Raw genomic sequence first — 71,244 nt, forward strand, 5'->3', positions numbered from 1 at the left:
GCTCCAAGTCAACCTCAGACCCTACAACAGTGATTGCAGGATGGTAGGCTCTCAGTAACTATCGAATAAATAGGGATTATCGGGTGGATTGGTGGATGGGAGGATGGATGGATGAGAGAATGGTAGTGTAGGAAGATGGGTGGTTATAGTTTGGTGGATGGGAGGATGGGTTGATTGATTGATTGATAGGTGGATGGGGAAATGGATGGATGAGAGGATGGGAGGGTGGGTTGATGAGCTGATGGGTCAATAAGTAGATTGGAAAGAGCACTGGGTTTGGAATAAGACAGACCTGGGTTTTTGTTCCAATCCTCTGCCCACTCCTTATGTTACCTTAGCTGAGTTACTCATGCTCGCTGACCCTCTATTTCCGTATCTGCAAAATACGCAGAATGAATCCTGCCTTATGGGGTCATCCTTTGGACCTCTATCTTCTAAGAGAATGGGCAGAGGAGAGCTGAGGGTGGATCGGGTGGGTAAAAGCTGCAAGTATTGCCTCTTCTGACTTTGTCTCCATGTGGGAGACCAGATGACCCACGATAAAAATGAAGTTGTGGGGCTGGAAAAGAGGAGAAGTATATGGCAAAAATATTGGGAAGGAAGGATGGGTAGGACCAGCGATTCACTTAACAGAGGGTCTGATAAAGGGTGGAGCCCACAGCGGAGCTGGAAACTGGAGGGAGAGTGGGACCATGCTCCCAGCAAGGGGAGATCTAAACCAAACCAAAATGCTCCTGGACCCCCAGCCACGGATTCTTTGTTGGAACTTTGTGATGATTCAGAGAGGCAGCCCAGTAGTTAGGAGTAGCACTTTGGAGCCAGAGGGACCTGAAGCGGAGTCCTAGCTCTGTCCCTGACTTGAGCAAGTTGCTTCCTCTCTCTGAACTCTGGTTTCCTCATCTGAGAAATGTAGATAATAATCATTTCTGGCCCTTAAGGATGTTGTGGGGATTAAATGAGACTGTGTGTAAAGTGCTTAGCATGGAACCCTTCACTGGGGAAATCAGCCACCATGTAGTGAGGAGACTCAAGCAGCCCTGCAGAGGCGCCCCCGTGGAGAGGAACCGAGACGCCCAGCCGACAGCCAGCACCAGCTTGCTGGCCATGCGAGTGAGCCACCTTGGAGGCAGACCCTCTGGTCCCAGCCAAATCTTCAGGTGAGTGCTGTCCCAGCTGACATCTGGACAACAACCTCCTGAGAGACCCTGAGCCAGAACCACCCAGCCAAGCCATTTGCAAGTTCCTGGCCCTTAGGAACTGTGTGAAATAATAAATAATGATTGGTGTTTTAAGCCAGGGCTCAGTGAACTTTTTCCGTAAAAGTCCAGATAGTAAATATTTTAGTCTTTGTGGGCCACGTGGTCACTGTCATAACTACTCTGTCATTCGAGAGCAAAATCAGCCGTAGATAAATGTGGTTGTTTTCCAATAAAACTTTATTTATAATAAAAAGTAGTGGGTCGGTTTCCATCTCTGATCCATAGTTTGCCAACCCCTGCTTTAAGCCACTAAAATAAATGATTCATGCATTTCTCACGGTGTATAAAAATGGTCCCTTTCTTCTTAGAGTTGATGGTCTTACCTGGAATGCCATCTCCCGTACATCCTCTCCACTGGATTGCTCAGACCTCAAGGGAGGGTCTGTGCTGATTCACTTCCATGTCTTGGCTCTCCCAGCTCTCAGAGAAAGTGTTAACCTAACTATTTTCTGGAGAAACAAACCACGTAAAACTCAAGACACTATTTGTGTCACAAGTAGGAAGCAGACACTTAGGGCTGTGGGAACTCTCCAAGGATTAATGTAGTCTGCAAGCTTCCTGGAGGAGGTGATTTGAGCTGAATCTTGAGGGTAGGTACAACTCATTAAGCAAAGGACAATCATTTCAGACCAGAGGGAACAGCATGAGCCCAGTGTGGAAGGGCAGACACGTGTGGTGGGGTCAGTGCATTGAGGGCTTTAAAGGCCAGGCTTGGATGTCATCCTGGAGACCAGGGCTTCTCAAATAGGGGCTCCACAGATGGGCTCTGGGGAGAGATGCTGTCACTTTCATAAAATTCTGTGACCCAGAGACAACGGGTCCACTGGGGTAAGCCACTGAAGCCACTGAAGATTTGTGTTTTATTTTTAAACAGAAGAGGGTGAGTTGTTTGGGGTTCCCCGTGAAGCAGACACAGAGATGAGGAACCAAGCAAATGGTTAATTTGGGAGGTGACTCCAGGAAGCACTGTGAAGAGAGGGAAGTGAGGCCTGGAAGGAAAGACAACCAAAATAATCCAGCAGGTTGCTGATGTGGGCTATGAGAGCTCAACCCCAACAGGACCTCAGCCGGGGACCTCTGGGAGACAGTGAGAGACACAGCAAAGAGGCATCCCAACTGAGGGCTGGGAGCTGCGTATCCACCCATCAAATCCTATTAGTCATTGGCCAAAGGTGCTGGGGGACCCTTGATTCCCCAGCACCTCTGGCCTCGGGCAGAGAGTTGCAGATGTTTTGGGAAGGCTCCTTGGGCATGGAAAGGCGAGCACCAAGGGCACACTGACACCAAAGGGACAACGACAGCTTGTGATATAGGTGGGGTGACACACGCACAGTAGTGTGTTAGAAAGAGTAACTGAGCAGCTGTGGAAGGCAGGCGGGCACTGACGGGAGGAAGTCAGAGGCTGAGGCCCGGGGAAGTGGTCGCAGCAGACACTGCAGCCCAGCCCTGCTGGGGCTGGGGATGGAGGAGGGGCTACCAAGGACCAGGCCTGGCCCCACAGACCCAGTGAAGAGGTGGATCGGCCCTTCCCAGGGTCGGAAGCCAGGAGGGCAGGAGGCTGAGTCAGGTTCCAGACGCCCCAGGTTTGACATGCCCACAGGGCTTCAAGTGGAGAGGACCAGCCAGGCGGATGGAGCCTCATGTCACAGTTGGGGACGGGGTTAGGGAGCCCCCCGGAGGCGGAGATAGGAGAACAGAGCTGAAAACTGACTCAGGAATGTAGCTAGGTGAGGGAAGAGCAAGAGGAGTTAGAAAAGAAGGAGAAAAGAGCACAGAAGGGCCATGGGAAGGGCAGCGTGTCTGAGCTGATATGTGGGAAGAGCTTGGTCCCTGAGTAAACAGGGAGTGGAGAGGCCAGACCTCCAGAGAGGGTGGAGAGAGAAGAGGATGAGAAAGCAGCCCACACACAGGTGGGCAGAACTTCTAAGATGTTTCATGACAAGAGGGAGAAGTGAAGTGAAGATCAGAGCGAAGGGGACAGAGAGGACAGAGACCAGAGACAGGCAGATGGAGGGGGAGGAGGGGGAGGGCCCAGCTGGAAAGGCTGAGAAAGGACCAACAGAAGGAGGGAGCTAGCAGAGGGGGTGGGATCCCAGAGGTGGGATTCAGGCTCGTTCAGGACCACGAGCAGCCACCTTTCCCTCCTCCTCACACAAAGAAGGACCAAGAGACAGACACGCAGAAAACAGGCAAGCCGGGGCTGGTGGCTTCCTGCTGGTGCCTGAGGCAAGGACCGCCAGGCAGCCCCCATACCCAATCTCCCTTTGTCTTGGAGAATAATATTTCCCCTGATTTTTAGCTGAGCGCATGGCTGCCCTGCGTGATACCACATTTGCCAGCCTCCCTTGTGGCTGGACATAGCCATGTGGTCATGGGCTGACCTGTCCCACCCGCTGGAGGATAGATGTGTTGGGGGCTATCTCGGACAGCCCCCGGGGAGCCGCGCACCATGCAGCCGCGCGGGGAGCCGCGCACCAGGGACACCAGGCTGCGCTGCTCACATCCAGGCTGCTGTGGGAGGAGTTACACTTGCACCTTATTTAAATCATTCTTATCCCAGCTCTCTGTTCTTACACAGGATCTAGGCACCCACTGCTCCCCCAGCTGTCTACTTTCTCTCTCCAAGTTCTCTTCCTCTGTGGCATTTTCCACAACAGGTGCATCATCTGCCTTCCTCCCCCCAGCCCCTGTCCAACCAGATTATCAACTCCAGGAGGGCAGGGACATCACCAAACCCACAGCTAAACAAGGAAGCTGGCCAAGGGCCTGGGGCAAGAAGCCCAATGTGTGCAGACAAGGTCCCTGCTTTGGGGGCACAGTCAGCAAGACAACAAATCAACAAGATCGGTTCAGATGGCGGGAAAGTCATAAAGGGAACGAAGCAGCCTAAGGGATGGAGCGTGGTGACGAGGGACCGGGTGTATTTGACTGCGTGGTCAGGGAAGGCCTCCCTGGCGAGATGGCATTCAAGATGAGCCCAGGAGGACCAGAACGAGCTCACCATTGGAGATCTGGGGAGTGTTCCAGGCAGAGGGGACAGCAAGAGCAAAGGCCCTGAGATGGGAATGAACAGGTGTGTTTAAAGAGCAGGAAGGCAACCAGTGTGGCCTGGGGCAGAGAGACAGAGAAGTGGCCAGCGGGGCTGGATCCTGTGGGCCTTGTGGGCCGTGATGAGGGGAGAACCAGGGGCAGCCATGGCAGGTGTTAAGCAGGAGAGGATGACCTGGTTCTCTTTATATCAGATCCCTTTGGCTTCCTGGGGCCGGGTGGGACTGGGGGCGGGGGTAGAGGGCAGGGGTAAAAGCAGAAGACCACCTGGGAGGCCTTTACGTGTGTGCAGTCGGGGTGCCGGATGCCTGGACTAAGCAGTCACAGAGGTGATGGACAGAAGGGGCTGGTGTGAGAGCTATTTCACAGGCAAAACTGACGAGTCACGGTCATTGTCATAGCAGACCTGGAAATAAGAATTCAAGTGCACATTGGTTACTTGGGAGTGGACCCCAGAAAGCAAGGAAGTGAAGGAAGACAGGGAAGGAAAGGAAGTGAATGGAAGGCGTGAAGATCAAGTCGGGCAACCCGGCTTCAATCCCACTGGGAAGTCTGGAGACAGAGTCATCCCACCCAAGGGGCGAGGAAGCTGCGGGCTTATCCACAACTCCCAGTATCATCCTGGGGCGGGGCGAGGAGGAGGTGTGTTAACTTACCAGCACTCCCAGCCTGCCCGGTGGGTGGCTGGAGCCCTGGGTTCTGGACAGCAAGTACCTGAATGATGAACACCAAATGGTATGGGCAGGGCACTCACTGACATAGCCGGAGAAATGGCAGGACGGAGAGACTTGGGACTGGATGCCTTTGCCAAGAATTCTCAGGAGCTGAACTGGTCAGAAGTCACGAGGGATTGGTGGGGGACCATTGAGGCCCAGGTAGGGACTGGGATTAAGGGGCTGAGGAAGATCAGAAGGCTGGTGCCTATCGTTTCCTCCTCAGCCCAATTTTGGCGGAGGTGGCTGAGAAGGAGGTGGCTGAGGACTCTGTAGGCTGGGGGAGGCTGGGGGTCCCGAGGATCCTTAGGGCTGGGAGTCAGACACCAGAGAAGACAGTGGGGAGCTCTGGGAACCAGGGCTCGGAAGCTAGAGGCAGCCAGATCTGTGTTCTCTCCGTGTGACTCTCTGGGGCCTCCATTTCCCCACCTGTGAAATGGGTCGTTATGAGAACTAAGGACAGAGTGTGGAAGGACCCAGAACTCCAGCCTTTCTAAGGCCGGTGTCTGATCTTGTCCCTCCCCAGTCCTCCTCAAGGGCGGCAGCTCCTACTTCCTCTCTTCCCACCCACCCCCAGCCACCCGCCCCCTCCCCATCTCCTTGGGAATACACTCAGACAAGGCCACGCCTGCCCAAATCCCACCACCCTTGCCACTGCTCCACTCCCCTTCCTGCACACCCCCTCGCTCCCTCCATCCTAGCCACTCTACCTCCCTTCACTGCCCTGACCCCAAGTTCATTCCCACCTCCGACCCTTTGCATCTGCTGTTCCCTCTGCCTGGAATGCTCTCCCCAGATCTCCACACAACTCGCTCCCTCACTTCATTCAGGTCTCCGGCCAGTGTCACCTCTCAGAGAAGCTCTCCCTGACTACCCCTTGTCACTCTCTGCCTCCTCACGCCACTCGTTTCCTTCATAGCACTCGCCCTCACCCCTGCTGGACTGTAAGCCCCAGGAGGGCGGGATCTGGACCTGTCGTGTTGTTGGTTGAGTCCTCAGCGTGTGGACCAGTGCTCAGTAAATATTTGTTGAATAAATGAATGTTTAACTTCTGGGAACCGTTTAAGACTCAGTTCAGATATCAGCTCTTGCAGGCCTCCTTCCAGCACCTTCCCGGGGTCTCCACCACCCCTGCAACATGCCTGCACTTTAGAATTTATCCAATTTTGTTGTAATTGCCTGCTTTCCCTCTCTGCTCCCCACCAGGCCATGAGGACCTTGTGTCTTTAACTCTCACCGCTCCCTGGCACACAGTTGGTGTTAGGTAATGAATGAATGAATCAATCAATCAATTATCCAACTACTAAAGGTTGGAATCGAGACAGGGGATATGGGTCAAGAAAACTTGGGGGCCCAGTGTCCCTCACTGCACTTCATGTGAAGTAATTTTTCTATCCCTAAAAGCGGCACATAATAGGGCTGCATGAAATATTTTTTGAACAAATAGTAATAGCTAACACTTATTAGGCACTTACGATGTGCCAGGCACAGTTCTAAGTGCTTTGCAGGTATTAACTCATTTAATCCTCACAATAACTTGATTACCATCCCCACTTTACAGATAAGGAAACTGAGGCACAGAGGAGTTCAGCAACTTGCCCAAGGTTACATAAGTAGTAAGTAATAGAATCAGGACTTGAACCCAGGCAGTTGAATGCCAGCCTCCATGTGTCACCAAGCTCTACCGCCTCTCAGCTGACAAACAATGGATATAAATAATAATGGTGGCATCACCTGCTATAATTTGCGCCTTCCCAGGGTCAGCACTTGTCTGCGTGCTCTGCAGTTATCTGTTGATCTCCAGAGTCCTCCTTGGGCATGTATTATCTCCATTTCATAGACGAGAAAAGTGACGCTCAGATTTAAGGATGCACAGAAAGTAAGAGGCTCTGGCTCTCAGCTCCTCCCAGAGTGGGAAAGTTCAGAGGCCTGAACCTTGGCTTTTTCCTCCATCTTTCTGCACTCAGTTCTCCCTCATCTTCCCAGAGCCAAGGCTGGTCCCAGCACCGCTGCCCCCAGCCCACCAGAGACCTGCTGCCCCCAACTATGCAAAACTTCTCTTTGTCCTTCCCTTCTCTCCCCCAGCCAATTACTGAGAGGTCAACTTGATTGTGAACATGGTTTAGAAATATTTTCACTATTGTTTGAAACATTTTCCCTTTGTTTGAAAACGTGTTACAACTTCAACCGCAGGAAAAGAAAAACCCTATCCTAGCGGACAATGGCTGTGAGTGTAAAACCAGGAACGACTGTATTAAATAATCAGAACTGAAAACTACCCAAACAATAGAACTCCTCAGAGTTCTGGCATCAGGAGGACTTGGGTCTTTGAGGCTGCCCCCAGGTGGGGTTTACAGGGTTTGCAAACACAGGAGAGGATATGGGGATCTTGCCTCCAGTAATAGGTTGTAAATCCTGCTCTGAGGCCTGCACCTTCTCCAAAGGGTGCTGAGAGCAGTTTTCTTTTCCACCCTTTTCTGGGAGATGGACTGAAGCCTGGGGAAGATGGGAAATTGGATTCATACAGCAGATCCAGGATGAGGCTAGATCTGGAGTCCCAGGTTAGAGACCCCACTGGGGGCTCCGTCTGGGGCCAAAGCAGGGGGTCAGTGTGAAACCAAGATCATAAGTCAGTATGGGGCCCGGGGTATGACTCAGTCTATAAGAAGGATCAGGGCTCAGCGTGTCACAGGGTCAGGCTCAATCGGAGGCTGGAGTCAGGGTCTACTGTGAAACAACATTCAAGGTTCTGACCAAATCCAAGATGGTAGCTTAGTCTGGGACTCAGTCCATGATCAAGAATGGGGTCAGGGCTTCCCTGGTGGCACACTGGTTAAGAATCCACCTGTCAATGCAGGGGACACGGGTTCAAGCCCTGATCCAGGAAGATCCCACATGCCACGGAGCAACGAAGCCCATGCGCCACAGCTACTGAGCCTGCGCTCTAGAGCCCACGAGCCACAACTACTGAAGCCCGTGTGCCTAGAGCCCGTGCTCCTCAACAAGAGAAACCACTGCAATGAGAAGCCCGTGCACCGCAACGAGGAGTAGCCCCCGCTCGCCACAACTAGAGAAAAGCGCGTGCGCAGCATCGAAGACCCAATGCAGCCAAAAATAAACAAATAAAATAAATAAATTTATAAAAAAAAAATAAAGAATGGGGTCAAAGCCCCACCTGGGACGAGGATTATGATTCAGTCTAAGATCAGGGTCAAGTATCGGTGTGTGATGAAGGACCAAGGCTCAGTCTATGATGAGAGAATCAGGGTTCAATGTTACGACCAGGATCAGGATTCATCTTGGGTCCCTGAACGACCAAATAGGAGTCTATCACTTCCTGAGACCTTGGGTGAGTCAGTCCACCTACGAGGCCTCACTTTCCTCTTCTGTAACCTGGGCTAACCATAACCTGTGTTCTGAATCCTTCCATAGTTAAATGTCAGGCCAGATGAAATAGTAGATGTCAGCAAGCTTTGCAAACTGTAGGGCACTGGGCAGATGTTTATATAAACACCCCAGAGGAAACCCCAAACAAGGCTTATTGTGGAAAAATCTAAATGTCACTAAGCCTCCTACTCCATCTTCTATCCCACTTTCTCTTCTGTCTGTAACACTAATAATAGCTAACAGTTACACAGCATGGCCTTGTGCCAGGCACTGTTTTAAGAGCTTCATGTATATTTAATCCTCAAACAACCCTAAGAAGTAGGTATTAATATCATCCTTATTTTCAGAGGAGGAAACTGAGGCAGAAATAAGTAATTTGCTTAAAGTCACACTTAATACACAGGAAATCCCTGGTTCAAACCAAGGAGTTTGGCTCCCAAGTCTATGCTGTGTATAGGAACTAGGGTGGGGGTGAGTCTGGGGGATTCTTCATGGAACAGACAGACAGGGGTAAGAGATGCAGGTCAGCAAAAGGCCTAAGGATGACCCATGGCCCCCAGCAGCATGCCTGTGCCCAGGAGGCTGAGTCTCTCAGCAGACCCCACTCCTACACAGGGACCTAAAAGGTTGGGGGGAGGAGTTGGTGGGTGGCATTAAGGCATCTCTTTAAACTTGTTTGTTTATGGAAAGAAATTTCGGGCCAGCTGCTGAAAACCTGTATTTTATGGGTAATTTTTCAATTTATTTCACACTGGTATTAAAAACAACAACCCAACCTACCACGGAGGCTGTGATTCCACTGGGGTGGGTGAGGGAGGGGTGGATGACTTGAAGTAGCTCCTTTGTTTGCCTGAGCATCCCAGGGCCAAGGCTGCTTGCCTTCCCTTGGGAAAAACCAGACAAAGTAAAGAATGAAGACAGGGGTTGCAGAGGTTGTGCTTTAAGAGGAGAACAAGACAAAGTCCGGTGGAGGAAGGTGGGGGGTTCAATGCCTCTCTTTTACAGATGATGAAACTGAGGTATAGACAATGGAAATTATTAGTGAAGATTTACTCTGGATTAGGCATTGCTTTTACCTGCACTACCTCAGAAGCAGTCAGGACAGAATTAGTAAAATACTGTCTTGGTTTGGGGTGGCTGAGAAGCAGACCCTGAGACACAGATTGGAGTTCAGGAAGTTTATCTGGGAATTGATCTTGAGAAACACAAGAATGAGAATAAGGAGTCAAACAGGACCGAAAGGCAGCCCATGAAGGATGGCTCATCAAGACAGTTACCACTGGGCACAATTGGAGCTCAACCATGCTGGAGAGTTCTGGGAGACAGCATAGAACGTGCCTCAGGCTCTCTCACTTACTGAAGGAGGGAGTGGGGGTATTTGTCCATCACTGGGTATCTCCACTCTGCTATTGAGTCTATTAGCAAAGTTTTTGTTTCAATTATTGTATTTTTCAGTTTTATAATTTCTTTTGGGTTCTTTTTTGTAACTTCTATTTCTTTGTTGAGATTTTCTTCTTCCATTTTTTTCAAAAGACTGTATAATTTCTTCTCAAAGGTTTTTTTTTTTTTTGATGGCTGCTTTAAAATCCTTGTCAGATAATTCCAACATTGGAATCATCATGGTTTAGCATTGGCTGACTGTCTTTTCTCATTCAAACTATGGTTTTCTGGTTCTTGGTATGACAGGTAATTTTCTATATATCCTGGACATTTGGGCTATTATGTTGGAAAACTCCAGGTCCTATTTAAATCTTTCATTTTAGCATGCAGTCTCACGGTTTAGGTATAGCATATAGTTTCTCACCTACTTTGGGGGCTGTAGTTGCAATGACCATTTGGTTTCCACAGCCCTTGCAATTCTCTTCTGACCTGCTTTGTTCTTCTGGTGTTACTGGGGTAGTATTATCCTAATACCGAAACCAGACAAAGACAGTACACAAAAATATATAGAGATCGATATCCTTCATGAATATAGCTGCAATAATCCTTAATAAAATATTGTCCAGTAGAATTCAGTAATATATAAAAAGAATCATAAACCATGGCCAAGTGGGGTTTATTCCAGGGTGGAAAGGCTGATTCAACATTCAAAAATCAATGAATGTACCATATCAACAGGCTAAAGAAAAATCACATGATTATATCAATAGATGCAAAGAAAGCATTTGACAAAATCCAACACCAATTCATGATAAAAACTCTCAGAAAAAAATAGCAATAGCAATAGCAGTAATAGAGAGGAACTTCCTCAACTTGATAAAAAGCGTCTACAGAAAATCTACAGCTAACATCATACTTAATGGTGAAAGACTGAATGCTTTCCCACTAAGATTGGGAACAAAGCAAGGATCACTCTTGTTCAGACAGTGCTGGAAGTTCTAGCCAATGCAATAAGGCAGGAAAAGGAAATAAAAGGAACATAAATCAGAAAGAAAGAAATAATAACTTTTATTTTATTTGCAAGTGACATGATTGTCTATTTTGAAAAGCCCTAAACATCTTTTTAAAAGTACTCCTAGAATTAATAAGTGAGTTCAGCAATGTGGCAGGATAAAAGAGCAACACATAAAAATCAGTTGTATTAACCCAATCAAAAATGGGCAGAAGACCTAAACAGACATTTCTCCAAAGAAGACATACAGATGGCCAATAGGCACATGAAAAGATGCTCAACATCCCTAATTATCAGAGACATGCAAATCAAAACTACAATGAGGTATCACCTCACACCAGTCAGAATGGCCATCATTAAAAAGTCTACAAACAATAAATGCTGGAGAGAGTGTGGAGAAAAGAGAACCCTCCTACACTGTTAGTGGGAATGTAAGTTGGTGCAGCCACTATGGAAAACAGTATGGAAGTTCCTTTAAAAACTGAAAATAGAGCTACCATATGACCCAGCAGTTCCACTCCTGGGCATATGTCCAGAGAAAACTCTAATTCGAAAAGATACATGCACCCCAATGTTCATAGCAGCACTATTTACAATATCCAAGACATGGAAACAACCTAAATGTCCATCAACAGATGAATGGATAAAGAAAATGTGATATATATATATCTGAATTTGCCATAAAAAAGAATGAAATAATGCCATTTGCAGCAACATGGATGGACCTAGATTTTATCATACTAAGTGAAGTAAGTCAGACAGAGAAAGAGAAACATCATATGATATCACTTACATGTGAAATCTAAAATATGATACAAATGAACTTATTTACAAAACAGAAACAGACTCACAGACATAGAAAACAAAACTTATGGTTACCAAAGGGGAAATGGGGGTGGGAGGGATAAATTAGGAGTTTGGGATTAGCAGATACAAACTACTATATATAAAACAGATAAACAACAAGGTCCTACTGTATAGCACAGGGAACTAAATTCAATATCTTGTAATAACCTATAATAAAAAAGAATATGAAAAAGAATACATATCTATAACTGAATCACTTTGCTGTACATCAGAAATTAACACAACATTGTAAGTCAACTATACTTCAGTTTTTTAAAAATCAGTTGCATTTCTATATACTAGGAATGAACACGTGAGGCAGCAAAACTAAAAATACAGTACCATTCACAATTGCTTTTTAAAAAAGGAAAAGAAATACTTAGGTGTAAATCTAATAAAACATATGCATATGCTGAAAATGACCAAACATTGATTTTTTTAAAAATCAAAGAAGATCTTAATAAACGGAGAGACATATCATGTTCATGGATTGGAAGATGCAACATAGTCAAGATGTCAATTCTCCCCAAATAGATATACGTACTTAATGCAATTCTGATCAAATTCCCAACAAGATTTTTTGAAGACATAGACAAAATTACTATAGAATTTATATTGAAAGGCAAAGGAACTAGAATAGCTAAAACAGTTTTGAAAAAGAACAAAATGGGTAGGATCAGTCTACCCAATTTCAAGATTTCTTATGAAACTACCATAATCAAGACAATGTGGTACTGGCAGCCAGAACAACGCATAGTTCATGGAATAAAATGGATAACCTAGAAATAGATCCATACAAATATACCCAGTTAATTTTTGACAGAAGAGCAAAAGCAATTCAATGGAGGTAATACAGCCTTTTCAACAAATAATACTGGAGTAACTGGACATCCACAGGCAAAAAAAGAACCTGACTTACACCTCACCCTGTATACAAAAATTAATTTGAAATAGAGCATCGACTTAAATGTAAAACAATATAACTTCTAGAAAAAAATAGGAGAAAATAGTTGAGACTTGGGACCAGGCAAATGTTCTTAGATTTAACACCAAAATCATGATCCATAAAAGGAAAAATTGATAAAGTGGACCTCATCAAAAGTAAAACCTCTGTTCTATGAAAGACACTGGTTAGAGAATGAAAGGACAAATTATGGACTAGGAGAAAATATTAGCAAATAACCTATAGAATAAAGAAGTCTTAAAATGCAACAATAAAAAAATCTAATTAAAAATGTGCAGAAAGACATGCACAGACGTTTTTGCCGAAGAGGATACACAGAAACTTGTGTACAAACGTCCACAGTTGCTTTAGATTTAATAACCAAAAACTTGAAATTATTCAAATGCCTTTTGGTGGATGAATGGTTAAACAAACTATAATACATCCATATCATGGAATACTACTCCGCAATAAAAAGCAACTATTAATACATGCAATAACTTGGACACATCTCAAGGAAATTATGCTAAGTGAAGAAAGACAGTCTCAAAAGAACACATACTGCATGATTCTATTATATAACATAAGTGTAACAACATAATTATAGAAATGGAGAACAGATTAGTGGTTGTTAGGGGTTAGGGTGGAGGGGAGGGAGTGGGTGGGGTCCTAAAGGAAAGCACAAGAGCGCGAGTCTTGTCATGGTCCAGTTAGGCATCTTGATGTGGTAGTGGCTACATGAAACTATACACGAGATAAAATTGCATCCCAGGAAACTCTTCAATCCCTGGCAAACCAGGAGAGTTGGTCATTCTAGCAGAGGCCATCCAGCAGCCCCTGTAGCTCCGAGGAGGAGTTTGGGCTTCACCTGGAAGAAAAGCCAGGTCCTCTGGCTGCTTAAGAAGAAGAGCTTGTAGGGGCCAGAACTGCCACAGCCAGGAGCTACTACATCAATGGGGCCAGAGTGGCAGACTGGCCAGATGTTCACCAAATGTTTGTTTTCCCCCGAGCACATGGCTAGACTATATTTCCCAGCCACCTTTGCAGACAGATGTGGCACGTGACTGAGTAATGGCCAGTGAGATGTGGGGGGACATGATCTTCGCCTCCAATATGTGGTCCTCCATGCCCTGCCCCTTCCTCAGTGAGCTTTAAGCCATGTACCAGAGAGCAGAGCACAAGCTGGAAGGAACCTCGGTCCTGGCTATCCCACAGAGAAGGATCTGCTGGTCAGGAACACGCACTGTGAACATAACGCATTGCAGCCATTATACCCATCTTCATTTATTTGTGACGGTGTCCAGTGGTTCCTTAACTGATGGCCCCTGGCGTGTACACCTCCTATTCTGCCATCGGCACCACTGGTCTTGATGTCCTCCCTGTGTACCTATGTTGGGGGAAGGCGACTGGATGGCAGGCTGGGATTCCCAGACAGCCCTCTACAGCTACAGAGAACCCAAGACCCTCTGAGCAGCTCAAGGTTTGGTGGGGGCCTGAGTTCTGGCTCTTAGAACCCTGGAAATACCAAATTCTGAAAGGATCGGAAGGGCCCTTGGAGAACACAAAATCCCATCCGTACCACTGAATGAATGGGGAAACTGAGGCCCTGAGAGAGAATAGGAGGTAGTTGACGTCCCACAATGAATGAAGGGATGAGTGAACATTCATTCATTCTTTTATTCATTCCACAGATATTTATTTAGCACTTTATGTGTCAGGCACAAGGATAAAACAGAAGATTCCTGCCCTCATGGAATTCACAAACAGGCAAATTACAAACAGGAACAGGCCTGGTGGTGCTCGGTACTATGGACAATAAAGCAGGACCAGGGGATAAAGGGCCCAGGCATCTATTTTGTCTGGAGTGATCAGAGAGGGCCCCTCAGAGGAGGTAACCTTGAGTGGAGACAGGCCCTGAGGATATGTGAGGAAGGATTTTCCAAGCAGAGGTAACAGCAAAAAGCCCTGCTGGGGACACATGGCAGAGTTTGAGAAGCAGAAGGCCGGGGGCGGGGGCGGGGGGGGGGGGGCGGTGTAGGTGGAGCAGAGGGAGTCGGGGGGAGAAGAGGCGAGAGGCTACAGGCTGCGGAGCTCTGTGGCTACTAAGTGGCCCCAGCCTCTGCCTGACTCCCATGCACCCTGCCCTGCCCCAGCCCTGCTCACCTGGGGGATGGCCTGCTCTGGACTCTGGAGACTTCAGGACCGGTGGTGGCTGGGTAGGGGCTGACTTTCAAACTTCTTAAAGTTTGAAATTCTAGGGTCATCTCATTTCTCCAAGTACCCAAATTCCATGTATAAGCTGGGAGACTCCTGCATCTGGAGAACTCATTCATTCATTCATTCTAGAAACATGTTGCATACCTGCTCTGTGTCCAGCATGAGCTAGGCTCCAGGCTTCCCAATATGACCTCATCTCTGGCCTTAAAGAGTTGACAGTTCAGAGGAAGGGACAGACAAATCCATAGTTACCACCTGCTGTGATACAAGCTGTAATAAAGAGATTGTGGGAGCCCAGAGGAGACACTGGACCTGGCCTGAGAATCAGGGAAGGCTTTCTGGATGAGGGGCTATTCAGGACTGGGTCCTGAATGAGTCAGTGGGGATGGGGATGGCATGTAGACCAAAATCCCATGGAGAGGCCACTCATGAAAGGCTCAGAGGTGTGAGAGGTGTCTGTGAAATACTGCAAGGAGTTGAGATCTGGGATTAAAGGGGTGAAAGGTGGAGTAGAGGGGAAGACGGAGATCAAAGAAGTCAGAACAAGAGGGCTTTGTAGGGTCTGGACCATGCTGGGACACCTGGGTGCCCATCCCACCTCTGCCTTAGACTTGCTGGGCTGCCTGAGCTAGGCACCTCCAATCCCGAGGTCTCAGTAGCCCCATCTGTGGAATGGAGCCATTTTGGGGGGGTGGCTCTGACATTCCACCAAGACCCCTAGGATGTTGTTTGTCAGTATTCGTGGAGCCCTACAGAAGAAGAACAGCCAGGGCAGAGTTGCCTCACTCTCTGTGTTTCCCTCCCCCGACATGCCCTCAAATGTCTTCATTATACTGGGGGCCTTACTAAGGATGAGGACAAGGGGCTGGAGAAGGAGATGCCGGCATTTACCTTCCTTTTTTTTTTTTTTTTATCAAACTACACACACAGGATAAAGGAAGGATAATTGGTCAGCAAGAGACTGTCAAGGGTAAGTTCCTCTGTGCCCCAAGCAGTGGCTAAAAGGGTGGACACTGGACCCAGACAAACCACTGATCTGCTGTGTGGCCTTAGGCAAGTCACTTGGCCTCTCTGAGCTTCCCTTTCCTCCCCTGTAAAGTGGAGCTAATCAGAATAGAACCTCGCTGGGTTGTTTTGAAGATTATATCATGTGTAAAGTGCTTAGAACACCACCAAGCACGTAGGCCTCAAAGTGATAGGCAGTATTATTCTTACTCTTACTGTTTTTAGTGGGCAAGGTGGCCGGAGGCAGGAGTGCACCGTTTGTTGGGGAGAAGGAGGGATTTGGCTCTGAAAGCGTTAAAATTGTACCAGCTGCTCCCATCCTGTAGACAAGGCTGGAGGAAACACAGTTCAGGTCCTGGGCCCCTTCACTGGCTAATTTATCAGGTGCTGGTCACTTCGGGGCTTAGGAGAAAGAGGAAACAGAGAAAGCGGAAAAAGAAAATCCGAGGCGGAGAGTGGGGTGGAGGGAGATGCTGAGAGGAGGGGGTCACCTGGCGTCCGCGCGTCTGTACCTCTGTGTGTGACGTGGAGGACCGTACCTGTGTATGCCACGGGACAGTGCCGGGCGCGGGAACGACGCCAGAGCGCGCACGGCGTGACAGACCGACCTGGCCGGGCGACCCCCTCCAACCCCACCGCGCGCCTTCCCCAACGGGTTAATGCACCGCCCCCGCCTCGCTGGCTCCTCCCCGCCCTCCCCTCCCAGCCCCGCCGACGCCCTCTCTAGACCTGGAGGTCGGCCCCTGGGCTGACTGCAGGTCCCTGGCGGCAGGACCGACCCCGCACTCGCGGATGCTCCCGGCGCGCCCCGAGCAGCCCCCGCGCCCTCTGTGCCGCCGCCGCCGGTAGCCGCTGGGCCGTCGGGCCTCCCAGGGAGCCCCGCGCCCCCGCCCAGACCAGGCTGCCCAGATGCGGGCGCCACTCTGCCTGTTGCTGCTCGTCGCCCACGCCGTGGACATGCTCCCCCTGAACCGAAGGAAGAAGCAAGGTACGAGGGGCAGCCGGCAGGGTGGCCGGGAAGACGCCGCGGGATAGTCAGGGGGGTCGCCCTTGGGGCATCTGCCTGCTTCCCGACGCCCGGGGCTGTTAACTCTTCCAGACTGCTGTCAATCCCACTTTACAGATGGGGAAACTGACGCCCCAGGGCACCCGTGGGGCAAGCTGGACCCAGAGGCTCTCCAGGGAGGGAAGGAGCTGCCAGGGCTCTCTCATTGCCCCCGCTCCCTATAATCACAGCATTGCTGGGCGAGGCGGGGGGGGGGGGGGGGGGGGAGTGACTTTTGCAGAGACAGGAAGCCTCAGGTGGCAGGCTAGAGGTCGCAGGGCCTAGGGGACAGAGTTAGTGGCTCAGAAATCATCCCAAGCATGCATACTGAGCCAGGAGGTGACATAAAGAGCCCTGAGCTGGGAGTCCAGATGCCCCGGTCTCAGCCCCATTACAGACCCTGATCCCCCACATCACTTTCAAGAAGCCAGTCATTTTTGGTGGGTTCCCCTCTGGTGAGGGCATGAGCTGCATGAGCTCAGAGAGACCTGAGTTTGAAGACATTTATTCTGGGATGACCTGGAAGACGTCCAGCCCCTCTAAGAGCCTCAGTTTTTCCATCCTGACCTCCTAGGGCCACTAGGAGGATGTACCAAGGTTCAGACCATAAATGTACCTGGGGCACAAAGCCAGGGGCCCCTTGCACTCTCACCTCGGGGGTCCTGTGCCACAGCCCCTCCCTGAAGGAGTCAAAACATCCTCAGGAGGTGGGTTTGAGGCTGTCCCTGCAGAGCCAGGGTTGGCAGAGCCTGGGGGACCGAGGAAGGTGATCAAGTCCCATACCTGAGCCGGCCGCCCTTTGGCCTCCGGATGGCAGTCTGAGAATCAACAGCCAGCCACTGTGCCCAGGGTCTTCTACTCACGGAGGGAATCCCCACTACATCCTCATGACATAGGGCTTACCCCATTCTAAAATCCAGGTGCCAAGGCTCAGACAGGCTAAGTAACTTTGCCAAGTTGACCAGCAGGTGAATGAAGACCCTGTGTCTTCTTTCCTTGCAGCTCTGGTGTGAAGTCTGAGCTTGGCTACGTGGGAAAGAGAACGAGAGTCTTCCCTCTGGGGGATTCTAGTCCACCTGAGTGAAAAAGTCCTAAATAGACACAGTTACTCCTGGAGTGAAACAGGAGGCAGAGAGAGGCTGTGGGAGAATTGGGGGTGGGATTGGGTGGGACAGAGAGACTGTGGCCTGAGGACTTCAGCTCCAGGTGTGACTGGACGGAGGGATCCAGGGAGAGGAGAGGTGGGTGGGCTTCACATGAGCTGGGGGGCATCTGGGACCTCATGGGGACACTGCTCTGTGAATGGCCCTTGTATAGTAGTTCCAGTCATGGGCTCTGGAGTCAGCCTGCCTTGTTCAAATCCCTGCTTCCCCAGTTACCAGCTGAGTGACCTTGGGGAAGTCACTTTGCCTCTCTGAGCCTCAGTTTACCCATCTGACGGTCTTTTAGAAGCTCTCTATGATCTTTCTCAGTTCTTAAAAAGACCAAAAAAATAGATAAATAAAAACTGTCTCCTCAGCGACTCCTCTTTAAAATAGGAATAATAATCTTCAGTATCCAACTCACAGGGCAGATGTGGGTAAGATTGAATGAGTTAGTGTGTATGTTACACGAGTAGCCAAGTACAAGTCATTCTCCTTTCCTGTCCATTGCGTCCTTTGCCTCTCATAACAGCCTAGTGGGGCTGGGGGGATGCTTATTTCCTAGACAAGGAAACTGAGATTCAGAGAGGAAAATTGATTTGTCCAGCGTTGCACAGAGGGTTAGTAGCAAAGCAGGCTTGAATCTCAATCCGTCTGACATGACGCTGAGAAGATATCTCCTGAGCTGTGTTGGTCTTCTCTTCTCAGAGCCTCACTTTCCCCATCTGAAGAGGAGCCGGTTTAGAAGATCTTTAAGATGCTTCTCAGTCAGTTCTGAAAGACACACACACACAAAGAATAAAGAAAAAGAAAACTTTCAGTCCCTCCCCCCATCCCCAGTTGCTCAGTGAGGTCGGGCATGGCTGCGCCTTACATAGCCACCATTTGGTGAGGGGGCTATTGGCACCCCTCCCCACGGTAGGTGATCTCTTGCATCTGGGACACATGCATGTCCAGCGCAGCATCTTCAGAAAGAGGCTTGTGGCTCCATTTATCAGTCAGGTGCAATGGAGATAGCCTTGGATTTCAGTCCAACCGCCAGCCCCTTTGGGTAAGTGGATTCCACACCACCCCCTGCCCGCTGCCCACAGCCTTGGTTTCCCATTGGCACTGGGGTGGAGGTGGAGGGGTAGCAGAAGGCTTCCTGTAGCATCTTCTGCAAGGTGGTCATAGGAGTCCTGGCCAAATAGGTATGAGAGATGCTGGGTTTAGCAGATTGCTTAACTGTGGGACTTATCAGAGGATTCATAGTGAAGAGGCTGAGGATAGAGAGTGGGACCTTTCCCAAACCAGTTACAGATTAGAGACCATTTTTCGTAAGACAGCCGCTTGGAAAATTGCACATGAGATCCCTGAGGGTCTTACCAGATTTGACATTCTGGTCTAACTTTGGCAGAAGAATGTGTTCTGAAGGCACCTAGGTATTGGCAGTGTCTTTTCTTTCCTTTCCTTTCCTTTTCTTTTCTATTTTCTCCCTCCCTTCCCCCTTCCTTCCTTCCTTCCTTCCTTCCTTCCTTCCTTCCTTCCTTCCTTCCTCCCTTCCTTTCTCTCCCTCTCTTCCCCTTGTTCATTCAACAAGCATTACAGGGCAGACCGTGCACCAGGCTCTGTGCTGGGAACTTTGGGAGTGCCAAGGTGAACAGACCTGGGGCCTGTCCTTGAGGAGCTGCCAGTGTGGAGGGATGCCCTTCCTTGGCCCTCTCCTACCTCCCCTGCGTGCCCGAGTTCTTGGCCCAGCCTTTGGCCTACTCTGCAAGGTCAAGAGGAACACTCGCTGGGCCCAGCAGCCACCCAGGCTGAGCTGTCACCCTCAGGGCCTGGTTCCCACAGACCCATGCTTCCTCAAGCTCCAGCATCACTGTTTTTTGATGAAACCTAATTTTTCTGTTTCCAAGACAAGAAAGACTAAAAGAAAAGGCTTGAGAACGGTTCTTGGATCTCAAGTGACTCTTACAAAACAACATGTTGATTAATTAAGTATAAATGAATCAGAACCAGATGAGGACGTTTCTCTTGAAACATGCTGGGCTGTCCCCGCAATAGGACAGTCGGGCAGGGTGAGGGGGCCCTGGTCTGTACTCCTACCTCAATACGGAGCTTCATTTAGGCAATGAGGAGAGGACAGGCCGTGACTGACTTTCCCAGCGTCCAAGGCCTTCTGGGGAGGGGGCTTGGTGGAAGCAACTGTCACCCACATTCACATGGTGCCTTTAGATCCTTCCAGACCTGAGGCAGCAAAGGGCAGAGGGAGGAGCTCTGAAATTCAGGGCCCTCTCCTTCCCCGGATGTGTGATTTGGGGCAGTCCACGTACCTTCTGCATTGGTTCCACGTCTGTGAAATGGGAACAGTTGTACCTACCTCTTTGGTGTTTGGGACGATTCACCACAGTCCCGGAGGGAAGGTGTCCAAAGGCATAGAGGAGGTGCTTCGTGAGGACTCAGCCACTTCCCCCTCCCATTTTACAGCAGAGCTGGATGCTCCCTGGGCTGGGGGAGGGGAGTTTCATGCAGGTTGAATCTCACCTCTGCCCTTCTCCCCTCTCTGAGCCTCTTTTTCTTTATCTGTAAAAGGACTGTGGCAGCGCCCACTCCAGAGTCCTGTTAGGGGGACTGAATATAATAATTCTCTGTAAACTGAAAAGCCCTATGCGGATGGCCAGGCCAGCAGCACCGTCCCCTGTACACAGACAGAGAAGCTGAGACACAGCAAGCAAGTACCTGAGGCAGGGGTGGCGATCGGGGACGACCCAGGTTTCTAGTCTCCAGGTCAGGGCCATGGCTGGGCCCAGAACAAGGTGTATCCCACAGACCACCCCACCCCTGCCCAGCCACCAGAGGAGACCCTTGAGGCCACTTGGGGCCAGCCACGTGCCGGGAGCTCTGCATGTGGGTTTCGACATCTGACTGACTATGGCGCTACCTGTGTTACACCTGTTTCCTAGACAAGGGGTCTGAGGCCCCAAAAGGGGCAGGGACCTGCCCAGGAACTCCCAGAAGACGAGCTGGTACGTGGACCCAGAGTTTTGGAGGCTCCAAAGCCTGTGCATAGAAAAATAAGTGAATTCTGCTAGAGACTTGCCAGCGGCTGCAAGGAGGAGGCATCTGAGAAGAGCCTATCAGAGGGCTGCAGAGGTGGCAGCAGCATAGGAGCTGGGGACTCTGGCAGGAGGAGGGGAGGGTCTGGCCGGATGGGAAGGGCCGAAGGGGCTGTGTGGCAGAGGGGGTGGAGGTCCGATGGCAGACAGGCCAGAGCCCAGCATCTCCTAGGGATGTCGGGAATGGATCCATCAGAAAAACTGACATGGACAGGATCCCTCAGTGCAGCCCAGAGAGGCTGGTCGGCGGCAGTCCTGGGCTCAGCTGAGGAATCTGAGACTCAGAGGTGGGACGTTACTTGGCTGAGGTGTCACAGGATAAGGGGACCTTCTTCCCTTTGTTCCCCTGCCTCCTCTAGTCCATCTGTCAGTCCACTGTCTCTTCATCCATCTTTCCATCCTTTCATCTAGTGAAGAAACTGAAGCTCACGTCGATGCAGAGTGTTTCCATCAGCAGATGAGGGAGATGAATTTAGTAAGTGCAGCTAGCGTTTAGAATGCTGAAATGGAGTAGAATGGATAAAACAGAACAGAATGGTATAGAGTAGAATAAAATAGAGTGGGGTCGGCAAACTGTTTTTGCAAGAGGCCAGATAGTTACTCTTCTAGACTTCATGGGACATATTCTTCCTGTTTTGTTTTGTTTTTTCACAAGCCTTTAAAAATATTAAACCATTCTTAACCTACAGGCCATACAAAAAGAGGCCATAGTCCAAAGTTAGCCCATGGACCATGGTTTGCCAGCCCCCTTTTTAGAAGATATCAGAGTGCATTGCAAGTGTTAAGATTAATTATCATTTTGAGAAATGGGTTTCGGCTTACATATGTATGTGAATGTATGAGTGGATGCATGTGTGTGCATATGGATGTGGGTGTGTGTGAGTGTGTGAATGAGTGTGTGTGTACTCTGTGTACTGTGTGTGAACTGATGTAAAAATGTAATTTTTACCATTCCCCCAAAAGTGCGGAACTTTTGGCCGAGCCCAATGCAGTGCTCCTGACAGCTCCGAGAGGCGGGTTCTAGGGGATCCCAGTATTGCAGATGGGGAGACGAAGGCCCCATGGGTCACACAGCCATAGGCGTGTGAACCCAGAGAGTCTGGCTCTGGAGCCCCAAACAGGACACCGAATTGCCTTTATAAGTGGCAACTGCCCTCGACACATTTTGCAAACCTCTGTTTCTTATGCTTGTTTCTAACGGCCCAGGACCTGGCAGCCACATCCTTCCCAAGGTGTTTTCTTTTCCCAAGGTAGATTTTAGCCCTAGGACCCATTGGGGGCCTAAATATCCCTCCTGCATTAGACACCCTCAAGCAGCCAGTGAGGGCCGGACATTGCATGTTCCTTTCGCATCGACCCTCCCCAATCCTGCCAGGTGGATGTGGTTGCCCCTCTTCCTTTACAGAAGAAGCAGGCTTGTCCAAGGTCACATAGCCAGTGTTCCTGATTCCAGAACCACAGGAGCAAATCCCGCCTACTATAGACTACTCCAGAAAGTCCACCTAATGCTGCCATTCACCACCCTGTCATTTATATAGCACTTTATTGTTTGCAGAGCAGTTCAACTTTCATTTTCTCTCTGGAGTTCTGGAGAAGGTAGAATAATGGAATGTTAGGACTGAAAAGGCCAGTTGAGACCTTTGAGACCCACGCTTGTAAAAATGGAGCCGCAAGTGAGGAGGTACCTCACCCAGCATCACCCAGCCAGGAGTGGAGGTGAGGATGCAGGAAAGCGAACGGGGGAGGTGAGGGTGGCCTTGGATAGGCAGAGGAAGGCAGCTTACTCCAGGGCCTGGAATCTGGTTTAGAGCTTCTCAGAGCCTCGGTTTCCCCTGTGCGACTTGGCCATACTCAGTCTGCTTTGCTTTTCTCCCAGGCCTAGAAGAAATGCTAGATGAGAGGATGGAACCAAGAGGGCTTTCACAGCTTGAAGGCTGTCTGCAGAGGTTTCTTAATAACCAGAGGCCAGCCTGTGGTCCAGGAGCCTCGTAAGGGCCTCCAGAGTTACCTGAGTGCCACATGGGGTCTGTGGCCTGGCTGTGTGGTTTCATAAGAGGGACCTGGTGGAGGCCTGGGCCCCACACAGAATCACCATGGCCTGGAGGGCAGTCCTTCCATCAGAGCCCCAGGCTGTGGACACTGTCAGGACGTAGATCAGCCCCTGTGGACACCCAGGAGCACACGCCTCACGTATATATCCACATGCATATATGTTCCTAAAAACATTTATTTATTTTTTTTAAAGTACTTAATTTTCACTGGCACCAAAGGTTTAGAAAAGTCTCTTTCTGATTTGGTTTTATGGTTGAGCATTTACTCTATGCCAGATGTTACCTGTGTTGTTTTATTTTATTTGTCAATGTCAGGTACTATGCATATAAACTGACTAAATTCTCCTAATAAACCTGTGATGTGGGTACTATTATTACCCCTGTTTTCAATATGAGAAAACCGAGGCACAGAGGGGTTAAGTGACTTTCCCCAGGACACACAGCCAAGTTCAAATCCTTCCTAGTCCCAGAGCCAAGCTCCAACTACTGAGTTCAGTTGCCTCCCACCCTTATTTAGTCCTCACATCAACTTGCGAAGGGACTGTTATTATCCACATTTTACAGAAGAGGAAACTGAATTAAGAAGAGAGGAGCATTAGTTGAAGTATGTGAAACTGCCATTTCTGTAGGTTGAAAACAGCCAAATATTAGCGATTTCATAGGTTCCCAATAGCTTGGCAAGTAAGTTTGGCAAAGCCAGGATTTAAACCCAGACAATTGATTCCAAAGGTTGGGTGCATAGCCGTCCTGCCTGGCCTCCTCCCAATTCATCCAGGTGATAGCCCACGAGGTGATTTGATCCTTTTATTCTCCAGAGGCCCTCCAAGCATAGAGAGGGCAATCGACTTGCCAGGGTCACACAGCCAGGATGGGGAGAGGTTGGAATGTGCCCCCCAGGTCGCCATCGCCAGAACCTCCTTTTCTCAACCCTGTGCAGCAGTCAGCGCCACTCGGGACACATGAGCCCTCAGCCCCACCCCTGGGGATTCCTCCAGGGTCCCGAAGGGAATGGTTTGTTCCCATTGCCTGGGTGAAGCTCACTCATCTTGAGCACTGCTGCCTCAGGCTAGGCCACTACTGCCTGCCCCTGGGATGGTTTCTTGTAATGCCGCCTGACTCATAGGGCCCCTGCTCTGTGGCCCGTGGTGGGGACTCCTCTGTGCTGCTGTGGGTGGGGGGTTCTGTTTCAGCAGCTCAGAAGAAAGGCATTCTCAAGCCCGGGGGACCCAGACTACATAGGGAAACCACTCCCTTTCCCTGCAGCCTGACTGCAGTACCCACATCCGCAGGGGTGGAGACACCCAGAAAGGAATGTCACAACTGCCCTTCTGCAGCCTGCTCTGGTGTTGGCAGGCAGGCACAGCTGTCTCTAGCAAGTGCCAGATGAGCAGTGGGAGGCTGGCTGGCTGTCACGAAGGCCATGGCCTCTACTGCTCACCAGCTGAGTGACCTTGAGCAGGTCACCTCTCCCCTCTGGGCCTCAGTTGGCTAATTTGCAAAATGGGGCATGAAACGCATCCCTAGCACATAGTGAGTGCTCAGTTAGTGACTATGAAGAGTGTCCAGTGCCAGGCAGTGGGTGTGGGATTTGGGCTGTGACAGGCCTGGGCTCAGCTCCCAGCTCTGCTACTGCCGTGATTGGGTGAAAATATTTCACTCCTGAATCTCATTGTTGTCTATCAATACAATGGGGACGATAATAGCATCTACATCATAGGATTGCCTTGAAGGTCAAAATTGTGCATATAACCCACCTGGGAGACAGTAGATGCTAATGAATGGTGATCACAGTAATGCGTCATGGGAAGGTTGGCTCCTTCTAGAAGGCATCCAGGACATTCCAGCCTGATGTCAGACATGCCCCCGCCTGTGTCTGAAAGTCCTCTGCAGACCTAACTCTCCAAAAGAAGGTTATTTTGGAGAGCCCGGATTCAGAGGATAGGGAGGTCCTAGGTGCTCTGTGTCTATGGCACAGTGACTCACCCTCTCTGAGCCTCTGTTCACTCCTCTGTGAAAGGGAACCTCAGAGAACAGCAGTGAGGATGGAAGGATGTGTGTGTGTGTGTGTGTTGCTGGCACATTATAAATGTATAAATGATGTGATGGCTGTTTGCGGATGAGGCCATGATGGGGCCTGACATCCTGCCCTCTGCCCATATGGCAGGCTGGAAAAACCCAGTCAAATGCTGTCTTTCAGACCCGATTTTCCTTCCTCCTCCCCTCTTGCCCCACTTCTGACAGGCATCTGAGTCGATCAGACTTAATTCATAGCACATTATCAGTATCAGCCGAGCTGATAGTACTCTTGTATTATTTTATTTCTCTTTCCTTATTTTTTAAATGGTTACACATTGACAATTTTTAATTTTACTCAAAATTTATTTCACTTATTTAAAATTTTTTCATTTTTTATTTAAACATTTTAATTTTATTTTTAAAGTTTTAATTTTTATTAATTTTAATGTAGTTTATTTAAATTTACTTTAAAATGTATTTTTATTTTATTCTTACATTTTATTTTTCTAAGTTTTTTATTTTATCATTTAGTTTTAATACGTCATTTTATTTTAAATTTTTTATTAATTTTAGTTTTGCTTTTTTTGTTTGTTTGCGGTACGCGGGCCTCTCACTGCTGTGGCCTCTCCCGTTGCGGAGCACAGGCTCCGGACGCGCAGGCTCAGCGGCCATGGCTCACGGGCCCAGCCGCTCCGCGGCATGTGGAATCTTCCCGGACCGGGGCACGAACCCGTGTCCCCTGCATCGGCAGGCGGACTCTCAACCACTGCGCCACCAGGGAAGCCCAATTTTAGTTATTTTTTATTTTAAATCTTTTAATTTTACTTTTTTGGGTTTTTTTATTTTAAAATTTTTATTGTATTTTTATGTGCCCACTTTTTTAATTGGGTTTCCTGGATTTTTCTTGTCAGTTTATAGGACTTCTTTGTATTACCTACATATTAATCTGCTGTTGGTTTTGACATGGAAGATATGTTTCTTCAATCTGATACCCAGCTGCTAACTTTGTATGTCCTTTGGAGAACAGAAATTGTTACTTATAATACTGTTCATGTGATCAATCCCTTGAAGGTTTTTTAGGTAGGAGGGCGTTGTTTCTGCCGTATGTTCTGAGCTTTTTGATTTTACAGAAAGTCCTCATAAGATGGTCTCATGAGAAGGGTGTGAGCCCCCGATTCTGTATCCCTTGGGCGGATCACCCTTCCCGCAAGTGATTCTTCCCTGACAAGTGTTGACAGTCCTGATGCAGCAGCCCTCAGCCCTTCCTGAGTACATTCCTGGAACTCAAATTCAGGTGACGCTTCTCTGTCCACCCTCATTCCTGGATGTCCCCTGAGTCATCGCATTTCAGCCAGCACATGTCTGCTGAACACTTGCTGTCAGCTGGCCCCTGTCCTTGGGGGCCCCAGACTGATGAAGGTGGCAGTCCCAATAGAGTGAATAGCAGAGGTGTCAGCTGGAGACCCCTGCCCCTGGGACCGGGGACGTTGGCTTGACGTCCTCCCTGAGAGCAGAGCATCCTCGCAGTGGCTGCCGTTCTCCCAGGGCTGCTTTGGCTGAATAGCTTCAGTTTGTAGACCATCTTATTCCCCTGCATCAATAACCCTCCCTCCAATCACCTTCCCCATTAAAAGAAAAAGAAAAAAACAGAGCACTCAGGACATTTCTGGGTAACAGACTTTATTAAAGGTCTGGGGATGCTGCTAAGGGCTCCATGGTTTCAGACTTAAGACCACTGGGTTGTTCCTGCAGCCTCCCCTCTTCTGTCTGATCCTGCGCACAGCTCGGGGCCCCTCTTTGGCCCTGAGAGACGTATGACTTTCAGTGGCACTTCTCTGCCTTTGGAGAGCCACTGGGCATTAGGCAGCAGGGAGGGGCTGAGAGGCCATCAGGGAGGCATGGCTCCCAGCAGTTAGGAGCTAGGACTCTGGTTTGCATCCCACCTGACTCTTCACTGTGGGTTCTTGGGTCAACCACTAACCCTAACCCTAACCCTAACATCTCTGAGCCTTCGTTTTCTCATGCATGAAAATGTGTAAATGTAGCCCAGCTTTTCAGGGCTGCGACGGGTTTGCAGTGATTTAACACAGGACCTGGTAGCTCAGGATCCTGCATGCTGCAGACGGCATCAGCCTGGCTCTGCCCATCTGCAGACCTGGTCCCTCAGAGGATCTACAGGAGCTCACAGAGACCAGCACCTCTGGCTGTGGCTGCTCACCTTGGTTCCAGCCCGTAATCCTGGTTTTAACTGGCAAGAAGGATTATGGTTCCCATTTTGCACATGAGGAAACTGGGATCCACTGACAGTGGTTGTAGAATTTCCAGGCCCTGCAAGCCTAGGTCCCTCCAGCTGGCTGGGTTTCGGTGTGGTGGAGACAGTGCCCCAGGACCATGAGAGGTTTCCAAGGTAGAGCCCCACCACATACTGTGCCTGTGTCCCCTTCATCCATTCAGTTCCTCCCTACTGGCATCACACCATTTCTTGAGCACCTACTATGTGCCGGGTGATTTTTGTGTGCATTAGTTTTACCCACAACCTTCGAAGATAGGACCCGTTTTACAGAAGAGGAAAGTAGAATCCAGGTAGGTGAAGCCACTTGCCCAGGTTTCCACAGCCCCCATACAGTCTGGGTTGGAAGCCAAGCTGGGGCTCCGAAACCAGAGCTGTTTTTCACTGTGCCGGGAATTGGTGAGCAGAACCCAGGGCAGAGCATAAGGACAAAGTTGGCTCCCATTTGATGTCCTTGGCATATGAGCTGGGCACAGAGCCAGGGGCTCTGCAGGTTATTACCTCCCTTTATCCTCCGGGCACCCCTTCGATAGCATCACTCTCATTTTGCAGCTGAAGTGTGAGGCTCAGAGAGGTGAAAGGGACTTCCCAGAGTCAAGGTGGCAGAGCTGGGATTCATACCCAAATGTGTGTGACCTGGACTCCCGCCTGCCCAGCACTGCCTCCCTCCCATCTCCCATTTCCTGGGCAGTTGGTCTGGGGACCTGGCCCGGGCAGATGCCACTGTGACTCACCACTTATTCTCACCTTCGAGAATGACTTAGGGAACCATCCAGACAGGGCCTCGGGTTTCAGTCCAGCTTGGGGGCGGCAGTATACTGCTGGTTTAGGGAGCCACTGAACAGCAAGGCGGCTTAAAGCAACCAGAGGGAACCTTGAATGAGACCTTGTCCTGGTGGCCTGCGAAAGTCGAGAGGCCACAGCAGGTCAAAGAGGCACAACCCGAGCCAGTGGCAGGGAGGAGCAGAAGTGATTCAGGCATCTCTGGAGGAGGCTGCGGGGCAGACACAGTCATGGGATTCTTGGGTTAGGTCCCCTGATTGCTGAGGACGGGTAGCTGAGGTCTGCTCACACCAGCTACCTGCTGCACCATGGGCTAGGCCACTTACCTTTTAATTCTCATAATATCCCACAAGCAAGACTTGTCCATCTGCTGCTCACAGCCAGCAGCCTGGTCCAGACCCCCTAGGTGGTCACAGGCCTCCGCCCTGGGCTCCCAGCTCCTGCCCCCTACTGTTCATTGTGCTCAGCCCCAGAGGGAGCTTTCAGGATGGCAGACACTCCTTGGCCTGCACCACGCAGGGCCTTCCCATCTTGCTTCCAGGAGAACCCAGCGCCGTCCACACTCCTTCTGAGCCTACCACCCAGGTCTGGGCTGATCTGCCTTTCCGACCAGTCCCTGTGCTCTGGCCTCACTGCTCTCTTGCATGCTAAACCCCTGGACCTTTGTACCTGCTGGTCCCTCTGCCGAGAACGCTTTCCTTATATGTCTCAGCGAGTCCTGTCTTGTGGCCGGGACCCTCCTCTCCTCTCCTCACTCTGTTTACTGTCATTCACTCACTGTCACTATCTCAAATGACCTCTCTCTCCTTTAGGATGCAAACTCCCTGAGGGGAAGGGCTGTCTTGTCCACGGATGTATCCCCAGTGCCTACAACAGTTCTTGGCACATAGTAGGCCCTCGAGCACATTTGTGAAAGGAACAAGCTTTCCAGTGAGTGGGTGATTGCCTCTATCTTACATATGAGCAAACTGAGGTTCAATAACGGGCCCAGGGAGTGAAGTGCGGAGCTGGGATTTGAAGGTGGGGTTGTCTGATCCCAAGCCTTAGGTTCCCACCTCCACTCTTTATGCCTCACTGCTGAGCAAGACTGACTGGGAGCCTCATCTATTGTGGGGAAAGGGTGACGATAGTTGTGTCACCTGGAACAGCAAGAGCCCAGCCATCCTCAGTCCCAAAGCAGGTGCAGCAGTGGGTATAGCAGGCCTGGCCGCCCCAGTCAGAGGCCAGGGACCAGGCTGTTCACAAGGCCAGACAGGGAGAGCCAGCTGGCTGGAGATAAAAAGCCAAAGGCACCCATCCAGAGACCGGGGTTCCAGCCCTGCCTTCCAGTGACCCACTGTGTGGCTCTGAACAAGTGCCTGCCCCTCTCTGAGCCTCAGGGCACCATTTGTAAAATAATACTACTATCCGTATACTACAGAGGTCAAACTTTAATAGACACTGCCCAAATCCTTTATGAAAGTGAGCACTGGATGTTGTCAGTCTTTTAGTTTGCCTTTCTGGTAGGTCACAAGTAATATTTTGTTCTTATTCTAAACATCATTTTGAAAATTATTAGTGCAATATAATAGCTCTTCCTGAGGTTACTGGTCCATTTGTCTTTCTTTTTTGAATTACTTGTAATATTTTTGCCCATTTCACAACCTTGGGTTGTTGCTGTTTTTCTTCTTCTTGATTTCTAAGAGCTCTTTGTATATTAAGGATGGTAATCCTTGGCCTTCTTTTGTGAGGCATAATGATCAGAGTGGACATGTAACAGAGGATCACAAACATGACATTTGCTTTTTTTTTCTCTCTCTCTAATTCTGTTATATCTCTAAAACCCAATCCTTAATAACTTTGGGTAGATCTCAGAGTTTCTGGTATTAAAAACCTCAGTTTGGTGCTAAATTTTTAAAAACACAGGTCTAATTCCACGCTGTCTCCTTCCCCATCACTGACTTGGCTCCTGGCTCCACTGATCTGCCCTGTGGGGCGATGTGTCGTCCTCCCTCCGTTCCTCCCCTGTGTGCTGGGGAGCAGAAGAGGGATGGGGACAGGGACAGCTGCATCTTACTTCTCTGGTGCTGCTGTGGCCTCACAAGTCCCAGCAGCGAGAAAACTCAGGGCCGCATCACCAGTGAGCACAAGGAAGCGGTTGGGTCTAAACGTTCCTATGCCGCCTCCCTCCACACCCTCCATGTGTGGCAGGTGCCCTACCTGTGGCACGACTGTGACTTATTAGGGGAGGAGCATGGCCTCGACCTCTTCGCATATACCCAGCTCCCTCACTACCCCATGGTACCCCTACAGCACCTTTGGGTTGGAAATTTTGGATCAAGTTCAACAGCCTCCTTCAGTGTCCACGTGATCTGGACAGGGAATTGGCCAAATGGTGGCAGCGCAGGCTTCTGAGAGACTGACCCCTCCCCTTCTGCATCTCTCATTCATTCTCCCCCCTCCCCCAATAGACGTGGGAAGGATCAGCAAGTGTGTGTTCAGTCAGGGGATGAAATGCCCATTTCCATGTCTTATTGGGTTCCCTCCAAACTGTGAGTGATTCTCTTGCCACCCCACCTGGGTTTAGGGAATTGGGGAAGTGCCGTGCCCCGCCACAGCCCCTGCTAGACAGTCCTTCCTGGATCCTCTTCAGACATCGGTTTACACCAGCTGGTAGGCAGTGGAGGGGGTAGGCAGTGGATGGAGGGTGCAAATATACCTGGCCTCCCCCTTGCTAAGTTCTGAAGGGGGTGTCTGGCTCCAATTCCATACTCACGAGGCAGCTTTCTTTAGAACACAGTGGTAAGGGGAGGGGAGGACTCAGACTTTGTTTCCACCCTTAGTCACAGGTTTTGGAGCAGCAAGATACATCTTGTTCCTTCGTTCACCCAATGGACATTTACAGAGCACCCAGTGTACCCCAGCACTGTGCATGGCACTGGGAGGCGTGGGTGAACAAGACAAGGTGCCTGGGAAATTTCCCTTCCTGATCTAGTATCATTTTGCTCATCTTTCTAAAATGTTTCCACAGGTCTGTGATTTGTCTTTTAACTTTGTCCAATAAATCAAATAAAAGAAAAAAGTTTTTGTTTCTTGTTTTCACTGGAGTCTAGACAAGGGCCTGGTATATTGTAGGCATTCAAGAAACACCTACTGAATGGATGGATGGATGGGTGGATGGATGGCTATTGGGCCCTTAGAAACACTGAGTTTAACCATCCATTTGACAGATGGAGAAACTGAGGCCCAAAGACAGGGAGGGACTTGGCTGAGGACCCACAGAACTGGGATAAGAGTCCATATCTTGTGCTCTCTCCCTTCTACAAGGTTTTGAGAGGGGGAGGGAGCCTGTGGGGAGAGACCAGACCCAGAATAGGGTCCCTAAAGATGTTCACCCCATGTCTGGAGGTCCAAACTGGATTCCCAACTCTTTGTCACCGCTTGGAACCTCCAGTTACCCCGGGTGCTGGATGACAGGGGCTGGGGCTGTCCCTGGAACACCGAGAGGGTCCAGTGCTGAGGCCCAGCCCCATTCCCTGATACTCACTGGCGGCAGAGCCCCAGGTTTTCTCTGCACTGGGAGCTGATGGTATATCCAAAGCTTCCTTAGGGCTTAATTGTAAGAGGCAATGAGGGTGTTTTCATGGGACATATTCTAGGGGCTAGGTTCTCCGCAGTACTTAATAATATCTACCAGTTACTAAGACTCCCTGGCTTTAAATCCCAGCTTGCCACTATGTGATCCTTAGCAAATTACTTACCTTCTCTGTGCCTTAACTTCCTTGTCTGTAAGAGGAGATAATAATACCTCGTAGGGTTGTTGCAACAGAGTCTGGCCTTGTAAGAGCTCCACACTGCTCACAGCCACCCCATTGTCGTGCACCTACCATCTGCCAAACCCTGTTCTGAGCATATCAGACACACCAACATACTGAACCTTCTCAGCAATGCATGAGGACAATGATTATGCCCATTTTACAGATGGGAAAACTGAGGCTTACTTTGTGATTTAGACCCAGGCTGTCTGCTTGCAGAGGCTGACTTAACTGCTACACCATGCTGTACTGCCTCTCCTGCCATTGGTGCTGAGGGACTTCAGGGTCTGAAAGTCTTTAGAGATTATCCATGCCCTTAGGGGATGCCCCCTGAAGTGAGCAGACGAAACCAAGAGGACTGGCTTGAGATCCTCCCCCTCACCCTATGCAAGCCTCAGCCAAAGCAGCTCAACTCTTAGCTGCCCTATTAATCGAGCTCCCAGATCACATCCTATCTTGGGAAAAAGAAAGCTTCCTTGGCTGAAAAAAGTTGGAAAGTCCTCTGTCAAGACCAATCCCTTGTTTTTCTGCTGGGGAAACTGAGGCTGCCAAGGTCACACAGTGAGCCTGGGTCCCAGCTGAGACAGGAAGCACAGTCCTGGCTCCTAGCCCCGAGCTCTGTTCATTGCGGGTCTTCAGCATGGTGGGGTGAAGGGGTCATTTGTGGAGCAAACTGCGAGACCTGGTACCTCTCAGTCGCGTGCATGTTAGGAATCATGTGCTCTCAGTTCCTCTTAGGAAGTTCCCCCACCTTCCCTGGAATCCTGGCACTCATCCTCCCCACGGCTCGTGGGGGGCTCCTGGACTGGATTAGTGGGCACCATCCCCCCTACCCCCGGCCTGTGGCATCAGGTCTCCAGATTGGCTGGACATGTCCCACCAGGTCCTGACTGCTGCAGCATCCTCCCACGCAGCCGAAGCTGAAGCTTTCACAGCCTCCCAAAGAACCACAGGAGGCCTCCACAGCCACAAAGCGCCCGGGAACCGTGAACTCCCCACAGAGGGAAAGGGAATTAGCAGCTAGTGTTTCCTGTCCCCAGTATTGCCAGGTGCTTTATACACAGCTCTTGGGGCACTTTATAGCACCCAAGGCAGGTTCAGAGAGAATCAGAGAAGCAAGAGACCTGTCCGACGCCACACGGCCAGACAGCCCCACCATAGGCAAAGCCAAAACCTGTCTGAGTCCACTCCCCAGCCCACAAGTTCTCACTGAGCACCCACTGTGTACCAGGTACCGGTGCTACCGACATGAACAAGTCAGAAACACCTGCCTCAGAGAGATTTCGTGTGTGTGTGTGTGTGTGTGTGTGTGTGTGTGTCTGTGGTGTAGCAGGGTCTCTTGAGCACCTACTGTGTGCCAGGCACTGTTTTGAGCATAATGCATTTTTTCTCCAAAATAGCCCTGTAAAAGTCACTAGAAGAAGAAACTGAGGCACAGAGTATTTCTGCAACTTGTTCAAGGTCACGCACACAGCAAACCTATTCTTCTAACACAAAAAGAAAAGGAACTGTCCTCTCCGTATTTTTTCAGAAGAATAGCAACTGCACGTACCCAACACTTCATGACAGTTTTACATGTAGGACAATTGCAAGACAATTCCTTACGCAATTTCACATACCTGACACTTTCACACGCAAGAGAGTTTTGTGACAATTCCACAGACAGATGGATTTTGCGACAGGTTCGCACTCCGGGCAGATTCGTGACAATTCTGTTCATGGATAATGGCGTGCCGAGCTCTGGGGGCGTGGATGCCGGGGAAGCCAGCTGGGGGGTGTGACTGCCTCCCCTGGTCCTGGTCTCAGCCGCTGCTCCTACCCGCCCCCTCACCCACCATGGAGCTTGCCGAATGATGAGGAATCCAGTAACAGTTCTTTTTTTTTTTTTTGAATTTTATTTTATTTATTTTTTTATACAGCAGGTTTTTATTAGTCACCAATTTTATACACATCAGTGTATACATGTCACTCCCAATCGCCCAGTTCATCACACCACCACCACCACCAGCCCCGCGGCTTTCCCCCCTTGGTGTCCATACGTTTGTTCTCTACATCCGTGTCTCAATTTCTGCTCTGCAAACCGGTTCATCTGTACCATTTTTATAGGTTCCACATATATGCGTTAATATACGGTACTTGTTTTTCTCTTTCTGACTTACTTCACTCTGTATGACAGTCTCTAGATCCATCCACATCTTAACAAATGACCCAATTTCGTTCCTTTTTATGGCTGAGTAATATTCCACTCTATATATGTACCACATCTTCTTTATCCATTCGTCTGTTGATGGGCATTTAGGTTGCTTCCATGACGTGGCTATTGTAAATGGTGCTGCAATGAACATTGGGGTGCATGTGTCTTTTTGAATTGTGGTTTTCTCTGGGTATATGCCCAGTAGTGGGATTGCTAGGTCATATGGTAATTCTACTTTTAGTTTTTTAAGGAACCTCCATACTGTTCTCCATAGTGGCTGTATCAGTTTACATTCTCACCAACAGTGCAAGAGGGCTCCCTTTTCTCCACACCCTCTCCAGCGTTTGTTGTTTGTAGATTTTCTGATGAAGCCCATTCTAACTGGTGTGATGTGGTACCTCATTGTAGTTTTTATTTGCATTTTTCTACTAATTAGTGTTGTTGAGCAGCTTTTCATGTGCTTCTTAGCCATCTGTATGTCTTCTTTGGAGAAATGTCTATTTAGGTCTTCTGCCCATTTTTGGATTGGGTTGTTTGTTTTTTTAATATTGAGCTGCATGAGCTGTTTATATTTTGGAGATTAATCCTTTGTCTGTTGATTCGTCTGCAAATATTTTCTCCCATTCTGAGGGTTGTCTTTTCATCTTGTTTATGGTTTCCTTTGCTATGCAAAAGCTTTGAAGTTTCATTAGGTCCCATTTGTTTATTTTTGTTTTTATTTCCATTACTCTAGGAGGTGGATCAAAAAAGATCTTGCTGTGATTTATGCCAAAGAGTGTTCTTCCTATGTTTTCCTCTAAGAGTTTTATAGTGTCCGGTCTTACATTTAGGTCTCGAATCCATTTTGAGCTTATTTTTGTGCATGGTGTTAGGGAGTGTTCTAATTTCATTCTTTTACATGTAGCTGTCCAGTTTTCCCAGCACCACTTGTTGAAGAGACTGTCTTTTCTCCATTGTATATCTTTGCCTCCTTTGTCGTAGATTAGTTGACCATAGGTGCGTGGGTTTACCTCTGGGCTTTCTATCTTGTTCCATTGATCTATATTTCTGTTTTTGTGCTAGTACCATATTGCCTTGATTACTGTAGCTTTGTAGTGTAGTCTGAAGTCAGGGAGTCTGATTCCTCCAGCTCCGATTTTTTTGCTCAAGACTGCTTTGGCTTTTCAGGATCTTTTGTGTCTCCATACAAATTTTAAGATGATTTGTTCTAGTTCTTTAAAAACTGCCATTGGTAATTTGATAGGGGTTGCATTGAATCTGCAGATTGCTTTGGGTACTATAGTCATTCTCACAATATTGATTCTTCCAATCCAAGAACATGGTATATCTCTCCATCTGTTGGTATCATCTTTAATTTCTTTCGTCAGTGTCTTATAGTTTTCTGCATACAGGTCTTTCGTCTCCCTAGGTAGATTTATTCCTAGGTAGTTTATTCTTTTTGTTGCAATGGTAAATGGGAGTGTTTCCTTAATTTCTCTTTCAGATTTTTCATCATTAGTGTATAGGAATGCCAGAGATTTCTGTGCATTAATTTTGTATCCTGCAACTTTACCAAATTCATTGATTAGCTCGAGTAGTTTTCTGGTGGCATCTTTAGGATTCTCTATGTATAGTATCATGTAATCTGTAAACAGTGACAGTTTTACTTGTTCTTTTCCAACTTGTATTCCTTTTATTTCTTTTTCTTCTCTGATTGCTGTGGCTAGGACTTCCAAACTATGTTGAATAATAGCAGTGAGAGTGGATATCCTTGTCTTGCTCCTGATCTTAGAGGAAATGCTTTCTTCAGTTTTTCACAATTGAGAATGATGTTTTCTGTGGGTTTGTCATATATGGCCTTTGTTATGTTGAGGTAGGTTCCCTCTGTGCCCACTTTCTGCAGAGTTTTTATCATAAATGGGTGTTGAATTTTGTCAAAAGCTTTTTCTGCATCTATTGAGATGATCACATGGTTTTTATTCTTCAATTTGTTAATATAGTGTATCACATTGATTGATTTGCGTACATTGAAGAATCCTTGCATCCCTGGGATAAATCCCACTTGATCATGGTGTATGATCCTTTTCATGTGTTGTTGGATTCTGTGTGCTAGTATTTTGTTGAGGATTTTTGCATCTATATTCATCAGTGATATTGGTCTGTAATTTTCTTTTTTTGTAGTATCTTAGTCTGGTTTTGGTATCAGGGTGATGGTGACCTCATAGAATGAGTTTGGGAGTGTTCCTTCCTCCACAATTTTTTGGAAGAGTTTGAGAAGGATGGGTGTTAGCTCTTCTCTAAATGTTTGATAGAATTTACCTGTGAAGCCATCTGGTCCTGGACTTTTGTTTGTTGGAAGATTTTTATTCACAGTTTCAATTTCATTACTTGTGATTGGTATGTTCATATTTTCTATTTCTTCTTGGTTCAGTTTTGGAAGGTTATACCTTTCTAAGAATTTGTCCATTTCTTCCAGATTGTCCGTTTTATTGGCATAGAGTTGCTGGTAGTAGTCTCTTAGGATGCTTTGTATTTCTGCAGTGTCTGTTTTACCTTCTCCTTTTTCATTTCTAATTTTATTGATTTGAGTCCTCTCCCTCTTTTTCTTGATGAGTCTTGCTAATGGTTTATCGATTTTGTATATCTTCTCAAAGAACCAGCTTTTAGTTTTATTGATCTTTGCTATTGTTTTCTTTGTTTCTATTTCATTTATTTCTGCTCTGATCTTTATGATTTCTTTCCTTCTGCTAACTTTGGGTTTTGTTTGTTCTTCTTTTCTCTAGTTCCTTTAGGTGTAAGGTGAGATTGTTTATTTGAGATTTTTCTTGTTTCTTGATGTAGGCTTGTATAGCTATAAACTTCCCTCTTAGAACTGCTTTTGCTGCGTCCCATAGGTTTTGGATTGTCGTGTTTTCATTGTCATTTTTCTCTAGGTATTTTTTGATTTCCTCTTTGATTTCTTCAGTGATCTCTTGGTTATTTAGTAACGTAGTGTTTAGCCTCCATGTGTTTCTGTTTTTTACATTTTTTCCCCTGTAATTCATTTCTAATCTCATAGTGTTGTGGTCAGAAAAGATGCTTGATATGATTTCAATTTTCTTAAATTTACTGAGGCTTGATTTGTGACCCAAGATGTGATCTATCCTGGAGAATGTTCCCTGTGCACTTGAGAAGAAAGTGTAATCTGCTGTTTTTGGATGGAATGTCCTATAAATATCAATTAAATCTATCTGGTCTATTGTGTCATTTAAAGCTCTGTTTCCTTATTTATTTTCATTTTGGATGATATGTCCATTGGTGTAAGTGAGGTGTTAAAAGTCCCCCACTATTTTTGTGTTACTGTTGATTTCCTCTTTTACAGCTGTTAGCAGTTGCCTTATGTATTGAGGTGCTCCTATGTTGGGTGCGTATATATTTTAATTGTTATATCTTCTTCTTGGATTGATCCTTTGATCATTATATAGTGTCCTTCCTTGTTTCTTGTAACATTCTTTAATTTAAAGTCTATTTTATCTGATATGAGTATTGCTACTCTAGCTTTCTTTTGATTTCCATTTACATGGAATATCTTTTTCCATTCCCTCACTTTCAGTCTGTATGTGTCCCTAGGTCTGAAGTGGGTCTCTTGTAGACAGCATATATATGGGTCTTGTTTTTGCATCCATTCAGCTAGCCTGTGTCTTTTGGTTGGAGCATTTACTCCATTCATGTTTAAGGTAATTATCGATATGTATGTTCCTATGACCATTTTCTTAATTGTTTTGGGTTTGTTTTTGTAGGTCCTTTTCTTCTATTGAGTTTCCCACTTAGAGAAGTTCCTTTAGCATTTGTGTAGAGCTGGTTTGGTGGTGCTGAATTCTCTTAGCTTTTGCTTGTCTGTAAAGCTTTTGATTTCTCCATCAAATCTGAATGAGATCCTTGCTGGGTAGAATAATCTTGGTTGTAGGTTCTTCCCTTTCATCACTTTAAGTATATCGTGCCACTCCCTTCTGGCTTGTAGAGTCTCTGCTGAGAAATCAGCTGTTAACCTTATGGGAGTTCCCTTGTATGTTATTTGTCGTTTTTCCCTTGCTGCTTCCAATAATTTTTCTTTTTCTTTAATTTTTGCCAATTTGATTACTATGTGTCTCGGTGTGTTTCTCCTTGGGTTTATCCTGTATGGGACTCGCTGCGCTTCCTGGACTTGGATGGCTATTTCCTTTCCCATATTAGGGAAGTTTTCGACTATAATCTCTTCAAACATTTTCTCTGGTCCTTTCTCTCTCTCTTCTCCTTCTGGGACCCCTATAATGCGAATGTTGTTGCATTTAATGTTTTCCCAGAGGTCTCTTAGGCTGTCTTCATTTCTTTACATTCCTTTTTCTTTATTTTGTTCTGCAGCAGTGAATTCCACCATTCTGTCTTCCAGGTCACTTATCCGTTCTTCTGCCTCAGTTATTCTACTATTGATTCCTTCCAGTGTAGTTTTCATTTCAGTTATTGTATTGTTCATCTCTGTTTGTTCTTTAATTCTTCTAGGTCTTTGTTAAACATTTCTTGCATCTTCTCGATCTTTGCCTGCATTCTTTTTCCGAGGTCCTGGATCATCTTCACTATCATTATTCTGAATTCTTTTTCTGGAAGGTTGCCTATTTCCACTTCATTTAGTTGTTTTTCTGGGGCTTTATCTTGTTCCTTCATCTGGTACATAGCCCTCTGCCTTTTCATCTTGTCTGTCTTTCTGTGAATGTGGTTTTTGTTCCACAGGCTGCAGGATTGTAGTTCTTCTTGCTTCTGCTGTCTGCCAACAATTCTTTTTTTTAAGCAGCGGTGATTTTCTGAAGGTCTCTGGCAGCTGCTCTGGGCTGCTCAGGGCCCCCAGTGCTCCCATCAGGAACACAAGCGTGACCTCCCTTAATGAATAGCTAATGAAGGCAGACCATATCTTGTGGATCCAGGGTGGGTCGTTAAGGGTTAAGGAAGCAGATATTTGGGTTGATGCGGGGAGGTATTCCAGGCACAAGCAGCCCGCTCTGGACTGTCCACCCTCCCCCGCCTAGCAGGAGGGCTGGGCAGCGGTAGCACAGCCAAGGCCTTCTCCATGCTTCAACCTCCAGGCACTAGAATCCTTTTGGTATGGGTCCCATCTGTCCGCACACACCTGCCACTGTCTCAGAGACACACACATGCTCAGGGCACACGAACCCAGCCCCTCTTCTTCTTGCCATGCTGGGCTTGGCAGGGACTGTCCTCAACTTGGGCCACTTGGGAAAATGCCCCTCCTATGAGTGGTAAGAGGGGCCAAGTTGCCCCTTCCAAATATCAGCCCAACCTCTCATCCATCGTCACGCCAGCAGGGACAGGCACTGTGACACAGTAGAGTCTGGGGGCTCGGTCTAACTCTGTGACTTATAGTTGTTGGCCTTTGAGCCTTAGTTTGCTCCTCAGTAAAGTAAGAAGTAATAACAGCACCTGCCGTCTTGCTTCTTTTTTTTGTGGGGGGGGGGCGGTACGCGGGCCTCTCACTGCTGTGGCCCCTCCTGTTGCGGAGCACAGGCTCCGGACACGCAGGCTCAGCGGCCATGTCTCACGGCATGTGGGATCTTCCCGGACCGAGGCACGAACCCGTATCCCCTGCATCCGCAGGTGGACTCTCAACCACTGCGCCACCAGGGAAGCCCCGTCTTGCTTCTTAAAATGAGGTCTGGAGACCAGCACGATCAGCATCCCCCAGGAGCATCGTACAAAAGCAGAATCTCAGGCCCCAGCCCAGACCTTTAGCATCAAAATCTACACTTGAACCCAAGGTCCCTGGGCACTCTGTGTGCTCCTTAGAGTTTGGGACGCCCTGGCTGACCTCACAAAGTGGTTTCTGAAAATCACGCGAGTTCATACATATATGACCCCAGGCACACCAGTGTACACGTTAAACCAACAGCATATATCGAGGGATGGAGGTGTCTCTGCTTTTAATAAGCAGCCCCAAGTGATTCTGATGTGGATTTAAATCTCAGGATCACCACTGGCTGGGAAACAGCAGATGTGGGTATGAGCCCTGGCTCCACTTCCAGCCTCCATCTCCCCACCTCCCCAGCCCATGGAAGCCGATGTCTGAAAGTGATTCTATGTGGACCTCAAGCAGGGGCTGGGGCAGGGCACTTCCCCACCTCCCCAGGCCTAGGTGGGTGGCAAGAGAATCACTTGTAGAGAGCTTAGAGGGGACCTGAAGGACGGGGAAATAGGCATGTCACCCCTGATTGAACACGCAGGTACTGATCTGCCCCACATCATGGAAATGAGGGGAGATGAGTACGGGATGAGGGGAAAATGAATGAGAGATGCAGAAGAGGCAGGGTCTGTCCTGCGAACACGTGTACTGCCACTGTTTGGCTAATTTCCTGTCTCAGTCAAGGTCAAATGGACATTGAAGGAGGCAGTAGCCTTAGCACAGCACTGGGAACCTAGCAAGGCCTTAGCAAGGGGACCTGTTATTCTGTGTGGAGGATTAAAGGAGGTGCTGGGATACACTGGCAGCTGGGAGGCCGTGTGGCCTCGAGATGAAGCCTTCAGGTTCTGCAGCCACACTGCCTGGGTCCTCTTACTAAGTGACCTCAGGCAAGCAGCAGCCCTGCCCTGGGCCTCAGTTTCCTCCTCTCTGAAATAGATATAATAAGTATACCTAAATTAATTTTGCAGCATCTCTATATGGAATGGTAAGCAGCTATAAAAAAGCATGAGTCAGTGATGTGCAACATTCGCCAGGATAATTTAAGTGAGCAAAGCATGGTGCTAAAGAGTCTGTGGAGTGTGCTGTGGTTTACCCCTGCCCTCCCGGAGCTCACCTTTCAGTGGTGGGAAAGAGACACCAAAAATTCAAACGAACACATCACACATCAGGTGGGGATAAATGCCGAAGAAAAACAAAGCAGGGTGAGACAAGGATGCAGGGATGGGTGCTACTTCAGGCGAGGTGGTCAGGGAGGTCTCACGGAGGAGGGGACGTTCCAGCAGAGACCTGAAGTGGAGTAAGCCCTGAGGATGTATGTGGGGAGGGCATTCCAGGCAGAGGGACGGGCAAGTGCAAAGGCCCTGAGGAGGGAGTGGTCTTGGCATGTTTGAGGAACGGCAAGGATGAGGCCAGCATGACTGGAGCAGGGCAAGCGATGATTGGGAGGGAGGGGGGAAAACGTGTTGGTGCAGACCAATTTCTGATAGATTCCATGTGGGACAGGAAGGAAAGAAAAGAGGCAGGGGGACTCCAAGAGTTCTGACCATGAGTGGAGTAGCCATTCACCCAGATGGACAGGAGAGGCAGGTTTGCGGGGAAGGAGGGGAAAGGATTACAAGTTTCCATTTTGGATGTGTGCCTATTGTTACTATATGCTGAGGGTCCTACGCATTAACCCCTTGGTGTCATGCACAGACATCTTAGCAGGGATTCACTGTCTGCTCCTTGCCCGAGCTCCCTCCCTGCCACCAACTTATATACTGTCATGTACTCACCTCTCTTAAAAACCTTTCTTTCTCCCACACAGACTAGCCCTGCTCTCGTCCCCACATCTGCCTCTCCAGAAAACCATCCCTGATGACTGCAGTCTGTGCCCAGCCCCTGGCTCTGAGCTCTGCTGGGCAGACATCATCAGCTTTCTTTGCAATGTATGAGCCTAGTTCTCCCAACTAGACTGCAGCCTCCCTGAGAACAGCTTTTAAGAACTTTTATTAAGCCATCATTCATTCATTCATGCATTATTCTTTCTTTTAAGAAATAGTAGGCACCTACAATGTGCAAGACTGTGGAAATTTGAAGGAGAATAAGCCAGGCTGGGCCTCAGCCCTCAAGTGAGCACCTCAGGGTGCCTCTCATGTATCTCCCATGAAGCAAGGAATAAAATAATGCTCATTCATCATCAGCCATGAGCTGTGCTAAGTACTTTGCATGGATGAGCTCACAAGTGCCTGGGAGGTGATTGCTACTACCATTGTCCCCATTTTGCAGAAGGGGAGACTGAGGTTTAGAATAGTGAAGCCACTTCCCTAAGATCACCCAGCCAGAAAATGGTGTTTTGTCATGCTGCAAAGCTGAGATCATCTCAATGTCCCCACACCTGCAGGAGTCTCCAAACCTGGAGTCATCTCTAGGGCCCGTGCCTTGCTGAGGATGGTGCAATCTGTCCCCGAGGCAGGAATGTGCCTGGGGCCCTCTGAGCCAGCCTCCAGTGGCAGTGACTGCCTCCCATATGTGGCGGTCTGAGCAGGCGGACGGGAGCCCAGATGTTGTTTATTTCCTCTGGTTATCGGCGACATGCATCCCACACTGCCAGGCAGGGATCCGAGAAGGCACTGCCCATCACTCTCTGCATGGGGCCCCCCTACATGGTTCTGGATCCTTCTCAAGGACATAGCAGGGCCCAGGGCAGGGCCTGGCCCTCCTCAGGTTGCACTGCCTTGGGGCAGGGAGCAGCGGTCTCTTTTTCTTCTTCCCCATCTTCCTCACCCACAGGGAGTCCTTCGGGACAGCTGTGTCAAATCCTTTAGTCCACCATGACACACAATGTTCTTATGCAAAACACACTTCCCTGGGCACATCCCAATTATGAAGAAACTCTACCCCAAAAATGTTGACATCAAATTAAAAGTTCTGCACTGATTGCCAAAGCAAGTCCAAGATCACAAACACCAGTGGAGGTGTGGCAGGTGGCGACAGTAACATTACTGAGACCCTCATTAAGTGTCAAGCCTGCTCAGGTCCTCAAGGTTCTGTAAGGTTGGCCAGTGTGATTTCTATTTTACAGATGGGAAAACTGAAGCACAGAGAGATTAAGGCACTAGTTCAGGGTCACATGGGCAAGGATAAAGGGTAGAGCTGGGATTTGAACTCGAGCAGTCTGGCTCTTAACCCAACTCCACTTTAAAGTGGGAACCTGTTAGCAGTGCAGATTCTCAGCCTCCCCCCCGCCCAACCCCAGACTTACTGGATCAGCAATTCTGGGAGAAGGCCCAGCAATCCGTGTTTTTAACAAGCCCTCTAGGTGAATGTGATGCGTGCCCAGGTTTGGGACCCCCTGCTCTACATTGCCTTCTAATGTGAACGAATGAAGCAGGTACAAGATAAACAGCAGCTCGAGGGGGATAACACATGACAGCTGACCTTTGCCCTCAGTGTCAGGGGTAGCAATGGGGGGGCGGGACTGACAAACTGGAGAGCACATGCCCCATCTATGGAACTCCAAACAGATGTTGCCCTGCAGGAATGCAGGCCCAGTGTTAGCAGGTATTCATACCTTTTCCAGAGAAGTCCAAATTCCAGCTTCTTATGTGAAATCTGATTTTTTTTAATGTTGGCAAATTTTTTTTTTTTTTGGTTTTTTTTAAGTGTGTGGCTGGAGTTCTTGGCTTTTGGGTATTGAGGATTTTTCATTGACAGACTCACTGTGGGCTGCTGAGGAGGTGAGCCTGTCTGGGGAAAACAGGTAATTTTCAGGGTCCAAGATGTCTCCCTGTGCCTTTTGACCCCCTCAAGGAAAGCACTGCAGAGTGAAGGTGGGTGGGATAATGCAGAGATGGCCCTGAATCCACTCAAATCCCTAAATGAAAAAATATAGAGATCACTTGCAAACACTGAACCATTGACTCCTATCAAAACAAAGGGCTTGGAGGGCTTCCCTGGTGGTGCAGTGGTTGAGAGTCCACCTGCCGATGCAGGGGACACGGGTTCGTGCCCCGGTCCAGGAAGATCCCACATGCCGCGGAGCAGCTGGGCCCGTGAGCCATGGCCCCTGAGCCTGCGCGTCCGGAGCCTGTGCTCCACAACGGGAGAGGCCACGACAGTGAGAGGCCCGCGTACCACAAAACAAACAAAAGCAACAAGGGGCTTGGGCTCATTCTCAGGATGTGGATGACTCTGAGGTTGGGAACCCTTGTTTCAAAGAGCACAGGTCATTCCCTGATCCCAACAGAAAGAAAAACCTGCCCTTCACCCAAGACCAAATCTGCCTCCTCTGTCTCTTCCCTGAGCCCTTCACTATCCTGAGGATGAAAGACCATCTCCCTGGAGCGGGTGGTTGGTGGCTGTCCTCCACCAATGCCTCTGGCCTCCGTTTTCTCACCAGTGAAAGCGGAGGAGGGTCCAAATGTGGGCTGACAATCCCACCATGTATCGTGTCAGTGAGGGAACAGGAAAGGAATTTATATTTATGGAGAAGGACCTACGACATGCCAGGTGCTTGCTGCTTGCACACACCTCGTAACAAAATGTGTGGGAGTAGGGGTTGTTGCCACAGTTTTCCAGGTGGAGAAACTGAGGCCCACATTGATGAAGGTACTTATCCAAGGTCAGTCAGTGGGTGGTGGAGCCAGGATTTGAACCTGGGCACCTGGACCATAATACATGTCCTTAGGTATTTGAGGGCAGAAAACAATATAATAACAAGATATCCAATCTATCAGAAGTCTGCTGCCAGGCCTTAAGCTAAGAGTTTTCCATGTACCATCTCCTTTCATCACCACAGCACTGCAAGTTAAGCATTATCCTCCCTTTTACAGCTAGAATAACTGAGGCCCAGAGAGTTAAAAGTACTTTGCCCGTGATCACACAGCTGCTGCCACATTTCATAACCATCGAGCCCCCAGCACTGGACCTCACAGAAAGCAGGGGCTCAGTAACTGTTGAATGAATGGATGGATGGATCACTCAGCCTTGGGCTAATGCACGTAGAGTTGTTATAAGCCTGCATCCTTCTGTAAACTGCCAACCCCACTGTCATTCTCCATAACATGGACATCTAAGTCTCAGCTTGTCCCCTGGGTGCTTGGGGAAGGACAGTAGGACTCAGATGTCATTCCAAGCCCCTCCAGCTGCTGGAGCAGCACAAGGCCATCCTTTCTGGTACAACTGACACTTTGACCAGGGGAGGATGGTCTTGATTATGGGAGATACTGATTAAGGGAAATCACAGGGGGTGCCTTCCCCTCTGATGCCCCAAGAAAGCTCGGGGAACTTGCAAATCAGAGCTCAAATACTTCATTTAGAAACGTGTATCAGAGCTGCTAGAGGGCAGCAAAGAAGGCTAGCATGCAGTTGAGGTGTAGAAGGAGCCAGGGGTTTTTCAAACTGTGCTCCCTACAATCCCAGGGTCCCTTGGTGTGCCATGGTCAGGCTGGGCGGGCAGTGCTTCAGGTCCCTTGGCCTTGCTGAAGCAGAGCTGCTCCACCATGATCTGTTGGGCTCCACCTATCTGGTGAGATACATCTTTTTTTTTTTTTTTTTTTTTGCAGTACGCGGGCCTCTCACTGTTGTGACCTCTCCCGTTGCGGAGCACAGGCTCCGGACGCGCAGGCTCAGGGGCCATGGCTCACGGGCCCAGCTGCTCCGCGGCATGCGGGATCTTCCCGGACCGGGTCACGAACCCGTGTCCCCTGCATCGGCAGGCGGACTCTCAACCACTGCGCCACCAGGGAAGCCCGAGATACATCATTTTGATTGCAATTTGACAGGAGGAGAGCTAGCTCAAGTGAACTAGTGACTTTCTTTGGAGCTATGGGGTGAGCCAAGCCTTGGGGGACTGGAACCTGGGCTTGGAAGATGGTCAGAAACTCTGTCTGACCATCTAGGGCCCATGAAGTTTCTGGTTGCTTTTTTTTCTCTCCCTGCATCTGATTTATTTTCTCTCTCTCTCTCTCTGCTTCTGTGTGGTCAGGAGTCTTTGGCTGCACGTGACAGAAAACCCTACTCAAAATGGCTTTAGAAAAGAAGAGACTTTATGGACCCTCCTAGGGGTGGATCCAGGTGCACAGACAATCTCTTGTGTGGCCTCCATTCTCGGGACACTCACCCCTCATGCGTTGCCCACCAGCTCTGGCCTACATCTTCTCAAATCCAAACAGAGTGCAAACACACACACACACACACACACACACACACACACACACACGCAATCCTAAGACTAGCTCTAGTTGAAACATGTGCCTGTGTCTGAACCAATCACTGCAGTTAAGGGGACCTGGTTCTCTGGTTGCCGAATCCCAGGTTAAATGCATCTGGACAGAGATGGTTCCACATGAACCTGAAAGTCAAAGACGGGGCCTCTGTTAGCAAAGAAAGGTGCCACAGATGCCAGTGCTCACCAGAGCTTCTCGCACAGGCCACCTTGCCCTCCTACAAACGTCCTTAGGTCAAGAGGCCATCCTAGACCATTGTCTGTTGGCCCACTGTCAAAATTCTCAAGAGAGATGGTCTAATTGTCCCAGCCTGGATGAACTGTCGGGCCCTGGTACAGCCTGTCCACCACTGGCCAGGGGACAGGGTCATGCAGTACAAGAATATTTGCCACGTCTCGTTCTCAGGGAAAGGAGATTGTGAGCAGGGAAGACACTTCCACAATGCCAGTTACATCTATTTTGGTCTTGTTTAAATGCACATCCCTGGGCCTATATACTTTACAACCTCCCTGGGGATTCTTATGCACAGTCAAGTTTAAGAACCATCAAGTTTGGCTCTTTCTAAAGCAGCATTGTACAAACTCTAGTTGTCGTCACTTATTATTCATAAAAATTAGCATTCAGGTCTCTATACCCGTGATCTTGGGGAAGTGGGAGGAACAGTACTGCTCTTTCTAGTGAGTTAGAGATATGATGACAAGCCTGAGTGAGGCCATTAGAATCAAAAAGTCAGAGGTGCCATTACAACATAGAGGCACTAGAGGGCACCCTACCAACTGCCGGGACCAAGGATGCAGCAGGAGGCAGAGACAACTCTCTACAATACCCCGGTGATGAATGATACTAGTTGAGACTCATCACCTGTGCGCGTGCGCGCGCACACACACACACACCCCGCACCCTCTGAGGTCAGGGGAGGGTCCTTGTTGGGTTCTTTTTTCTGCAGTATGTTGAAATATCACTCTACAGATAGTGCTGTAGCTCTAATTGGAATTGCTTTGCTGTTTGGCTACCTGACCTTGGGGAAGCCTGCACCTCCTCTGGCTTCAGCGTCCCCAGTGATGTGGCATGGGTTGTGCTGAGTGACCCCTAAGCTCTTCCAAGAGACAGTGGTTAGTAAGAGTTTTGCTTTGTCACCATCTGCGTTGCTATTACAGTCGCTTCTGTGGGCTTCAGCCCTACTACCAGGCATATCTGATTGGTCAGGTTTTGGTCAATGCCCACTCACTGTCGACTTGAAGGGCCAGGCCTCTATGGATTCTGTTTCTGGGGGCAGGCACCAGGATTTGCCCTTCTCCAGGGCCCCTCACAACAGGGAATTCCTCTGAAAGGAAGATGGGGCACCAATAGGAAGGGGGTGGGGGTGAGGCTGGAGAGTCAAGAATGTCCCCTGCTAGGTGGCCATGGGCTCGGGTGGGCCAAAGTGTATAAGTAGTTTATTAAACAGGCTGACCTTGATGGAGTATTAACATACATGAAACAGCTTCATGTTTCCCTAATCGCTGTGTCTAAGAAGCTGCCTGGTCCTCTTCTGTCCCTTAATGACACCTGGTCACTTTCTGACTCTCCCCAAATACCATCTTCCCCCGATGGTCTGCCCTGCTGCCTCTTGCTGGGGCACCCGCCAGCAACCAGCCTTCTTGGGGAGGCAGCAGCAGCGGCACTTGAGCCTGGCTACTCCTAGGGGGCCCTCGCTGCTGAGAACCCCCTTGCTTGCCATGAAGGATGTGCAGGTTCTTCTGCTGCCTCCCCCTCCCAACTTGGCCCTTCTCTCTCCTGGTCTCTTTTCTCTGCTCAAAGAGATGTTGGACGGGGCAAACCTGCAGGGCTGCCACACAGGTTCATGTCCAACCAAGGCATGAGGTGCTGGTCACCCCTTTTTGCAGGCATCCGTCTCTGTGAGGGGTACCCTTGCCTCTCCTCCCTCTTGGTTTGGGGGTTGGGAACAGCGGGAAAGCCACAGCGTTCCCCCTTCCCCAGGCTGACAGCTCCTAAGTCCCCTGAGTCCCCCTCTCTAGGGGGTCAGCTTGATCAGGTGGTGGTCAGACAGCAGAGACTCCCTATAAGCCTTGGAGAAGCTCTCTTTCCAGGGTATTTTCCGCCTCTTTCTTCGCAGTTTTGAGCCCTGGTTGCCAATTCTGGAACAACAAAAAGTTCCTTTCCTCCACTTGCTATACTTGATGATTTGGGGAGCCTTTGATAATGGTGGCAGTGAGGAATGGGGTATTGTTCAGAAAGGCAGCAGGAGGGTGAGGGGCTCCTCCACAGGCATGTGCACCCCACACCCAGTCAAACATACACACTATGTTAGTGAAGATCAAGTTTGTCTGTGAGTGACAGAGGACTCCAAATAACGGTGGTATGAACAAAATAGATACTGATTTTTCTCTCATGTAACAGTCTGCACAGGCAGAAGAGGGCTGATGCAGCATGTCTACCTTCCTCGAGGACCCAGGATCTTTTTATCTTATTTCTCCAGTATCCTTAACACATGGTCTCTGTCTCATGATCCAAAATAGATGCTCATGCTCCAGCCATCATGTTCACATTCCACCCACCAGGAAGGATGAGGGGATGACAAAGGATATGCCCCTGCCCTTTAAGCTCTCTAGAAGTTGCACACACTGCTTTACCTTATAACACACTAGATTTTGGTCGCTGACCACATCTAGTTGCGTGGGAAATGTAGTCATCTGGGTGGCCACGTGCTCAATTGCTATACCAGTGAGACAGTCTGAGCTGCTCACGCATATGGTTTGACTATCTCTCTCTTCCTTTCCCCACCCTCCACCCTGGTCTGGCTGGCAGTGGGCACTGGTCTGGGGGGCAACTGCACAGGCTGTGTCATCTGCTCAGAGGAGAATGGCTGCTCCACCTGCCAGCAGAGGCTCTTCCTGTTCATCCGCCGGGAAGGTATCCGCCAGTACGGCAAGTGTGTGCATGACTGTCCCCCCGGCTACTTCGGCGTCCGCGGCCAGGAGGTCAACAGGTGCAGAAGTACGTGGCCCCTCCCTTGTCCTGTGCTAGCGCTGTCCCCCTGAGCATCCCTGGCCCACATCCTGCCTCCAGCCCAACGCAGCCCCTGGGGAAGTGCTATACGCCTGAGCCCGGACTCTGAGATACTTGCTGGCTTTCAGGCTGGCTGTGAAGCCCTTAGCAAGTCAGTGCCCTCTCTGGGCTCAACACTAATGGGACAGGGAACCTTCGCTTCTACCCTAGTTTGGCTTTGTGGCCTTTGGCAGGCTACTCACTCTCTCTGGGCCTAGCTCAATGGGAAAAGGAGCCCTAACTCCTAACTCTAATTTTCACTGTGACCTGGACAAATCATGACCATCTCTGAGATTTGATGGAAATGGAGTAGGGAGTCCTCACTCTCAGTCCAGATTTACTGTGTGACTTGAGGCAACTTACTTGCCCTCTCTGAGCCTCAGCTAAAATGAGAAAGGAAATCAAAATAACCATGTTACCTTGGACATGTCACCTGCCCCCACTGAGCCTCAATTCAAATGAGAACAAGAGTTCTTGAATGCGGCTCAGTTTGACCCTGGACAAGTCTGGGCTTCAGAGGACACACTGAATCCAGACCCCAGTGCTACAGAGCTTGGGCTACTCAGAGGCCCTCCCCAGTCCCAGGCAGTCCCAGAGGGTCCCCTCCCTGGGCAGCCACCCTCACCAAGGGTGGCCCTGCTGTATTACAGAATGTGGGGCCACATGTGAGAGCTGCTTCAGCCAGGACTTCTGCATCCAGTGCAAGAGGCGGTTTTACCTGTACAAGGGAAAGTGTCTGCCCACCTGCCCGCCGGGCACCGCAGCCCAGCAGAGCACACGGGAGTGCCAGGGTGAGTGGGGGCATCCCCACCCTGCCCTGTCCCCTCCCTCCCTGGAGCAGGGGCTGGTGAGGGGTGTCAGGAGACCTGGAAGAAATCATAGGAGAATGTCACGTGGTGATGGGAAGCCCAACACCGTGTCAGGTACACCTATGAACCCTTCAATACACTAGACCCATCATAAGCACCATTATGATTACTATTACTACCAACATCTACATCAGTATTATTGCCAAGAGAGGCCACAGAGCACAGAAGAAGAGCATTGATTTTGGAATAAGGCCTGGGTTCAAATGCTAGCTCTAAAATTCACCATCGGTGACCTTGAGCAAGTCAGTTAAGCTCTCTGTCCCTCAGTTTCTCCAAATGTTAAAAAAATTACAGTAGAACATAGAACCTACTTCATGGGGGGGGGGTTGTCGTAAGGGATAAATTAATACAAGTTAAAGTACTTAATACAGTAACTAACACAGCAAATGCTCAATGCATGTCATTATTATTACACATCATATTAGCTGTCATTACTGTTCTGTTTTCCCATCACTCCTTTTCAGACTCCTGTGTGAGCCCCTCCTCTGTGATCTGTCCTTACACAAGGGTATTCTCCAGTGTTCTCACCTAAATCACATATCTCTGCCTATACATTCTCTCTGGGCACATGTTCACGGTCATTCCAAAAGCTGATGGCTCCTAACTCACTGTCCTCAACTGCATTTCTCCACGGGCAGCAGACTCACATCCTCACCTGCCCTATGGATGCCTCCTTCCCTCCCTCCCCATCCCCAGCCTGGGGCTTCCTCTGGGCTTCCTCCATCAATAACCAGCTCCGGGCATCACTGTGGGCTCTTCTCTCTCATCCTACATCCAATCCAATCTCGTTCTTTCACTCAGGAAATATTTACTAGAGCATCTTCTACGCTCCAGGCACTTTCAAAGTTGCTGGGGACACATCAGTGAACAAAACAGACAAAGCTTCTGCCCTTATAGACGTGACATTTTAGTGGGGAGACGGAAGACACACAAAAATACATACAGATGTTAGGTGGTAAAAAGAACTCTGGGGGAAATGAAGCAGAATAAAGCTCCCCAACCTGCCGCACCCCTCCTTCCCCCTTTTCCCCACCCCATCCCCACACATCCCTTTCTCCCCACCCTCTGCCCATTGCTGGGACCTTGGCCACAGCCTCTTGCCTACCTGCCTGCCTCTGGTCTCACTGCCTCTAGCCCAGCTGGCTCATTTCAGAAGCAAGAGTGATTATTTCAAAATGACAATCTGATCAGGCTTCTCTTCTGCTCAAGGCCCTTCAGTGGCTCCCACTGTCCTCAGGTAGAGCCCCCAGGCTATGGGCAGTCTGGTCCCCATCTGCCACCTCTCCACCCCTATCATTTTTTTCCTTCCCCATTTGAGTCTGTGCTCCAACTTCCCCATGAGGGCAGAGTCATCCTGGGGATTTTGCTAGGGTTATTCCTTTCACCTGGAGCACTTCTCCTTCCTGCCCCTCCCTGAGCCTGGCTGACCTCCCCAGCCCTACTTCAAGACGCAGATCAGGAGTCTCCTCCTCCAGGAAGCCTTCCAGGTCACCCAGGCTGGGACCCTCTGGTCTCCCACAGCTGCCTGTTTTTCCCCATCACTGTCAGAGCACCCTGCCTTCCAGCCTGACCGCTCTAGACAGTGAACTCTGGGAGGCAGACCCAAGACCAGCAGACAGACCGGCAGGGTCTGTCTTGTTCCTGCTGCACCTCGGCACCCAGCACGGCAGGTGGCACACAGTAGGTGCTCAGTTTTTGCTTCCCAAATGAATGCATCTGTGAAGGACCATCATTCAAAGGTCTGGAGAGCTGGTTTCTGGGCCCAACTGGATCTTAAACACTTGCAGTTCTGTTTTGTGAGCTCCTTCTCTGTTCCCTTAGCAAGCCCCTCACCTGCTCTAGACCTCAGTGTCCTAATCTGAAAAATGGCGTATTAATAGCTGCCCGATTCTCTGCCTACCTTTCAGGGACTCTTAAAAGAATCAAATGTGAAAGAATACTATATATGTTCATATATTTTGAAAATTTCTCCCTACTAAGACCTTTCATGTCCGTGACTTCATTTTTCCTCACAACAGCCCAGTGTAGCTCCCACCTCCTACAGCTGATCAAAGGCACATGATCAAGTTCAAAATCCAGGTCCTGGCCCTGAGGGCCTCCCAGCTGACCTTGAACCTTCACTCCACCCCCACTGTAGCTTCCTTGTCCCTGACACAGGGTGGCCAGTCCCCCAGGCTGTACACAGCTGCCCCGCATGCACTTCCTTCCATCACCACCTGATGAAGAAGTCCTCTCTCCCTTTAGCTCCTTTGTCACCTCCTCAGGGCAGCCTTCCCCTTTAAAGCCACACAACGGGTCCCTCAGGCTTCTGGCCCGCACAGCCTGTGCTTGCTCTAGTACAGCTCTCATCCCAGGCTCTTACAAATAGCTGTTTAAACGTCCCCCTCTGCTGCTTGTAATAGCCTGTGACCCCTTTGCATGAGGAGATGGTGTTTTCAGGGAACTGAACCGCTCAGACCCTGCCCTTGAGCTGAGGAACACTCACTGCCGGCTGACCCCATCTGTCTGTCTGTCTCTCCACCTCACAGAGGAGTGTGAGCTGGGCCCCTGGGGCAGCTGGAGCCCCTGCACACACAACGGGAAGACCTGCGGCTCAGCCTGGGGCCTGGAGACCCGCGTGCGGGAGGCCGGCCAGGCTGGGCGGGAGGAGGCAGCCACCTGCCAGGTGCTATCTGAGTCAAGGCAATGTCCCATTCGGAGGCCCTGCCCAGGAGGTGAGCACCAGGCCAGGCACGGGGGGCAGCAGCAGGCAGGGCCCAGGGTGGCTCTGAGTGGCCTTGGGACACAGCCCCCACAACGAGTCACTGTAAGGCTGCCTGAAAGCCCCCCACTAGCCACACCTTTCTGTGTCTTGAGCATTGCCCGCGCTGGTGTCCTCCTACTGGGGTCAGTCCCAGACCCCTTGGGAAGATCAAGCTTGCCCTTTCCAGCGGGAATTTGCGACCCTTTCAGACTGACACCTCCTGTCAAAGGACTTGGGATGCCCTCTTTACACTCTGAAACAAAGTCATGGATAATGTGACCCACTGGCACTGGTCATTTTTTAAAAGATTCAGTATAGTGCTTAACTATAAAAGAGAAATAAAAGAAATTTCATTATGTCAGCGCTTGGGCCCCAGGCACCAGAGAGTACTGACCGAAGTCAAATCACAGTGAAAGTGGTAGCCATCCGCGGTCAGGGCCTCATGCACGGCTGTGTTGCCATCAGAGATGCAAATTCCCAAATGGCGACCAGCTCTTAGTAAAGTCCAACAAAACTGTCTGACTTCTCGATTGACACCACGCTGGCAGCCCTAGAATATTCAGTAATGGACAAGTTGTTCCCAAACACTTGGCATTCACACAGGAGACAGAGTTCAACTCTGAGCTCCCTACGTGAGGCTGGAGCAGCCGTTAGAGAACTGGCTGGGATGGGGTCTCCTTCCTGGGGGACTGTCCCACGCAGCACCCCCCCATCCCTTCCACTGAATGGCCCAGGGAACCCCTTCATTGTAACAACCGAGATCACCACGGAGTTCCAGAATACCCCACTGGCTATGAAGAACCACTGATTTAAATAGAAGAGAGGCCGCAGAGCGTGTGGGTAAGATGTAAACAGTGAGTAGTAATAATGTGGCATTAGCTAATGTTAACTGTGCACCTACCATGCACAGGGCACTGTGATAATTCTCTACATTCATTAAGTCATTTAATCTGCACAATGACACTATGAGGTAGGTATTGTTATTCTAGTTTTACCGATGAGGAGATTAAGGCCCAGAGAGGTTGAGCCACTTGCTCAAGGGTCACACAGCTAGGGAAAGGTGGACCTGGAATTCAAACATAGGTCTGTGTGCAAAGAAGAATCTACAGCCACGGTAAGGGTGAGGGCCCTGGAGCTAGGTGACCTGGGGCTCACTGGGTCGGGGTGGAGTCAGGACTTAAGCCCAGGGGCACCCCTGGTTTCAGAAGGGCTTGTGGTGTCTGGGTTGGGAGTGCAGGTAACAGACATGGAGGCACCTCAGGGCCAGTTGGGGACAGAGGATGAGTTTGAGATGGGACCAGAGAAACTAAGAGACCCCAGACCTGAGGAAGCACCCACACAGATGGACAGGTGTCCGTAGCACTATGGCCACATCTCTCATGGCATCTGAGAGCTAGTGGCTGATTGGCTGTGGAGGGATTGAGAGAGGAAAGCTGTTCCCCCAGGTAATAACAATAAGAATAATAACAACAATAGCAACAGCAGCGAACATCCAGGAAGCGCTGACCACATGCCGGGCACTGTGCTAAGTGCTTTGTAAATATGATGCCTTTGATCCTCACAACAGCCCTGCTGTGGGCTCCCTGCTGCATCTGCTCAAACGTCCCTCCTCAGAGAGCCTTCCATGAGCTTCCCCCAACCAAGAGTCACTTTCCATCATATCACGTCGCAGCTCTTAAATCTTCCTGAAATGATCATGCACATTCTTTGCTTGTTTAATGTCTGTCTTCCTCGATAGAGTGGGACCTCCAGTGAAAGCAAGCTCTTTGCTTTATTTCCAGCTCCCTCTCTAGCACCTAGAACAGGGCCTGGCACATAGTAGGTGCTCAGTCAACACTTGTGGATGGCAGGTGTGGGTGGGTAGGCAGGCCTAGGGAAGGGGTGGGGACCCAAAGCCTCTCACCCCATTTCTCACCTTCACAGCTGGCAAGGGCCCCTCAGGCAGCCCCCCACCCCATCCCCCAGATGCTGTCCTCCCCTGAGGGCTGACACAGTCAGCGGGAGCTTAGAGGGGCGCCTGGCTTCAGCGCCCCTGAAGGGCCCAGGAGTGGGTGTAGGGGGCCCCAGAAGCGGGCAGCTAGGTCTCAGGGGATGACCCTGAGAAGGGAGGAGCCCTGACTCCAGAGGAGGCGGGCACACAGCTGATACTCAGGTAATAAAATTGCCCTCCCCTTGCCACTCCCAGCTCTCTAAGTGCCTGCCCTGTGACCTTGGGAAGTGGTTCCCTGAGCCTCGGTTCCTTCATGTTCGAGGGGGCACACAGCTCCTGTGGGAGAAGAGTATGGGGCCAACGATGGGTGAAAACGGTCTGGATGTGGAGACACTTTTAAAACAGAAATTTAGGGCTGGCCCTGCTCCCAGCCATGCCTCAGTCTTCTCACCTGTTGATAATAAAAATGACAAAAAACAATGGGAAGAGCATTCCAGGCGGAGGGCAAAGCCACTGCAAAGGTGTGGAGGTGGCATGAACCTGCCAGTGGCCAGGACGGTGTGAGCAAGGGGGCTGGGGCGGGTGCGGGGAGGCCACGGAGACAACATGGTCTTTTCCTCCAAGTGAGTGAGGAGTCACTTGAAAGTGATGCCCAGAACTCCAGCCCAGGCTGTGCCACTGAGTTAAGTGAGGCCCCACCTGGGCCTCAGTCACCTCACCTGAGAAATGGGACTTGCTAAGATGTTTGTGTTAGAAACTCACCCCAGCTCCACGGGGCATGGGGAGTGGGGCACAATGGGGTCAGGATCCCGAGGCAGGTCTGGGGTTTGCATCCACTCCCCACGGTGGGAACTGGGTGAGGCACAGACTCCGGTGACGGCGTCAGGTGGGGCAGTGGGCCTGCGCCTGCTTCCCAGCTGTTGTGATGGTGACATACTCAGTGCGAGGATCAGCTAAGTGCTGACGTTACTGTTGTCGTTTTGAGGGCAGAGCTGGGCCCAAGCTGAGTGGGAAGGTTGGTGCCGGGACCCACGTGAAAGGTGTTGAGTCTCCAGCGAAGAGCCCTGTAAACCTCCCAGTGAGTGCACGTGGGAGAGTCATGGGCGCCCCCTCGAGGCCACCCTAAGTCCCAACTGGGGTCCCAACAGTGGACCTCCAGGCCTGGCGGGGCAGATGCCCAGCATGGGTGGTGCTCAGCAGGTCAGCGCCCTCCCCAGCCCCCGCCGAGGAACTGAGGGGAGTGTCTGGTTTGGGGTAAGTGATGCTGCCGTCCCAACTCCAAAAATGAGTGATTGTCAGGTCAGCACCCCCATGTCATTCCGAGCCTGCTGCGGGGAGTGGGGGGCACCCTCGTCTGTCAGGATGGCCTCAGCAACAACGCCCCGCGCTCTCGTTGCAGAAAGTAACCCCAACCAGAAGAAGAGCGGGAAAGATCGGCGCCCGCGCAAGGACCGGAAGCTGGACGGCAGGGGGGAAGGGAGGCCCCGCCCAGCGCCCGCCTAGGCACGCCCCCCGCAGCCAGGCCGCCGGCAGCTCCAAGCTTTCTCGCGCGCGCTCCTCGCTTTCTTGCCGCTGCTTTCTCTTCCTTCTCTCTTCTCTTTCTCACCCACTTCTCCTTTCTTTTTTCTCTTTTATTTCCTGCATTTCTAACCCTTCTGTTTTCCCCTTCTCCCTCCCCTCCTTTCTCTTCTTTCTCTCTTTCCTTTTATCTTTTTCTTTCCTCCTGTTTTTCTTCTGTTCTTCACTGCGTCCCCCACCGGCCGCCCCCCGACACACACACACTAAGACAGACACCAGCTCCTGTGCGCTCCATCCCTCACCCCCTCGCTCTCTGTCTCCTCCTTAAAGAAAACAAACATCTTTTTCTAGGCCTTTCCCGGACCCTCCCTGACCCCTTTGCAGAGGTGTTTCTAAGGGCAGGGCCCAGGCCACAGCCCAGGCAGGCTTACTGAGTCCTGAGAGACCCGCTTCTGCTCCAGAGGAGACCCCAGAACCCGGAGCTGTGGGTGCCTCCAGCTCTGGCCAATCCCTGGAGGCATTTCCACAGCCCTCAGCCACCAGCTACCCTGGGAACCCCCTGGAAGAGTCTCAGGGCTTCCTGCTGCCCCAGCTGGCCACGGAGGAGCCACGACGGGGCCTCTGGCTGGTCAACCATCCCGTGCCCTCCTGTGTCGCAGTCACCCTCCTGGGAGCTGCCTGCTGCACTCATCAGTGCTCCCTCAGCAACCTCCCTCTCGCGGTTCCCTGGCCCCTGCGTCCTGAGCCCACGGTACACCCATGTCCTGCATCAGGTGGGGCTGTCACCCCTGGAGGAACCACCAGCCCATCCTAGAAGAGGCCATGGAGGCTGAAAGGAACGTTGAGATCATCCAGGCCACTCTGTCCCCCCGGGTCCTCCTGCCTGTTTTACCACTGAGGAAACTGAGGCCTGAGAAGGGACTTGCCCAAGGTCACACAGGGAACCCAGGGGCTGTGCCTTCCACCTGTTGGTTGCCCTGCTCAGCACACCCACGGCTGAGAGGGAACTTCGGGAGCCCTTGGGGAGGTGAGGAAGGAAGTTGTTGGATCAGGGGAAGATTCCCCCACTCACCCACAGCACCCCGACCCCCGCACACCAGCCAGAAGAGCAGGAGGCATCTCCTTACTGCCTGTTGTCCCGCCGTCAAGTGCCTCCTTCTTCCTTTGCTCCCCTGACTCCCCAGGAAGTGGTGCTCCCAATTCACATTGGCATTTCTAGCAGCCAAGAGCAGGGAGAGCGTGAGACCCCAGGGGCCCAGGGTAGCCTGGGAATTGGGGCTGTCAGCTGGCTGGAGGAGAGGCCAAAGGTGATGAAGTGGCACATCCCCACCCGAGACAGCGCCCACCTCCAGGCCTCCCTCCACCTGGTGCATGGGGATCCCCTAGCACTGCCTCCAACAGATTCGGAGGAACCTGCCCCTTCCCAGGCCTCAGTCCCCCTCTCTCCTCCCTGAGGTCAGCAAGAGCCCCTTGCCTGGCCAGGCCACCAGCTTCTCTTCTGCAAAAGTTTGTGCCTCTGAAATGCTCTGTTGTTGTTGTTTCAATACCCCACTATTTTTTTTTTTTTTTAATAAAGGGAAAAGAAAGAAACTCGCAAATGCTTCTTGGGCATCAAGCAGGTGTTATGAAATCATGACGCTGATGAGTTTGGAGTAGCGGAATCTAAATGATGTGGGGTGGTTTTCTCTGGAATGCCCGGGGCCAAGAGGGCCAGGGTGTGCCAGGGACTGGGTGGGGGGCGTGGGGGGAGAGGAGAATTGGGCCCTCAGCCCCTCCAGGCCTCCTGTAAGAAGGGGGTTCGGCCGGAGGCAGAAGAGAGCAACCCTGTGCCTTTCAGCCCCAAGATTACAGGAGAGATCCCAGGAACCTATCTGTGTGCTATATGACATGTCTGAGGGGTCAGGGACACCTAGGAGGTGTGACAATTGCACAGAGCCACCTAAACTTCCTGGGCTGCTGGTGAGAGGGGCCTCAGCACTGGGAGGCACAGGTCCAAGTCCCAGCCTGTCATCGGCCATCTGCAGGGCCAAGGCCAAATCATTTCCTCCTTCTGGGCCTTGGTGCCCCCGTTTGATGGAGGAAGACAAGGCATAACTGGATTAAATCCATTTCCTGGCCTGGGTGGCCCAACAGCATCCTCTGGGTGCTTCCTAAAAATTCAGATTTTAGGGCCCCGCCCAGACTTACTAATTGTGAACAAATTTCGGAACAGACAGTGAGCGCAAACGTTCATTCCAAGACGAGATTGGGGGAGAGGGCAGCTCTCAGATGACTTCCAGTCCCAGATCACTGGGTCTAAATTTGAGGGGGCTGCACTTCTGATTCTGACCTCGAGGCTCACTCATCTGATTCTACAAAGTTTATATTCTACATGGAGTTTTCTGGTAAGATTCAAATTCTAGGATGCTGAATGTTCTAAATTCCACAGTTCTGAGACACAAAGATAGGATTAGAAAGTTCCAGTACTGCAATCCCCTGGCCATGTGCTTTCCCTCAGGGGGCCTGGTCCTCTGCCCCAACTGGGGGCTGTGGACAAGATTTTTTCTAAACGTTTTCAAATTAGGAAATGAAGTTTCTTCAGGGCCTAAGCCCCTCCTCTAACCTTTGGATCGCAGATGTTTCCCTGCCCCCCAGCTCCTAACCCTCACCAATCCCAGCCTCTCCCACATTCTCCCGGGGATTTAGGCCCCTTACTGGGAAGGAGACCCTCCCAGGTAACCACCTCTTAGAGGCCAAACTCAGAGAGAAGCTCAGAAACTGATGGGGCCACCCAGCAAGAGAGGACTGTCAGGCAGAGTACGGGGGAGGTTCCGACTTCTGGCCCCTCCGGATGCTACCCCAGTGGCAGAGAATTAACAGCTTAGCCCAGGTTTAGGAGCTCCCGCCTGACCGCTCCGGCGGCCCACTCCAGCTGGGCCCACTACGGCCCTCTCGCCCGGGCTCTGCATCCGCCTGGGCTCACTCCGCACCTGCCTGTCGGGGCACCACGGTGCCCGTGCTACCCACGTTCTGTCACTAGAGGGCGTCACCCAACCGGGAACAGGCTCATAACCGAGCAACACCGCTTGCGATGGTGGCTTCGGATGACTGGCGTTCGCAGCAGCGCGCAGAGGGTCAGACCTCAGAGGTCCAGGGCCCAGGCCATTTCTTGCACAGAGAGGAAACCGACTCAGCGGAGAACCCCCGCCCAGCATCCCATAGCCAGTCTCCATGATGGCGGCAATTATGGTCCTCCTGCCAAGACACACGGCGCCCCCGCCCCCAACTCGTGGAGCTTCATGTATCTCCATTTCCACGTATATGAAAACCATCCTATGTGGTCCTTCTGGCTCAGGGGATGTGCATTCTTATAATAACAAAAATAATAGTAATAATGATAATGGTGACTAATAATGCCAGACACTGCTAAGTGCTTTAGGGACAGTACCTCATTTTCCTCGCTTTTCTCTCCGCAGTATACTAACTCCCACTTTTCTGACTGCTGCCTATGCACATACATTTTCACATCCTTTGTTTCCTGCCACCCTCACAGCATCCCTGAAAGCCAACTTATAGAAGAGGAAATTGACGCTCAAGTTAAAGTCATTCAAAAGTCATTGATCTCATCTCTTCATCCACTCAATAAATACGTATAAAGTGCCTGGGACTGTGCTGGGTGCTGGTGATAAGGACCCAGACCTTGTCCCTGGAGCTGTCACTCTGTGGACAAGTCCATACAATGGTGTGATAAGGCCCCGCACAGGGGACGGGATCTAGGAGGAGGGACAGCAAATCTGCCTACAGCCTATGGGGATCAGGGAGCTCCACCCCCAGCACCAGAGAGCCAAGCTGGGAACTGAAGAATGAGCGAGTGTGAATGAGATGGGTGGGGAGGGTCCCAGCTTGAGGAAACAGCAGGTGCAGAGGGGCCTAGACTTTCTAAGCCTCTTAGGCTGTCAGACCCTGGAACACGGGGACACAGCCTTGGGGTCTGCTGGCTCCCTACCCTGCAGTCCATGACTCCCAGCCTCACCTGTAGAAGTGCTTTTTCATTCAACCTGCCACCCACAAGGCAGAATAGATCATCCAGCCAGACCTGCCGGTAAAGAAGCCATCTCCGGAGCGGGTCTGCCAGCCCTGGCCTTTCCAGCCCCAGCTGTAGAATCCTCCTAGCCAAGGCCCCAGCAGAGATAAGCCGGGCCCGCTCTGCCCTGTCTGGACTCTGATCCTCAGAACTCATGAGCACAATAAAATGGTTGTTGCTTTCCGCCTCTAAAGTTGGGAGGTTTTGTAGCAATAGACAACAGGAGCAGGGGTTGACAGTGGGGCCTTTCTCCTAAGGTGGAGGGGCAGATGGCAAGGCCACAAATGCCATCTCCATCTCTGACGTTCAGGCAAGTTATGAGCCTTCAGGCAAGACCCTGTACTCTCTGTGCCTCAGTTTCCTCATCTGTAAAAGGGGGAAATAAGAGCATCCCTCCTGTTGTCACTGTGAGGTTTAAATAAGTTAATATATGAGCAAGAGTTTATATACACAGTAAGTACTCAATAAATTTTTTATTATGACATATATTTTGTTTATTCACTCAACTAACATTTCTTATGCACTAAGTCTGAGCCAGGAACTGTGCCAGGCGCTTAACATTAAAAACCTAAATTCATCCTAGGTTCCTAGAGCCTCTGAAGTAGATTTTATTATTATTCCTATTCTTTACAGACAAGGAACCTGAGGCTCAGAAAGTAAGTAGTGGAATGGGAAACTTTTGCCCTCCACCAGGCAGCCACTTCATTCATGCACAGACACCCACGGAGGCATGTCCCCACTCATCATTGCTCCCTTACGGCAAAAACATTCATCCAGAATAGGAATTCCAAATGGCTCTTACCTACACACTGGAAAAGACGGTCTACCTCACTCAAATTAAATGACAATAAAATTACACAGAGCTACTATTTTTCACCTGATTGGTCAAGAGCTAGAATTTCAAACCAGAGGGCCTCAGCCAGGCTGTGGGCAAGCCTCTGGAGATCTCTCCTACCTTCCTTAGGGGAGGACATGGCCCAGCCTCTGCAGAAGAGAGTTGACGACCTCTATCAAAATTACAACCCAGCAATCCACTTCTAGTGATTTATCCTCTAATCAGCCTCGTTCACATGCAAAGTGACAAGTGTACATGGTACACGGCTGTTCCCTGCAGCCTGTGTGTGATCACAAAAATCTGAAAACATCCTGAACACCTCTAGGAGATCTGTTTACCATATAATCGCAGAGTTTGTGATGGAATGCCATGCAGCCGAGAAGCCTGAGGAAGCGGGTGGTGTGCTGGCCTGGAGCAATCCCAAGATACATTGTTACCCAGGAAAGGCCAGTTGCACAACAGGGTGCAGAGTGCACCAGGGCTGGGGTTGAAGGGCATGGAAAGGAGACTTGCTTTTCTCTTTTGTTCCTTTTGACTTTTAAGATATGGGAATATATTATCAAGTCCAAAAAATAAAAATGAAACACTTTGGAGACATTTTGCAAACTGGTCATTAAGTACTCCTAATAAAAATTCAAATGGCTTTGACATAAATTCTGAAATGAAGCATTTTTCAGACGGTGTCTTGGAGACATGTCGTTGAGTTCAGAGAGTGAGGCCCCACCTTTCACCCACAAGTGTGGGCGCCCCAGCTGCCTGCCAAAGAGCGAGAGCCAGCTTCCGGGGTGAACCCCTGCACACCAGCCCGCAACGAGCTTCCCCCTGTCTCTGACGGTTCCATTTCCATTACTTGTGCAAACCTGGTGTGAAAGTCTGCTAAGGAGTTTTTCAGATACCAAGATTCAGGAGTGAATTATAGCTGGGCTCACTGAGTTCTCTGATCCACCCCAAAGTGGGGATGATTGAACATACCAGCAAGTTACACAGACCTGGGTGCGGATCCCAGCTCTGTGCCCAGCAGCCTGCAGGACTCTGGGCGTGTCACTTTGCCACCTGAGTCTCCCTTTCCACAGCTGCAAATGAAGCTAAAAGCAGTAACACCCACTGCCAGGGTGGTAGAGGATAAAATGATATCAGGTGTGTAAAGTCCTGACACACAGAAGGGCTTAGTGATGGTAGCTTTTGATAATATAACTCCATACAATCTTTCATTTGCTCATCAATATCCCAGACTCCAAACAGTATCTCTCCTTCAGCATACATGCTCCTCCTCCAGGAAGCCTCACTTGATCCATCCTTCCCCAATTGGAAGTCCCCTGCCTCTTGTGACGCCCTCCTCCTTCGCTCTTTCCACACCCTTTGTCTGTCTGATACCCTGGGAGTGGCCTGAGTCCTATAACTGTTTTGGCCACGAGAGGGCAGCACTGCCCAGGAAGACAGAGGAGCAAGGCCCCGACTTCTAGGGCCAGTGGCTGGAAAGCTCACACCTATGAAGCTTGACTGTGTGCCAGCACCGCGCTGAGTACCCTGCCCGCTTTATCTCATTGCAGGAAGGTGTTGCTATGGCCATCCTTCCATCATGCCCACTTTATCTTCTTTTTCATTGTTTTTTACAGTGTGGGTGCCAAGGAAGTTGCATTGATCGTTCTCCATTCCTGCAAACCCCTCTCTTTCTTTTTAATTTCCCTCTTGCCGCTCCTGCCCTTCCTCTTCCCCTCCCACACAGGCACCCGCTCTCATGAGTCCGGTCTGTGTCCTTGAATACTCACGAATCCTTGTGAGCCACATGGGGGTGTTTTGTGGTTTTTCATTTACAGAAATGGCCTCGTGCTGCAGATTTCTATCTTCTTTTCTCCCCCTCATCCACCTGGTGTTTCGTAGCTGCATCCCTGCACCTCACTCACCCTGCCATCAGACGTAGGTTATCGTTGACTGCCCCCTTCCTCACGGCTCAGCACAGGAGAGAGACCCATCGCCTCTTAGTGTCCCCTCCTAGGCCTGCGGGAGAATCTCTCTGGGCTTTACACGCAGGAGACGGGTGGCTGGGTGCCTCCTGCTTACTGTCCCTAGGTACTGCGCCAGTCCAAATGCCAGCAGAACATGAAACTCCCATCTCCCACACCCTCGCTAACTTGGGAGTTCCTGACTTCCTAATTTTTGCCAGTCGGGTAGGTACAGGCAGAGGGGATGTGCCTCTTTACCATTTAACCTGCATTTCTGTGATTACTACTGAGATTTACAAGCATTTATTCACACACTTGTTTGCTACATTCTCCCCCATTTTACAGGTCATACAATTGAGGCTCAGGCGCCCAGGAAGTAGAAAGTGGAGCCCTCCCTTGGGCCACCTCTCTAACAATGGCAACAATGCATTCATCGCCCACTCAGTCAATGAATGTTTGGTGGTTCCTTGATGATCTTGGGGTACTGTGGTCAGGGGTGATGGCTGTGTTAACAACAGGCAAGAGGATCGAGGAGCCTATGAAAAGGGGGTTCAGGGAGGGTGGGCCTCATTGCTGGATGAGCGGGGCGGGTGGAGGGGCACCGGAGGGATCTGGGGACGGCCAACGTGTCCATTGACGTTGACAAGAACAGAGGAGGAGGCAAGAGACCAGGAGCCAACCAGGAACAAGGATCCGGAGGGCCCCTTGCGCTATGTCAGGGCTGGTACAAACAAGCTCACGGTGGCCACAAGGCCCAACCTATCGGCCCCCGTGGCCCCTCTGACCTTGTCTCCTACCCTCTTGTGCTTGCCCACTTAAACCACACTGGCTTCCTTTGTTCCTTAAACACACCAATCTCATTCTGGCCTCAGGGACTTTGCACTTGCTAACCTCTCTGCCTGGAATGCTCTCTAGATCTCCACGTGGCTGGCTCCTTCTCTTCCTCTAAGTCTCTCAGTTCAAAAGGCACCTCTTCAAAGAGGCCTTCCCTGATAATCTTGTCTAAATACCACGCCCCTCCCCACAAGTCATTCTCTACTTAGTACCTTTGAAATTTTTCTTCATAGCCTTTATGGTGATTTAAAGGATCTTGTTTATCTAATTCTCGAGCTCTTTACATCTTCCCCCTCACCTGGATTCTGACCCAGTTTCAAAAGGTTGCCACCAGACTTCCCCCTTCTCCCCTTCCTCCAGGCCCCCATCACTGTTGCAGACCTAAGTGTACATCAGTCACTTTACACATATTCTCTTGAATCATCTTGCCCACTTTCGGAGGTTGGGTAACGGCCCCATTCTCCAAATGAGGAACCTGACCGCAAGGGAGAGCAGGCAGCCGGTGGCTGCAGAACTTTCCAACCAGGCCCTGAAAGGCCCCACCCCGATCTTACCCCTCACCTCCTTCACACAGCTGCGCTCTCTGCCCGCAGCCCCCTTCCCCCTCCTCTTCACCTAGCTAAAGCCATCATCCTAGAGGTTTCAGCTCTGACTCTGCCTCCTCCTGGAAGCCTTCCTGAGAGCCCCCCAGGCAGGCCAGGTACCTCTCCCATCAGCTCTGCTCCGACTTCCCTGTGAGGTTCTTTGCTCTATGTGTCTGTCTCGCCCCTAGACTGGGAGCCCCCTGAGGGTAAGGCCTGGGTCTGACTCAGCTCTGAGTCAGCAGCCACTGCCTGTGCCATCCATGGGTTGCAGCAGATCAGCGTCCAGCCACGGCCCTAAAGCCCCAGAACACAGCCTCGTCCGGTCAGTGAACCCCCGCTTCCCAACCCCTACTGCCATTTAGAGCCCTGCCCTCACTCACACTGGGAGGGTAAGCAAACCAGTACGACCTCTATCTCTGTGGGGCATTTGGAAGTATTTATTAAGTTTACAAACACACGTATGGTCTCCTTAAATATTTTTCAATACTAAAATATTCAATATTGAACTTATTACTGTTTTGTTGGAATATAACTTATTCCAGTAAATAAAACTCATCCCTTTGAGATGTAAAGTTTATTGCGTTTTAACAAGCAGATAGTCATGTAACCACCACATCAGGATCTAGAACTCTTTCATCACCCCAGAAAGTTCTTTCCTGCCCCTTTTCAGTTGATCTCCTCCCCCCTCCCCCACCCACCCCGGGCAAACACTAATTGGATTGTTCTCTGACCATTTGGTTTGCCTTTTCCAGAAGGTCATGGAAGTGAAATCATGCAGTACCTAGCTTTTTATGTCTGGTTTCTTTCACCCCACATCTTGCCTTTGAGACTCCTCTGTATTTTTGCTTGTATCAACAGTTCATTTTTCTTGCTGAGTAGTATTCCATTTTTTTATCCATTCACCGGTTGGAGGACCAATGTTTCCAGTTTGGGGTGATTATGAGAAAAGCTGCTATAACTATTTGTGTATGACTTTTTCACAATTTTAATTTCTCTTGGGTAGATATCAAGTTTGGGTAGTATTGCTGGGTCCTATGGTAATTGTAGGTTTAATTTTATAAGGAACTGCCACATTGTTTTCCCAAGTTCCAGTTGCTATGTACCCTCATCAGCCCTTGGCTTTGGTGGTATCTTTAATTTTAGCCACGCTAACAGGTGTGTAGTGGTATCTCATTGTGGCTTTCGTTTGCATTTCGCCAATGACTGATGATATTGAGTGTCTTTTCATGGGCTTATTTGCCATCAATATCTATATTTTGGTGAAGTATCTTTTTAAGTCTTTTGCTCATTTTTACTGGATTATTTGTTTTCTCATTATCCAGTTGTGCACGCTCTTTATATATATTCTGGATACAAGTCTTTTATCCGATATTACTTTTGCAAATATTTTCTCCCAATCCGTGGCTTGTATTTTCATTTTCTTAACAGTGCCATTAGAAGAGAAGTTTTTGATTTTGATTAAGTCAAACTTTTTTTTTTTTTTTCCGGATTCGTGCTTTTTGTGTCTTGTCTAAAAAATCCTTGTCTAACCCAAGTTCACAAAGATTTTCTCCTACTTTTTGTCTGGATATTTTATGGGTTTAAGTTTGACATTTAGATCTATGGCCCATTTCAAGTTAATTCTTGCGTATGGTGTGAGGTATAGGTTAAAATAATTTTTTTTACATATGGATGCAGAATGCAAATGTATAAAATGGATATTCAATGCAATTGCAACCTTGATTGGAAAAGTAAAATATTGGAAACAGCCTAAGTGCCCATCGCTTGAAGACTGGTTGAGTACGTGTTGACACACTCATGCAATGAAAACACTAGCAGACTCAGAGCTGGCACTAGCCACCAACACCGTACAGGTGTAGGGGCTGTGCACTGCTGGACTCCATTCCGATTTGTCAATGTCCATGCTAAATAGTTGTATGATACTTTGACTATCACCTTGGTCAGGCATCAAAAGGAAGGGGGGCCTCTTCATGGAGCGTGTAGAAAGACCTCTAGAGGGAGTTTTAGATAACAAAAGGACAGTGCAGAGTAGTGTGTGAAGTCTGCCATCACTGGGTAAAAAAAAAGAACCCCGTGTATTTCCTTACAAATGCATAAAATATCTCTGGGCAGATTCACAAGAAATAGGTGACAGGGTTGCCTTGGGGAAGGAGAGCCTGGGTGTCTGGAGGACGGGGGTGGGAGAGAGACTCACTTTTCACTATGTCCCCTTCCTTTTGTACCTTCGAGATTTTGTACTAGGGATATGAATTATACATTCAGAAAATAAGTATGAATAGAAAATAAAAGCCAAACTCAAAGTCCTTACTTTTCCAGGGGTGCTCGGTCTGGAAGATTCTGCCCCAGGTGCACAGCCCTTCACAGTTTGGGAAACCCTCTCATACTCCTCCTCAGGTTTCCCAGCACAGGACATCCCTGCCAGGCGGGCGTGATGGAGAATGATTGCTGAGGGAGAATGCCTGCTTCTCAGAAGGAGAAACTGAGGCTCTGACCAGGGCCAACATTCCTGAGGTCACCTGGTCCAAACCAAGGTACACTGTCAGGTATCTACCAGGACCAGAGGGGCTAAGAGCCAGGGAGGAGGATGGCAGTCTTGCCCCGCAGGGACCCAGACCGAGTCACTTAAGGTACTGCTCGGAGCGGAGCCCATCTGGAAGCCATTACCACCGCCCACCCCGGGCTGCAGCGGAGTGTGGGCGGGGTCCGGACTCTGTGTGCATCTGTTCCTCATCAAGGCTCAAGCTCTGGACTGGGCTCCAGCCCTGGAAATCCCATTTTCCAGCCAGGCCAGGCCACCCTCACACCAGCCACCCTCCCCACCAGGACCTGAACAAGGGTCCTGAGAGCTGCAGGAGATGGGTTTCCAGCTCCAGGCTGCATGTCCCATTACCTCTCAGAGCTTTGGGTTCCTGTCGCCGTAAGCCAGTTCATACAGAGCACTCGGCACATCAGCGTTCAATAAACAGTAACTGTTCTTGTCTCCTGATACCCCTCCACGTTTCATTCCTGTACTGTAGGTGCTCAAATGTCAACAGCTAACGTGCCCAGCACTGTTGTGAGCACCGTGTATGTACTAACTCTTCACAACAACCATCAGAGCTAGATGCGCCTACTAACTTGGCTTTTCTGATGACCCCGCTGAAGCTCAGAGATGTTGAATAACTTGCCCAAAGTCACACAGCCAGCGATGGGCATAGCCAGGATTTGAACCCCAGGCCACCGGGCTCCAGAATCCCCACTCCAAAGCGCTCCCTGCACCACTTCTATGGACCCAAACCTCTTCTCCACTGATCTCTGATCCCTGTGGGTGCCTGTGACAGTGTCACCTGAGATGGAGATGAACACTGATCTCAGCCCATGATGGCTGACTGAGAGACGAGCATCGACAGCACAGCCGAGAGAGGTTGCTGGACCTCCAGTCACCTTGAAGGAGAAGGAGAAAGCCAGAGAGGCAGGGAGGCTGGGGCCTTCCAGGGTGGAGGGGCGGGGGCGACAGTCACCCTCACACACAGGCTGGGCGAGTGAGCGTGCTAGTCTAGAGCAGCCTGCTGGGGAGGTGGGATTTGACGGTACCCGCACGCGTTAAGAGCACGTCAGCCTGGCGTCCAGGGATCTGCCTTAGAGAAACGGCGCCGTGTGGATAAAGAGGCACGAATGAGGGCTGACCCCGCAGCCCTTTCACAAGTGTAAGGATCTGGGCTGCAGCCCAGAGGTCCACCGGGGCACTGGCCCCACTGACCGCGGCCCAACCACACTGCGGCAAACGACACCGTGGTGGAAAAGCCTGACACAGGGGTCCTGCGCTGCCGGGACTCCGTCCCAGCCCTGCTGTGCGCTGGTCAAAGGGGCTTCGGGGCAGCGTGCGCCGGGAACAGCGGAGGGGTGGGGTCTGTGCGCACAGAGTTGGTGGGGGCGGGAAGGGGGCCGTGAGCGGACCGACTGACAGGATTTTAACTCTGCTTTACACCCTTCTAGAACTTCCTTCACTGAATCAGTCATTGTTTTCTCAGAATAAGAGAAAGAGAGAGCAGGCAGCCCTGTGCCTAATACACAGAGGGGGCTCAACTGAACCGGGCGGAGGCGTTCTGATCCCCTGGCGGCTGCCGAGCTGGGAGAGCTGGGAAGAGGGCCGGCCCTCGGCAGCCCCTCCCTGCGCTGTGGCCCCGAGTGCCTGATTGAGAGCTGGGTCTATGGAGGTGGCGAAATGGCCAAGATGAGGGGACAGCAGGAGTCTGAGGGCTGAAGCCTTATGGAGGATTCATCGACGCTGGCAGTGGGTCAGGTAAGGTTCTAAGCATGAAATCTTACATTATCATCCCCATTCTGCAGATGGAGAAACTGAAGCCCGGGAGTGACCCATGGGCTGCCCACCTCACCCTCCACTCACACCCTCTGCTCACAACCCTCCATTCACAGCCTCCGTTCCCACCCAGCCTGAGCACTGAGCCAGGAGTCTGAAGCCTGGCTTGTGATCAACTCAGGCCTCTGCTCCCTTGTCGGTAAGCCCCTTCCAGTGCTGGGTGAGGGCAGCCAGAAGCCGGTGGCCAGTCGGCCAAGAAGACTGGAAGCCATTAGGGTCTAGTCTCATTTTTAGACAGAGGTGCCTTCTGCATTTTAATCAAGCAGGACATCGAGAGACCAGCCCGAGTTTCTGCTCTCCAGTGGGGCTGAGGCAAGACCCAGGGGAGAGAAGGAGCATCCCTTCAGGAAAGGGGAGGGAAGGATGGGAGGACGGGACTGCAGCCAGCGTGGGGTAGGGAAGCTCAGAGAATGTGGGGAACCTGGTCCCCTGGGCCCTGACTGAGACCTCCCAGAGGCAAAGCTGGGCTTGGGGCTCATCTTCACTTCCCCCCCCCCCCCCGCTCCCTCCAGGCTCTCAAGAAATTGGCCTGAATAGTCCTTTAGGCCTCAGGGATGATTTTTGGTCCTGACTGCTCCTCGTGGTGGAAACAATCTTGGGTCCCCGCAGAAGGGAGTTGGGCAAGGAGAGTGGCAAGGCTGGAGAAGGAAGGGAGGGGCTGGGTCCCTCTCGTGGAGAGGAGGTCAAGCCCCATTCCCCAGAGCATCAGTGAGGTAGGTGAACACTGCCCCTTGACACTGACTGAGGTGTGGAGGTATAGGCAACAACCAGGTCAGTCTGAAAGCTGGAAGGGGCCTCAGAAAGGATCTGCATTGGTATTAATGCAACAATAGCAATAACAATAGAATGGTAAAATGTAGTAATAATAGTTGTTCCTAGCAGTTACGGAGCACCAGTCGTGTACATTTAATCCTCATCATAACCCTGGGGACTGGGCCGTCCGCATTGCACAGATGAGGAGACTGAGGCACAGGGCGTTAAATAGCTTGCCCAAGGACAGACTGCTGGAAAAGTGTGGAGCCAGACCAGCCCCTCCTCAAACAGAGGAGAAAAGGGAGGCCCAGAGACAGGCGGAGACAAGCCCCAGGTCACACAGCAAGCTAGAGGCAGGGCAGAGGCTATGAGGGCTTGACTCTCAGGGCTGTCTGTCCCTGTCCTCCGCTCTGTGTCAAGATCTCCAGGAGGGCAGGAGGGAGCCCCTGTCATTGCAAGGGCCTGTAGATTCAAGCCCGGGCCTCGTTTTCCCAAGGGATCCAGCCTCCACATGTGACAAGAAAAAGAGAGCAAGAGAGAGAAGTCAAGTGGAGCAGAAGAGATACATTTGGGCTGAGATCCTGTCTTCTCTCTTCCTTTGGATACCCCCTCCCTGCAACCCCAGAGCTGACACCCAGATGAGCCCTTCCAGGGGAGTCCTCTACCCTACCCCACCACTGCCCACCCAAACCCATCCTTTGTCCCATCCCAGCCCCCTCCACAGCCTCATCAACCCCTCCCTCTCCTGCTGACTCCACTCCAGCTGCACTGCCTTTCTTTCTGTTCCCTGAAGGTGACAAGCTCATTCCAGCCTCAGGGCCTTTGCACTTGCATTTTGCATGTGCTGTTCCCTCTGCCGGGACACCCTTCCCAGGTCTTCAGGGGCTCACTCCTTTCGCTCTCAGCTCAACGTCAGGAAGGCTTCCACTGACATTGAAATTCAGGGCACTACCTCCTCCCCTCACCCACCCACATCTTCCTGACTTACTGTCTTCCTGTCACTCATCCTTATCTGAACTCATCATTTATCTATTTGCCTACGTGTTTATTGCTTGTTTTCCCCATTAGGGTACCGGCTCCATGGGGTCTGGGATTTCCCCTTATTTTGTTGACTGCTGTGTCCTCAGCTCCATAAATATTGCCTCTCATATAATGCGTGAAGGCACAAGCTCCAAGGAAAGGTCGTGCTGTGGGAAGGAAGCTTGTCTCAGAAAGATGCTGCACTCCAAAGATGCTGCCCTTTGCAAAGTGTCCTGGAATGTCCAGTGAGCTTCCATTTTCTCATCTGTAAAATGGGGCAGTACCTTCCTTGCTGGGCCATCATCATGAGGATGAAATGAGATCAGGCTTATGAAGCAATGAGTCCAGCGCAGACGCTCTTGAACACTGGCAGCAACTCTCATTATTGTGGTTATTAGTCTCTCACCCCGACTCCAGGCTTGACGTCATGGGCTGCTGTCTGGCGGTCAAGGGAGGAGGACCCAAGGAGATTCTGCTCTCAGCACAAACCATGTGGTCACCGCTGGCTCCTTGGGCCTCCTCACCTGCCCCACCGACTTTGCTGGTGCCCACATGGTGTTCCCTCCATGGCTGGCCGTCCATCTCCCACCCCGCAAGACTTTACAGGACCCCCGGGCAGTGGATGAGTG

At 50.1% G+C, this 71,244-nt stretch overlaps 1 protein-coding gene across 1 annotated transcript; it reads left to right on the forward strand.

The window, feature by feature from the left end:
* Window positions 1-16,719: 16,719 nt before the first annotated feature.
* RSPO4 (R-spondin 4) lies at window positions 16,720-56,208 on the forward strand. The gene is made up of 5 exons (XM_030830580.1): window positions 16,720-16,798; window positions 48,924-49,112; window positions 49,814-49,954; window positions 52,561-52,746; window positions 56,105-56,208. Exons 1-5 carry the CDS (start codon window positions 16,720-16,722, stop codon window positions 56,206-56,208), a joined length of 699 nt encoding a protein of 232 aa, XP_030686440.1.
* The last annotated feature ends 15,036 nt before the right edge of the window (window positions 56,209-71,244 follow it).

Source organism: Globicephala melas, chromosome 15 (assembly GCF_963455315.2).
Source record: "Globicephala melas chromosome 15, mGloMel1.2, whole genome shotgun sequence".
NCBI lineage: Eukaryota > Metazoa > Chordata > Mammalia > Artiodactyla > Delphinidae > Globicephala > Globicephala melas.

What these genes read in the sequence shown, in the direction of transcription:
- RSPO4 (XM_030830580.1), top strand. Translation starts at nt 16,720, where the DNA reads ATGCGGGCGCCACTCTGCCTGTTGCTGCTCGTCGCCCACGCCGTGGAC. An exon ending in GGAGGTCAACAGGTGCAGAA is followed by an intron (nt 49,113 to 49,813) that starts GTACGTGGCCCC and finishes GCTGTATTACAG; the next exon opens with AATGTGGGGCCACATGTGAG. An exon ending in GAGCACACGGGAGTGCCAGG is followed by an intron (nt 49,955 to 52,560) that starts GTGAGTGGGGGC and finishes TCCACCTCACAG; the next exon opens with AGGAGTGTGAGCTGGGCCCC.